This window comes from Rhipicephalus microplus, chromosome 9 (assembly GCF_043290135.1).
Source record: "Rhipicephalus microplus isolate Deutch F79 chromosome 9, USDA_Rmic, whole genome shotgun sequence".
Lineage (NCBI taxonomy): Eukaryota > Metazoa > Arthropoda > Arachnida > Ixodida > Ixodidae > Rhipicephalus > Rhipicephalus microplus.
Genome location: NC_134708.1, coordinates 129,899,609 through 129,971,697, shown reverse-complemented (window position 1 = coordinate 129,971,697; position 72,089 = coordinate 129,899,609). Strand labels below are relative to the sequence as shown.

The following is a 72,089-nucleotide window of genomic DNA, read 5'->3' as shown; positions in this document are numbered from 1 at the left end:
CAGATGCAGGCCTCTAGATAGATATAAATGCTCAAAGTGCCTCTGTTCTTTAAAGAAATGCTTTGCTTTTAAAAGGCTTTCTAACATAAAAAGAAAAGCTGCTCAAGCATGCCACTGACTTACCCAAGGTGAGCAAAAAGCAATCAAACATCTGAGAGACTGGAAGATGCATTGAGTGAGTTACTAAAATCACAGGTTTTGTATATGAAGAAATATCTGTTTGTGGCACACTGTTTTGCTTATTGTCAATGATATTTGCTGTTTGAAGTGAATAAATATGTACCATATGTAAAAAAAATAGCCAGTTACAAGTGAAAGTATTTATTCTAATTACATCTGCTATTTTATTTAGTGTTAGCTTCCAGCACCTTTCTGCTCTATTTCTCCCAACCCGCTCATAAAATCTTCAACATTGTTAGGCATATCACTGGTACAAGATTATTGGTTCCACTGGGCACCCCGTGCTGAACCACCATTATCTAGGTCTTCCTACTTCGAAAGTGTGCGTGTGTGTATGCCTTCTTTGTGTCTTCATTTTTAGTGCCCTATTAACATTCCACCTGGGTGTACGGTGTACTCCTAGTCACCAAAATTAATGCATAGGTTATGAAGCGCCAGAGGCAATAGAAAACAGCCACAATATGGTGTGGCGCTTAAGGCAAACAAGCTGGCATATTGTTTCCTTTAAGCTGCCAAAACTGTTTTCTATTAGGACGCTTATTGCTGAAAACCACTTGCTAAAACCATTAGGTGTATTTCGCAACATCGCGCAATCTTTAAAAGTCTGAGTAAGAAAGAACATAGAAGGATGTGCTGCATATTCTGAAGCAAATGGCTAAGCTTTGTTGACATACTTTCGGAAGCTTTATTGAAAGTGATGTTATTTTGACTATTATAGGATAAAGATTTTTTCTTAATCTTCTAATACAGATGTTAAAGAATTGTCTTCATGGCTACAGATCGCTTAAAATTTAAAGCTTTCGGTGGAAGGTGTTTCAGTTCATGCAGTTTGCACTTTATGCATACATGCAGTAATACACTTTTAGTACAAAACTTCCTGGGGTACAAATTGTTTTTAAAAAAGAATACTTGCGCACCTACCATTCTTAATTCACTGTACAGTCGTTCTGTCAGATAGACTCATGGAGAGCAGAATGTCGGCCATCCTGAGAAGGATCCTTTGAACGCAGCTCTTCAAGCGGCTTGTCGCCTCACTCACGCTTATTTTATTGACTTAACACAAGCGCATACATAAGAAAAGTTAATTCCTAGAGAAGACAAGAACGCTGGCCTGGATTGCGACGCCGGGCGTTTATTTAAAAAAAAAACGTGCACGGCAAGAGAGCACAAGCGCGTTACGCAAACGTAGCTTGAACTCACCAGATAAATGCGAGTTTCTGCAGATCGCGCGGGCACTCGCATGCGGTTGCTTGTAGTTGACGAGCACGTACGCGAAACACAAGTGCTCACGACAGACAGAAGTTTGCGTGCGGTAGGCGCCCACAACACAGTAATTCTTTTTCATTTTCCTTTTTCCTACAATACTTCCACTTTGTGATGTGGGGTACCTCGTCGTTCCTCGATAGAGTCCAAACGCGTTTAGGCATCTCGACGGGCAGGCGGATCATAAGCCCCAATGTTCGGTGGTGCAGTACCTTAGCAGCATCACAGTCAAACTACAAACTAAACTGGCAACTCTTTCCGAACTGCTCCTACCAGAAACAAAGGTGCACGGAGCGTCGTGTTTCCCATATTGGCTTCCTTTAAGTGGCGACAACGCGCAGGCGCTGAACATGCCGTACGTAAAAATGCGCAGTCGGCGCGCACTGAGTTGTTTTTCCCTCCATGTTTGGCCGGCGTACAGATGCTAGAACGCTTTTCTAGTGTCCGGAGCGGCGGAGTATTGGTGTAACATTTCTCGATCCTGTGGGTAGGTGGCGCTGCCGCTCGCTGGCACGCATTCAGTGCGGGCGCTTGCGCGCGCTATCCTGCCGTTCTACACCTTGGTAAATGAGCGTTGTTTCCTTCATTTCACTCTTGGCAGGCTCCTTGGCCTTTTCATCAACGCGAATTTAGCTCAAAAGACTGCTGGCTTCGGCTGAAAAGTACGCGAATGTTGCTTGCTGAATCCGCGTGCGTTGTAGCTCTGTTGGCCGCGATTGAAGTTCTCGATCTTGCTGCGCGAAATAGGTATCCTGCCTTGTACCTACGCTTTTTTATAGTGTCTCAAAATGAAAGCGCCCTCGGCGTTGCCGCGGCTCTAATTACACAAGCGCCCACATTGTCGACAATCTAAGTAAACAGCCTAAAGTGAAACTGGGCAAAACGTTACGGCGCCTGGTCTGCAAACCACGTACCATTAGTCCCCCACGTTTTTGCTGAAGACAGCACAATAACAGCGTCAAAGTAATATTGAAAGAACACAGTAGGTCAGAAATCAGCACATGCAACGTCTTTACGGTTTATTGTATAACTTTTCACAACACGAAACTGAAACAATGAACTTGACTCGACGCTCACTGGCACCGCCTCATCTTCAGAAGCTTTTGCTTTTGCCTCTGCAAATTTCTAGATTTGTTGGAGGCTTTGGCGAGAAAATGCAGCCTCGTGAGAGCATAGAATTTGATGATGTTTGCTGTCACTTCCAAGCCGTCAACTTGGCATCCAACCATCTAGAGTTCATTGCCTTGGATAAAGCTAAGAAAACAGGTCATGCTCTCAGCATGCAGCTGGTTAGCATGTCTGTGTTCCCTAGAGGCTTCCTGACGTTTTGCTATAGCTCTCTTAACTTCCTCATCCCACCAACTTTTGGGTTTGTGTCTTCTTTTCCGGGGTGACTCACGCGTCTTAGCAAGCTCTAGCGCAAAGAGTCTAATTAGATTCGTGTATGTCCACACTGTCTTATTATCCTCCATGATTACTTTCTCAATTTGTTTAGTGGCTATTTCAATTTACCTTTCTGGATAAAAATTTTCCTGTAGTTGCTAATCTTGTCTTTTTCCCAGTTTCACTGCTCTTCCAAAACTTAGCTTGATACGTTTGTGATCACTACCCAGACTTCTGGAGCCACCTTCATCTATGTGCATTCCCCTGAGCTTATCATACATCCTATGTGACATCAGTGCATAATCTATTGTCGACTGCAGCCTTCCTACCTCCCATGTCATTTGCCCTTCACACTTCTCGGTACTGTTGCAAATGATCAAATCAAGCCTTTCACACATATTCATGATCATTTTGCCTGTCGGGTCGGTATACCCATCTATATCTTCTATGTGCGCATTCATGTCTCCTAGTATAATTATCTCGCACTCTCTTCCTAACTCCTGAATGTCCTTTGATATACACTCTACCATTGCCTGGTTTTCCTCTCTGGCCTTTGCTCCCGTCCACAAGTACACGAAACCAAGGAGTGTCATTTGACCTGCCACTTTCCCTTTTAGCCATAAATGTTCCTTGCACTCCTGCTTAACCCTTTGCCAGTCTGTACTTTTATGAATGAATGCCCCAATACCACCCCCCTTTCTGTTGCCTTCTGTTCTATTACAATATTCCCACGCGTGGTCCGGATTGTTCGGAGGTCGTTCCATGTCCCTGAGATGTGTTTCTACAAAACCGTATACCATCGGCCTCTCTTCCCTTAGCTGTTCTTCTATCTCTTGCCACTTCAGCCTGTTCCTACCACCCTGCATGTTATTATACCCTATGTCTGAATGGGCTCGGCGCTCGTGGCTACGTCTATTTATGCCCCGGACTCTACCTATCTTAGACATTGGTGCCACTTTGGAATCGTATCTGTCCATAACACCTGTCGAAGAGCCTCCCTGGTTGTTTTCCTCGTTACTAGCTATCCTGCACCCCGAAGGGCTCGCTTGCCCCCCAAAAAAGCTACTGCGCGTCCTGCAAGTCGCCAACCCACCTCATGACCTAGTCGCCCATCGAAGTGAATTCTGTCTCGTTGAAAACCACCCCACCTATGCACCTCTCTGTTTATTTCCACCACCTCGAAGCCTTTCTCTCGACTCATCCGCCATATCTCTTGGTTTGCGTTGACAACCGCTCTTTGCAGGTTGCTATCACGCACCGGTACCTCCGGTATCGTGCATATCACTACCTGTACCTTAGGAGAAGTGGCGCGCATGTCATCGACACCTTTCGCCAGTGTGGCTGCTAGTCCTGCTGTATCTTCATTTAAGACATCGTTTAAACCGCCTGAAATTATCACGAGGTTTCTTCTATCAGCTGTAGTTTTGAGTTTTGCGCTCGCTTGCCTCATGACTGCTTCAAGCTTGCGTCCTGGGAACGCCCCTACTGCAACCCTCTTGTCACCTCTTACCCTCTCTTTGATGGCTTCTGTGCATCGATTTAAATTCGAGTCCCCGGCTATTATCACATGCTGTGACTTTTCAGCTTGAGCGTCCTGCACCTGGGGGCTACTTGCACCTGTGACGCCGGCTGCTTTGTCCCCTCGCAGCCCCACCACTACCTCGCTGAAGCTGGGCCTTGCGACAGTTGAACTGGCTAAACCTGTTTTTTCCAAACTTGCTGGTGCTTCCTTCTCCACCGTTCTGGTTGCTGGTTCTCTACTGTTCTCTCCGTAGGCCGCTTCTTTGTTCAGCTTCGCTAGTGCTTCCTCGGCGGACTTTCTCCCATTGCCCTCGTTTTCTCTTGCTCTGTCGCCAACGCAGTCTCGAGCTCATCGATTCTCACCAGCAGTTCACTTTGGGCAACCATCATTTTCTCCATTTTTTCCTCGACCTCACATCGCCTACACTTCGCGTCAGCCTCTTCTACGCTTGGGTCCACTTTCAAACCCACTCCACATCCTGAACACTTTACAGTCTTTTTAACCATGTCTTTCTGACACCAATTGTCCCTATACTCGATAATTACTGAACTCGAGCCGTGCACTACGAAAAAAAAAGTCTAAGCTCTACTACAAAAATTTGCGTGTTCAATATACGCGCACCTCCCCCACGGGGTGGCAAAAGAAAAAAAACAAAAAAATTCAAACACACACACCCGCACTAACTAATAAATACCTGGTGACTGTCCCCCGAAAAAGCCGTACCATGAAATTAGTGCTACGAAGATTTCAACCGCTGCCTTATAATTATAAAGACAAGCTCAAAACATGCAAAAACACTTATCTGCGCAGTCGATCCGGAGCGCTCGAAAAACACGTCCATCCACCGTGACAGCCCGAACTGAATCGCGTGGCTGCGGGCTGCAGAGCCATCTGGCGGACAGGTCCGAACACATGTCACTGCGCCCGCGGAGGGCGCCGCCCGCTCACGACACTAGAAAAAAGTTCCAGCCTCTCTACTACTGCGAACGCACCGTTTCAAGGCGCCAATGTTGTTAGAGGTGAGCGCCGAGGCGATTTCGACCGGCGGCGGCGTGGGGGTCGTCCAGAGTCGGTGGCGGCGGCGTTGTCGGCGCACGCTGGTTAATTCATCGGCGGCGGCACGCAGCCAATTTTCATCGGCAGCGCAGGCGGCGCGGGAACCGAAACTAAAAATTCAAAAGGTTCTTCTGCCAGAGGTTGCGGAATTAGTTGAAATTCAGGAATTTTCATCCAAATAGCACTAATGACACTACAAAGATGTGTCGACACCACGATGAATGCAAAGCGTTTTGTAAAATAGTTTTATTTCGCTTAACAATAAAAAACGTGTATTTCGATTTATGTCTGTGTTCTACCACGAATGTGCAGCACTTTGCTTGTTTTTTTTAAGTTAAGATGCGGCAGTTTTTTTCTGTTGTTGGCTACGTTATACTTCATGAAACCTTCTTTCATTGAACATTGAGCAAGCACCGACGCACGTCAGTCAGTTCGCTTTTTCCGAATTGGATCTCACTTTTGCATTGTACGCTGCACGAAAAAAGAAGCACCTCTGCTACGAGTTTTCTTATTGCGATTGCAGGAAACCGCTCTTTTGAGTATCTGTCATGCCTTGAATGTTACTTTCCTTCAAACGAATCTAGATACCTACTTTTCACAATATGAGAATGTTTTATGTAGCGGTATAAGATGCGGAAGAAAACAAATCTGCGAATTTAGTCAACTAGTCCTCACCGTTGTGTTCAATGAATGAAGTTTAGACATAAGCGTGGTGCAAAAGGGGCACTTGACCCCTTCAAGCTGCACCAGCACTTGCTACCCACCCTAGCGACAGCAACACGACCCCCTCCCTCAGCCATGATACAAGTTGAAAGCAGGGTTTCCTTACCCCCAAGACAAAAACCTGTCGATAGCCATATGTGAAGAGCAAATTCAATATTTTCTCAGATGCACAGTCCATACTGGTCATGACCTGGACGCCCGTTGACCACGCCTGCAGAGAACGTTGACTCCCCGACCCCTTTGTGCTCGGTTAGGGAAGGTGGACACCCCTTGCAAGTGGGCCCCATCAAAATTTTTCTTAAAAACGTCACAAATAAGAATGCTTGATAAGTATGTATAAAACATTCAACTTTTTAATGCTTTTTTTGTAGCGTGTACACGTGCTCAATACCCATCAGGTGTGTGAGACAATTGAAATCGCAACTGCCACTCTCGACTGCTTCCAGAAAAGACTCAATAGAAGAATGCAATTAAGAGTGCTGGGAACCTACGTTCGTTTGTCAATTTGATTTCTAGGCATGATTTTAATTCTTATGTAAACAAAAATAAAACCTGCAAAACATTAAAACAAAATGGCTGCTATTGCAAGATGTGTGTTCCCCTTCGTGATTTTTTTAGACTTACGCGTCTGCAAGCCACATCTGGTGTCACAAACTTGCAAGTGTCCCCCTCCTCCCCAACACATCTCCCAGTACTCCCCCCTCCCCAATAAAAATGCACCAATGTAGGCCTCCATGATTGCTTACTGGCGCGCGGCGGGCCATTTCGGTTGCTAGGACCAACAGTACCGATTTCGACATGCTTTATTGAAGGTGCTGAAGGATCAAGAAAAGGCCGATTGTTGTAAATTTCTTTAGGGTTCAATGATAGCTTCTTTGTGAATACCATCGATTATCGAACCTCACTTTGTGTATAATGCTCCAATGAAAAAAAAATGGTTTCACCCTGGGTCACTGCAGAGTCAGAAGCCATCACATGAGCAGGCGTCATTAAGCCTCTATATAACATTGCTAAGGTTCAGCACATTTGTACAAATAATTCTCGTTAATTGAACATTGAGTTTAATCCTTGCTTGGGTTAGTATGTGTGAAACATAAATTTGAAATTTAAAAATTTTCATTGTGGGTTTCTGCAGCAAAGACACGTTGATTAAAACTGATTATTCCGGAGCTACGGCAGAGGTAACATTCGTTATGTTTTTTTTTCGTTTACGGTAATGGCAATGCGTTACCTTTTTTATGTATATATAGAACGTGGAGCCGTGAAACGTTCCCCTTTTTTATTAGAGTAACGAGCAACGTATTTAGTTACTTTTTACTGTAACGGATACAACCCTAAATATATAGACTTACAGGAGTGATGTCGGCCCACACCGTCAGTTACGGTCTATAGGCTGGCTGTAAACATTACATAGATATATTCCTTTCATCCAGCACGTGATAGTGAAGGTTCGCTCGGCCATTGATGTTCTCAACCTTTGAGGAATACACAACAGCTTCTTAATAATATGCATATCATCCAACCAAAGCGTGCACTTCGTTTCGCTAAAATTTACAGTCAACGTGAGTGCTGTCGTCACGCCGTATTTTTTAGGTAGAAACTTAGCCTACTCGAAGTACCCAAAGACGTCGATCCACCTAGCAACGCGTGGCTACCCGCTGACGGTTCTGTATGAAAATAGCATCCACAGTGGAGCCTGTCGCATCTGCTGAAATTTTATCGCAACATTATTATACTGCCACTTCACTTGTATTTTTATGTCACTGTCTTGCGCAAAGACACCGCCATTGTGGTTCAGTAGTTAAAGTACTCGGCTGCTGACCCGCAGGTCGTGCGATCGAATCCCGCCTGTGGCGGCTGCATTTTCGATAGAGGCAAAAATGCTGTAGGCCCATGTGTTCAGATTTGGGTGTATGTTAAAGAACCCCAGGTTGTCATAATTTCTGGAGTCCTCCACTTCGGCATCTCTCATTATCATATGGTGGTTTTAAAACGTTCAGCACCTCATATTAATCAATTGCCTTGCGCAAAGCACGCTTGCCAGTCTGCGAAAATTCTAGATTATTTTATAATCTTCTGATAAGCTTGAGACACCTACGATATGGATGATGTTCGATGCCACGGGTTTATATGGCGACGTATTTTCGCGCAGATCATATTACCGACGACCGATGCTCTGATCACCGCTATCTGCGTAAAACGTGAATTTCTAGTACTTTGTACTTTTCTGGCACATGTTCACGAAATAAAAAGTGTCGTCTTGAGCAACCCAAGTACCATATTCTTTGCCGTCGCAACCACGTGGCAATAAGGTAAGTAAGATGAGAACGGTGAAATGATTGATACAAAACAATGAGATGGGGCGTAAGTGCACGGCCAAGTTTTATTTAAGATGTGTATACCACAAGCTATTTTCTTCTATAGAACCAATATAATGTGGATTTGTTAATTTACTGTGAAGTTGAATGTCAAGAAAGGATGAACATGAACTTGGAAAAAGACAGTGGAGACGAAAAGTGATAGGTATCGACGTAAAGTTTGATCGGTCATTCCACGCCAAACGTCCAAGGCGTTTTGGCGGCTATTTTTGGTGTATTCGAAAAACGTCGGGATGATTTACTCCATTGAAAGCAGTCTATTGCGGAAATGTTTTGCAGAGAAACATATTTTGGGTCACCTAAATGTGACTAAAATACCGGCTATAGGCTGGGCCCTATATCGAGTCCTAAGATAAAAGCACATTTACTGAGCGAGTCTATGTAGGCTCCATTTATTTTGCCGACCCATGGCTCCGAATATTTAAAACCTCCTACTATGGCGTGCCTTGTTGTCGTATTGACGTTCTGGCTTGTAAAGCCGAAAACTTTATTTTTCAAATGATAAAACTGTTCATATCTCTCCCTCCCCGGAACTCATTCTAGGTTCTTTGATAAACACCAGTCATGTACATTTAAAAAATGCTTGGATATCAACTATTCATAACTCTAATTTAAGGATGTGGAAATGAAATGAAATGACCGTCACAAAATGACCGATGAGGTGAAATATTAACATTAAAAAGCATAGTGAACGTGACTAAAAAAGCTAATTCTACGCTAAAACAATGTAACCTGAACTAATGATGTCACCACACATCTAAAACCTCATGCAATGTATATCGCATACCTGGAAGGTGCAGCTATTCAAGCGCTTTTTGCAATGAAATTCGGCCATAGAGTCAATCCCGTTCATGGTGGTGCTATTTTTAAATTTGTCGTTTGAATATATAACGAAGCATCAGGAAATTCTTTCCGTGAAACCCCTATTTTTTGGGCGATGTAATTGAGGATTGTATGCATTGTGCTGGCACGAAGTTTAATGTAGGTGATGTGTTTGTAGAGTACAGCGTTCGCTGACTGTGGTGAAATAGAAACAGCACTTTACGTTAATTCATCACGTGATCTGCTCCCAAAGAACAGAATACATAACGAAGTGCGTTACTAACGGACGGAGGAATTAAATATTTCTATGTCTTTTAATGTTGTTTCTGTAATCCAATCTACAAACGTTTGTATTAAACGAACATGACAGTACGAAGGGATGGAATTGGGTTCTGCAGCTTGTTGTGACACATGTGCCACTCCAGGTCACCTTTATTACGTGACATCGGAATCTACACTGAGCTTGATCTATGATTATGTACCTAATCAACGAAGAAGAAGTGCTAAGCTCCAGATTCATTATTAATGTGGCTTCAAAGACGAGAAAGCAGCACGATTCGTGAGCAATCGAGCACCCGTTCTCTCTCTCTATTGCGTTTAACTGCTTGTGCCCTCAGATGCCACTTCAGTTTTTTTTTAATAAATGTGGCAATTGGGAAAGTTGTGAGCGCTAAACAAGACGTTAAGAAGAACGAGAGAGACAGGATGGGTGCTTGTAAACGTCGTGAGGAAGCATTAGTTTGCGCTAAAAATTTCCCGATAGCAATGCGCCATCTGGCTGGATTTCATGTTTTGTTAAAATGTACGATGACACAGACCATGGGCTTTTGTCATGTCATTTGCTACCAATTAAACAGCGGCTGCGTAATTTAGGGTACCATGAAAATTCTCGCGGCCATATTTCAAGAAGGAAGGAGGCAGAAACGCACCGTTTATGCCGTACCTGATCCTTCATCACTCGCGGAAATAAATTTATTCAAGCTGAAACGTGGTCGAAGAATTCTTTTGCCTCTCGGCAATCAGAGAGGCTTTTAATTCTCGAGTCTCTTTATGAGATATTGCTGCCATCTTTTTCCAACAGGCCTGCAGTTCTGTTGTACCGACACAACATAGCAATGCCCGTGTTTTTGTAGATTTTTTTTCATTCCCATTTAAACACTTTTCCATTCATAGTCATCTTCGAAGCGCGTAAGAACTTCCTGTCGTCCCGCACCCATCATTGCGTTTTTCCAGTCCACACTGCAAAAGGCTTGATGGCAAGGTCGTTTTCCACGCTCAAGTTTCTCGTACCCAATCTTTCGCGCTCTTTGTGCTCTTCAAAGAATGCAGAAAGACTACAAATCGCAACGAGCTCTACACCGTGCCTTCGGGACTGGTATGGGGCAAACATGTTGCGAGTGGTGTCGCAGTGTTCTGCCATTGTGCTCCGTTCGCTGTTCCCTGCGCTCAAGTTGGGTCGACATGGGGCGTCGTTGCAGTGTCATTGGTGTCGTGTTTCCCGTGTCTTTTCTTATACACAGTGTTCTGCGAATAAATGCCTCTGTATAGCCGCTGGTGCCAAGGTCACGGATTACGTTTTTTCTTCCTTCCGCAGCTGTGGTGACAATCGGTGGTTGGATTATCGGTTGTTTATTTATTTTAGTTTTCTCGTTTAGCTAGTTTTCTGTATTCTTGCCCAAGAAAGGCGACCTAGGACGTTTTTTTCTTGTGGGAATGGCCATAGGTATGTGCGTACGTGGTTGCAGCTCCACATTTCCAAGTCGTACGACTCGGACTGCCCTGCCAACGGCCCCTATTCTCTTTCTGCTCTGGCAGCCATGGCCGTCACGTTCTTCCAAACCTTCTCCTCCTTCCTACTTCTAAACTCTTTTCTCCACTCCCCCCCCCCCCTTCCTTCAAGCCACTGAGCCCTGCTCTCGCAAGGAAAGATAGCGTCTTTTTCCTGTTCTTTAACCACAGATTCATCCATTCAGGGGAAGATTGCATGCGGTAACTGTTTTCGAAGGCAGGTGAGGTTCGCGGAAACTCACCTCACCCTGAGCTACCAAGCACAAAACAAAGTTTAGCCGAGAGTGATGAGAAGGCTATAGGAGATTACACAGCAAGATGAAAAGAGAAGATCTTTTGCCTAATGAAGTATTGCGGAAGCCACTGGGGCCATCCTTTCCTTTACCACCATCCCCACTTCTATTCGTACATTGAAGTTGTGAGAAAAGTCCAACCAAAACATAATAAAAAAACGACGCATTGAAGCCAATCTCTCACCCCTGAGGAAGAAGCCGGACCAGCTTCAAAACATCTGGTATTTTTTTTCTTAAATATATTTTGGTTGGAGTTCTCATTCCTTCAGTTTCTATCCAAAACAGACAGGGTTATGTCGAATGTTCACCTTTGATTCCTGTCGTTCATTATATCCTCGCTGCTCCGATAAACCCCCTCACACCGAAACATTTAGAGAAGCAATGACAGGTGCGCAACCGTAAACAGCCCCTCTTCCTTCTTGGACGCTTATAGCTCTGGTGTGCGTGTGTGTGCGGGGGGTGGGGGGCAGAAATAGAAGTACTGAAAGAAAAAAAATATTGCATCTTGTTCTTTTTTAATTTGTTGCAACAGCCCTCCGCTTGCGGGCAACGCGACGGCCCACGCCGCGGCTCGAGGACTTACACGCCGAGCTGCGACGCCTGCCGACAGTCCCGATGTCTCGCACACTTCGACAGCGATGCGGGAATGGACGTGGGGGGATCGCATGACCACTCTCAGAGACATCACGCAACACTGCAGAGGGAACAGATGCAAATATCCACCACCCCACGCCAAACTAAACAAAAAACAGCAGGTTGCCTGGAGACAACTACAGACACACACGTACCCGAATCCGGCGATCCTTCGCCTCTGCTACCCAGGCATTTATACGTCCGACGTGTGTAAGGCGTGCGGATCCAGAGCGACGCTGCAGCACATGCTGTGGAAGTGTACCGGTAACGCGCAGCAGTCCCCTACGAACCCGGTAGACATGGCAGTCTCGAACCGCGAGGCGCGATGGGAGGCGGCTCTGCTCAGCCACGACCTTGCCGATCAACTGTGGGCCGTCCGGCAAGCCCAGGATGCCGCCCGGGTCCAAGGACTCGAGGCCGTCACCTAGGCCAGGGTGCTTGTAGCCCCACCCCGCTCAATGACGCCGGACATGTTCAATAAAGTTTTTACTCACTCACTGCAGCAGGTAGCTAACGACCTAGTCATTATTTTCCTTTTGAGGAAGCAGCATACAATACAACACAATCATGCCCACCTAAAAAGACGCAAACACAGGCGCTGTATTGCAACTGATGAGTTATTGTCGAAAGACTCAGCTTATGTAGGATAACACGTACAAGTGCACTAACCACAGGTCGTTTCAATAAAGACAAGTTTTTCTTGCAGTGTTTTGCAGGAAGACTTGATGAATAATGAACCATGAATGCACTTTACCTGATACGAAACTCGGGACAGGTAACAGACTTTTTAAAGAACGCGACTCTATCAAGTCATGGTTCTCAGATTTTCTGCTGACAAACATTTTATATTACAGCATTTCGTACAATGACCAAATTACAAGCGTGGGCGAATGTATATACCAGCATAGTATCACCAAATTTCAAAATAGCACAGGTATTTACAGCAGCCAATTCATATGGTACTTATTGTATTTAGCGCTATCAGCGCGCATGTGCCTATCGCGGAAATTACAGGTAATGTTAAGTTTCTCTTTAATATTATTATTTAGAGGCAGTAGAAATAACTTGTTTTTGTATGTTGAAAGCTAATATATATATATATATATATATATATATATATATTGTCACGTTACAACGTAACTGTAACCTGCTGATAAGGGCACACAAGGACGTCAAACTGATTCGAACAACGGCAGTACGACTATTGTTTTTCTCTGCACGCGCATCTTTGTCCTCTTCTGAACAGCGGCACATACAAGCATGCTAGCATCTGTGGAAATAATAGTTTCAGAACTTGTGCTAGTGGCATTACCCCCCTTCCCAAAGGACATCGTCCCGATGTCATAACATTATTGCCAGATGAAAACACACACGATAAGCAGTACACAAGGGGGTGTTCACAATCACTGTAAGTCTACTCAAGGGAGTGTGACGAATAGTCAGCGTTGGTAAAATGGTTTCATCCTCGAAACATGGACGACGTGTGGCTGTTGTAAACGGCGGGATTGACGAGCCATGTCCTCGTCAAGAACCTCGTAGTTCACTTCGCTGAGACGACGGAGAACTCTATAGGGACCAAAATAGCGGCGTAACAACTTTTCCGACCGGCCCCGTTGTCGATTGGGAGTCCACAGCCATACTCGTTCTCCGGGTTGGTAAGAGACATCGCGACGACGAGCGTTGTACCGCAGCGAGTCGATGCATTGTTGCTTATGGATTCGTTCGACTGCAAGCTTACGAGCCGCGTCTGCCAGTCTGATAAATTCGTTCGTCTTGACACTAATCTGGTGTCTGTCTGGTAGAAGCATGGCATCCAGCATTGTAGTGACCTCCCTGCCATGAAGCAACCGGAATGGTGTGAATCCAGTTGTTTCTTGCACAGCGGTGTTGTAAGCGAACGTGACATAAGGGAGGATGTCATCCCAGTTTTTGTGGTCTTGGTCAACGTACATGGATAGCATGTCGGCGATCGTCTTGTTTAGTCGCTCTGTAAGGCCGTTGCTTTGTGGGTGGTATGCAGTAGTTTTTCGATGTACTGTGCCGCTAAGCTGCATGACGTCTTGTATCATCCGGGCGGTAAAAGCTGTGCCACGATCAGTTATGACAACTGCTGGTGCTCCATGTCGGAGGACGATGTTTTTCATAAAAAAGTGGGCAGTCTCAATGGCGGTGCCACGTTGTAATGCCTTCGTTTCGCAGTAGCGCGTCATGTAATCAGTAGCGACTACAATCCAGCGGTTGCCGTCACGAGACTTGGGAAAAGGTCCGAGTAGATCCATGCCTATTTGTAGGAACGGTTGTGTCGGAGGAGCGATGGGCTTCAAAAAGCCGGCTGGGCGCTGATGTGGTGCTTTACGGCGCTGGCACTCGTGACACGTCTTCACGTAATGCTTCACGTCTCGACTGAGCTTAGGCCAGTAGTAGTGTTGGCGAATCCGGGCCAAGGTACGTGTGTATCCCAAGTGGCCTGAGGAAGGCTCATCGTGACAGGCGGACAAGACATCGGCTCGTAACGCTGGCGGGACAACGAGCAGGTACTCAGTAGCGTAAGGGTCGAAGTTTCTTTTATAGAGGATATTTCTGCGGACGCAGAACGATGATGACGAGCGGGCGAATGCTGGTGGTGGATGCGGCGTACGGCCTTCGAGATATTCGATGAATTGTCGAAGCTCGGAATCGTTCTTCTGCTGTTCGGCCAAGTCGGATACACTAACGGCGCAGAGAAAACGGCCGTCGAGATCGTGATCACCTGACACTGTCTTAAGAGGAGCTCGGGAAAGGCAGTCCGCGTCAGTATGCTTCCGGCCAGACTTGTACACGACTGTCAAATCGAACTCCTGAAGGCGTAAGCTCCACCTGGCCAGACGTCCGGAAGGGTCTTTAAGGTTCGCCAACCAGCAGAGCGCATGATGATCGGTAACAACTCTGAACGGGCGACCATACAGGTACGGTCTGAATTTAGCTATTGCCCAGACAACAGCTAGGCACTCCTTTTCAGTTGTTGTGTAATTTACCTCCGCAGATGATAAAATCCGACTCGCATAAGCAATAGGGCGTTCGACACCGCCTTGCCACTGGACAAGGACTGCACCAAGGCCGATGTTACTGGCGTCTGTGTGTAGTTCAGTGTCGGCATATTCGTCGTAGTGTCCGAGTAAGGGCTCAGATTGGAGACGCTGCTGGAGCTCGGAGAAAGCGCGTGTTTGCTCAAGGCCCCACACGAAGGGAACGTCGTCTTTTGTCAGACGAGTGAGGGGTTCGGCAATGTTTGCGAAATTTTGCACAAAGCGTCTGTAGTATGCGCAGAGGCCTAAAAATCGACGCACATCACGTTTGTTGGTAGGTGGTAAAAAATCTGCGACAGCCAATGTTTTGTCTGGGTCCGGCCGAATACCATCAGGGCTAACAAGGTGACCGAGGAACTTTAATTCGTTGTAACCAAAATGACATTTTTCGGGTTTCAGTGATAGGCCTGCCGTGCGAATTGCAGCAAACACAGATCTAAGTCGCTGCAAATGCTGCTCAAACGTTTGGGAGAAGACAACGACGTCGTCTAAGTAAACAAGGCATGCTTCCCACTTGAGACCGGAGAGCACTGTATCCATCATCCTCTGGAATGTCGCAGGGGCAGAACACAGACCGAAGGGCAGCACCTTGAATTCGTACAGACCATCAGGCGTTATGAATGCTGTTTTCTCTCGGTCGCGTTCATCAATTTCGATCTGCCAGTAGCCACTGCGTAAATCCATAGAGGAGAAGTATCGGGCGTGTCGGAGGCGGTCTAGTGAGTCGTCGATGCGCGGAAGCGGATAAACGTCTTTCTTTGTGACTTTGTTGAGTTTGCGGTAATCGACGCAAAATCGGAGAGTGCCGTCCTTCTTTTTTACCAGTACGACGGGGGACGACCATGGACTGTTCGAGGGTTGGATTACGCCATCTTCGAGCATCTGCTTCACTGGAGAACGTATAACCTCTTGTTCCTTTTGTGATACTCGGTAGGCGTGTTGACGTATGGGTCGCTCAGAATGGTCAGTGACAATGCGGTGCTTTACGGTTGGCGTTTGTTTTATCTTGGATGTAGACGCGAAACAGTCGCTAAACATGCGGAGGATACAGCGGATTTGCTCTTTCTGTGCACATGACAGCTTCGGATTGACATCGACTGCATCGGTTACCGCGGTGTCACTTTCAACGGCTGCAGAAATTGGGGCTATCGTCGTACACGCTTCATCGTCAATGGATTCGAAATGAGCGATAGTTGTTCGCTTGGCCAAATGTTGGTATGATCCACTAAAATTGGTGACCAACAACTCAGTCATCCCACGTTTAAATTGAATTATGCCGCGGGCAACACAGATTTGCTGAGACAAGAGCACCGAAAGGTTGGCTTCAGCGATACCACTACTGTCATGGTCTATGTCGCCCTGTACTGTAACGAACATACTGGTGCGTGGCGGAAGTGTGACGGTGTCGTCGACAATGCGAAGCGCAGTCTTCTGCGGATTGGTATCTCTAGGCTTCGGGCCATAGTCGTCAGCAAACGTTACGAGGCAGTCTCGAAGATTTATAACAGCGCCGTGCTCACGAAGGAAATCCATGCCAAGGATTACTTTCCGGGAGCATTCGGGAAGCACAACGAAAGAAGCAACGAACGTCGACTCACAGATTTGCAGCCTTGCGGTGCATCTCCCGATTGGTGTCAAGAGATGACCACCGGCTGTCCGAAGGTTTGGTCCATGCCCCCAAGGAGTCGTGACTTTCCTGAGTTCAGCCACAAGTTCAGCGCTGATAACTGAGTAGTCGGCGCCGGTGTCGACTAGAGCAGTCACTGGATGGTTGTCGACACGAACGGCAATGTCAGCAGAAACGGGTTCGTCAGCGATGTGAGGTGTCGGCTGAAAGGAATCGTCGAAGGTCGGTGGAAGGGTCGGAGGAGGCTGTTTTGACGATAGCTTAACAGCGGTCCCACCCCCGGAGGCCGCCGATTCTAGTTTCCCCGGCGTGGACTTGGGGACCTAGCGGATCGTCCCGCAACAACATCGGCGAAAGTGGAGTATTGATTCGCGGACGTAGAGCGTCGAGGAGACGGAGAGCGTGATTGGCGTCGCTGAAGATTCGGAGACGGTAGACTTGCCAAGTATTCTGCGATGGCGCGGGGTCGTTCGCCGTCCCTGGGCCGACGAGCGTCTGGCCGAAATCCAGGTAGGCCCATCTGTCTGTACGAGCACTCCCGGTACAGGTGACCTGGCTCACCACAGCGGTAGCATAGTGGCCGATTGTCGGAAGCGCGCCACACGCTAGATTTACGCAAATTGGGTCGCGGATTCTCATAGTGTGGTGGGCCCGAGAAGTACTGCGGCATCTGCAGGCAAGTCAGTCGTTGGTTTTCATAGCGTGGCCCGCCCGAGAAGTGCTGTGGCGTCTGCAGGCTAGTCGGTCGGGGGAAATAGCTGGCTGCCGGTGCAGGAGTACGTACAGCTTCCGCATACGTTAGCAGAGGAGCTTCGGTTGGAGGTGGCGCTAATGGTCGTACCAGCTGCCGCACCTCTTCACGGATGACGTCTGTCAGAGCAGCCACTTGAGGCTGTGAAGGCACTGCGTGAAGCTTTTGCAGCTCTTCGCGTACAATGCTACGGACTAGCTCAGCAAGGTCTCTCACGCTCGTGACATCGGGTGTTACCAAGGCTGCTGACAGACATGCAAGGTTGTCGGACCGCTCATACTGCGAAGATCGCTGTCTCAGCATTCGCTCCATTGTCGTCGCTTCACGGAGGAATTCTGCCACGGTAGCTGGTGGGTTTCGTACAAGTCCTGCAAACAGCTGCTCCTTGACACCCCGCATCAGAATGCGCACCTTTTTGTCTTCCGTCATTGCAGAATCCGCTCGACGGAACAGACGAGACATCTCCTCAACAAACATGGCCACGCTTTTATTGGGTCGTTGATTGCGAGAATTGAGGAGACGTTCGGCTTGTTCTTTCTGGTCAGCGCTACCATACGTGTTCCGCAGCTGAGTGCAAAACACCGGCCAGGTTGTCAGGGCGGCCTCGTGATTCTCGAACCAAATACGCGCCGAATCCTCCAGGTAGAAATAGACATACCGCAGTTTCCGGTGCTCGTCCCACTCGTTGGCGACGGCGACTCGATCGTATTGGTCCAGCCAGTCTTCAACGTCTTCGTAGGGCTCCCCATGGAAGGGCTTTGGCGTTCGGGAGGCTGGTAGCCATGGTGCTGGCGGAGTCGCGGACGGTTCAGTCTGGCTTGCAGTTGTCGCATATGCCATGGTTCTGGAGCGTTCCGGAAGAGGACTGAACTGGGGTGGTAGGCCTAGTTGCCGCCGACTGCGTCGAAGGTTGGCTGTTTCTACTAAGGTGTCAATGTTGGGACCGAGATCTTCCTCGTGGTAACAGTGCATAGACTATTACCCCGCACCTCCACCAGTGTCACGTTACAACGCAACTGTAACCTGCTGATAAGGGCACACAAGGACGTCAAACTGATTCGAACAACGGCAGTACGACTATTGTTTTTCTCTGCACGCGCATCTTTGTCCTCTTCTGAACAGCGGCACATACAAGCATGCTAGCATCTGTGGAAATAATAGTTTCAGAACTTGTACTAGTGGCAATATATATAGGTTGCTTGGCAATTGCCAATCTTTCACGTGTGTTTTGCAATGGTGCTCCTTCGACGTTTATTGTATGAGCCGGACCAAGTCGAATATCGCTCATTTTCAGTCCAAGTGCGTCTGTTTCAGAAACATTTGGCGAGTCTATTTGTCCGAGTGAGTCCATTGGAGGAACGTTTTGATCAGTCTGAGTATGTGTGGGTATATTTGAGGAAAATATTAGTGGATCCGGCTGACAAAAACATCGGTGAGTCTGAGTCTGAGTGAGTTTAAATAGAGAGAAATTTCGTTAGTATCAGTTCGAGTGAGTCCAAAGCAAAATATTTTTATATATGGTTTCGTTACACCAGCCGTACAGACAACAGCATAGAGGCTTTCACTTGCCGTCTTCGCGCTCGCGATTATCAAGAGTTGCAATTTGGAACATCTGTGCACCAAGCCCCAGTGCATAAACCGGGTTTTCAGCAGAACACCAAAATCTATATGGTGGTGGTCTACAAGTCCTTCAATTAGCAGAGGTGGTATCTTACAATGTGCTTTACTTTTCCAAGTGTGTCAGGCGTATAGTCTTCTATGCAGCCCCCTAGCATAGGTTTAATTGAAGGACTCGTTGAAGAAGTGATCCAAACTAGCTTTATTTTTGTACCAGCACCAAATAGCACATCGGCACTACTGCCGCGTGCTCCACATAGCACCACTCAGTTAATAGACAAACGCCATGATGAAAAATACCAATGGGCCAAGTGCATGGTTTAACCCAACATCCTCAAGACTGGAGGGTTTCGTTACACTGGCCGTACAGACAACAGCATAGTGGCTTTCACTTGCCGTCTTCGCGCTCGCGATGATCAAGAGTTGCAATTTGGAACATCTGTGCACCGGGCCCCAGTGCATAAACCGGGTTTTCAGCAAAAATATGTCGCTTCTTTCAATCAAAATATGCCGGAGGGAAAATTCCTGGTGATCGAATGCTTGGTAGTCTGTAGGAAATCCTGTCACTGCGTTGATATTGCTTATCGTACACCATTCTATAGAAGCAGCAGCGGGGCTTAACACTCATGAACCATGGAAAAGCGCAGACAGAGAACAAGTACTCCCAAGTGCGAACTTAGTTTAAAAAATATTGGAGCGATTTCCTTTTTTGGAGTATCATTTCCAGAAGTCATGCGCGGCGAATAAATATTTGTAGTACTTTAACCCAAATATATGCGACTAACAACTGCCTCATACTTCAATATAATGAAAATCTACTAGAATTCCAAGACTTTCAAAGAAAAGAAGCTATGGCATACACTGCATGCCTTTTATAGAAGATGCACGTTACGTACGTCATTGCGACCAATTCCCTCTCGGAGTAAAACTGTGCGTGCTTGTGTGCGTGTGTCTGTAGAAGATGTTAAGATCGGCCTCCCTGGCTGGGCGCCGCTTGGACGCGGGGGACGATTGCAGCTAAGCCTACTCTGATTTGTTCCGGATCAACGCTCTCGAGGTGCGCCAAAAGCGGCGACAACACGAAAGTCATACTTCGAATTCTTTAGGGCTGTTGGCTCCCCTCGTCAAAAACTCTTTGAACACGCCTGACTGACTGACAGCTTCGGAAGAGCTGTTTGAAGTCGAGGCTGCTTGTTTTGTTCGACGTGCCAAGAGACGCGCTGAACAATTAGCCGAGAGCTTGGGATCCCTCGTCAGGTATGTTTCCCACACTCTGTGGTGCTTGCAAGTCTTCCATTCTCACAAGCCCTAGCCTGCCTAGTGCTGCAGACCCTATTCTGCACATGCGATGCAATGTTATTGCACTGTGATGTGTTGTGCGTATTATTGCATTGAGACCTACGTTATGTTTCTACCTCGCCGTGTGACAAACTTAACCTGCACCTTCTCTCTTTCCTGGGTTGAAAAGAAGGCAGTGTTTGACTTTCTCTCTCTTTCTTCCTCTCTCGTTTTTTTAATCCTTATTCGCTGCTCCCTGCGCTCCCTGCTGGGCTGCAGAAATCAGGCACCTTCTTATAACTACTACCCCCCCCCCCCACACACACATTTGGAGGACGGAGATGAAGACGACAATTTGCTCGGACTGCCCTGAACTGAATTGACATGCAGTCTGTCAGTTTACAGTGATCTGCAAGGCGGCTTTCCTGTAAGGTATGTTTTTCAACCAAAAACTTTCGTTCACAGACTGCTTTTATTTCTCATTTTGAGCACGCGAGTACAACAGAATGTCACCTCTTCGAATTCCAGCGAAGGCACGCGAGCACAACAAGATCTCAAAAAAAAAAAAAAGGGAGTGGCAAAAACGAAATGAGCGAGAAAAGCAGCCTGTGAACGTGAGTTCTTGGTTGAAAAACTAACCTTACAGAAAAGCTGCCTAGCAGATTATTGCAAACTGTCCACTGTTTTCTCCTGCAGATAATTTTAGGAAGACCAGGGCGTAAAGCGTGAGCACCAAGACGCTCTGAAGCATCCCTGAGAAGCTCCCATCACGCTTCCATGGTGCTACCATCAACATATAGCTACCTTTAGTGTGTAAATAGTGTATATAAACGTTCCCCTTATCAGCCCCGGCTACTCTGCTCGACTTCTACCCGAGACTTGGCTAGCTCCTTCAAATACATCACGAGCAAGCAAAAGGGCACGGAGTTGCACAGGCGAATATGTGCGACACCACATCGCTTTTATTACGTGACATATTCGTTCTCCGCCGCATTCGCCCGCTCGTGTCACAGATAACGTTCCAGTTTTATAGCGACGACACACCATTGATTGAAGTCACGTCATTGAATATCAATTAAACAGAGATCGCATTATTTATTTGCAAATTACTTCACCATGAAGTAAGGTGAAGTAATTTATTACTTAGCCACATGAGGAGCTTTCTAACTTGACTAACTTTTTATCAAGACCTGAATATAAAGTTAAGATTTATTTGGTTAATTTTGAGCATTGCCTTCGCAACAGAAGTACATCAGCACTGTCCGCAACAATTATTATTCATCATTCACAGTGCCAGTAGGTCCGTTCAAGGTACGTGATGAAAACATGTTTGCTGGAGTACGTCATATATGACATGTCGCTCAAGTGTCTGTCTCCGTATTATTGACGAATCCAGCCGTCTTTTGTAAACTTTTTGCTGGCAAATTTTTTAAAATTTTATTTTGTTTGTTTTTTAAACTGGTGGCCTCAGACAAGCTTATTACGCCTCTGCTCACCACTTATATAGCGTCGTTAGACGCGGCGCCTGGGCCGACGGGGGAGAGTGGCGTTCTTTGTTCGTCAAACAAGTCACCGAAGGGCTGCCAGCCGTGTTTTGTCCATCTTAGCCGGGAAGTGAGGTGGCATTCCGACACCATAAGACGTTCGACGTGACGACCACAGTGGTTTCTTGGTGTCACAGGTGCAGCGTGGTGGCCACGCCTCAATCAAAGACGTTGACGTGAGCGATTGTGAGCGGCACCGTCAGAAATGGTGTGTGTCCCCCGTGATTCAACAGCGCATTCTGGACTCATTCCCTGATTAAGTCAAAACGCACACTTTATAATGAGCCACCCAGCTCATTCGCAAGAGATCTCTCGCCTTGTCTGTACAGAATGTAATAAATCCTCTGTTAAGTTTGCCATCCTACTCCTGAGTGCACATGCGTTTTCTTTTCTGTCTCTCTACACCCCCTTTCTTGCCCCTATTTCTCCGCCCCCAGTGCTGGGCAGCAAACCGGATGCCAAGATCTGGTTAATCCCCCAGCCTTCCTTTCTCTCTCTTGCCATCTTACTGCCTTGGCATCTTCATCCCGGATATCTGATGCCTGAATTAAAAGGCATCAAATATTTTCTGCAGCATGTTGAGACGGTGCATATAAGTGGTCATCCTCGAAAATTATCAACTTTAACACCACGGACAGGTGATGATATACCCTGAGTAGGTTCGAGCATGTATTATGCCTCGACGCTTCTAATCTACATTAAACTTCTCCCTTTCGATTTCATCCTTCGGGGCTTTGTGTAGTTCTTCACCTAACGCGCTGCATTCATGCTGCACTGCTACCATTTCATTTCTTCTGTGTATACGCCTTGTTTCGGGCACGATCATAGGCTGCCATCTTGGACTGATTATAATGCCGTTTTGCATCCATATGAATATTCGAATAGTGCGTGCTACGGTGAACTTGCATGCATCAACACGCTGGGCCAGTACATTCAACGTTGTATGACCAAAATCATTGGTAATTACGACATAGAAAACCAGCAAAAATTGATTTTAAGCCTAAGATGGCAGCGTCTATGCATTACTGTAACTGTTACATTTATTTTTTGTCAATTTGTCCAATATGTCATTTCATGCAGCGGCCGCCGAACTTGTGCCGCTGTTCATAGTGGTACTCTCGGTCTGTGAAGCTGGATGAAGATAACTAAGAAGCCTGTTTTTTACTGGCTACATAAATGTAAAACGAAGCTATAAATCAAGATGAAAAAGAAAAAGACAAATCTGTGAAAATTCGGTACTGGTGCATAAATGGCGCGCCGAGTGCGCCGATGAAAAACGTCGGCGGCGGCGGCGTGGCGAAAACTCTCGGCGGCGGCGCGCCGACCAGTCGGCGCACACCTCTACATGTCGTTTGTGTGTTGATTTATCTTGACTCGGATTTTGTCTCCGAAGCTTGTGTAAATGTAAAAAAAAAAATTTTATGTTGCGTGTACATTTTTGAAATGCTACACAAAATCATGAATAGTAGTAAGTAATAAAATAAGACGTTTTATAATTTTAAAGATTATTGTGAACGTTAGCAGGTAAAAGTTTGAAGGCAATGGCAGCGTCTTGTGCGTCGCGCGGCGCAGCAGCCATCCCCACCACGGAGACCTCCGTGCATCCCCACACAAAACTGGCTGCTGCGCCGCACGGAAGTGACGTCACTTTAAAAAAAATTAACGTAAAGTTACTGAAATGTGCAAATAATTACTTTATAATGCAATAAACTTACAAAAATGTCATTAAACAAGTGTGTAACGTGTTTTTATAGTGCATAAATTAATTATTAACGCATTGTATAAAATATTTGTTTTGTATACTGTTTTTGTAATATCAGTATATATTGCTCAATTTAACAACCTAATAAATTATTTGTTGGTTTATAAGTATTATTAAAAGGAAAATAAGTTGATTGTTTGTTCTGTGCTCGAGGGTGCAGCGGGTTTGCCCCTGGTTTCGGTTTGGAGCGTATTTTGATCCTACGACTACCCTAATACAGTACATGTGTACAGTATTGTACACATACAGTACACATACGTACAGTATCGCACACAATATTGTACAGTACATGTGTACGTTCTACATCGCAATGTGCCATGTCAACAGCATTCGCCGAACACCGTGTGATAAATCTGCATCGCAACGTCAACAGAGTGTTTCTTTGATAGACCGAGAGGAAATCGGTGGCCTGGCGTCAAATTAATGTGCATCCTTGCCTGTCGACAGAGTGTTTCTTTTGTAGACAGAGAGGAAATCGGTGGTCCGTTGTCAAATTAATGGGCATCCTTGCCTTTCGTTCGCGAAATCTATGCGTCCAGTGACGCTGTTCTGGTACCACGTCTACTGCGGCGCGTTTTTCTGTCATCAGAGCCTCAATAAATAGCGTGAACAGCATTGCTTACCCAGTGGCGGAGGAAACGATGCAGTCAGTTGCATCGTTTTCGCTTACGGGCCTGGAGTTTTGTGTGTCCTTGTACGTCTCGGCAGGAAAGTGCATCGATTGTTGAACAAGCGTATAAATGTCCTATTCTGCGAGGATAATCAAACATTCGAAATCAAAGGAGGCGGCATTCAGGAAGATCAGTCCAATATGTGCTTAGGAGAAACTTGTTAACTTGTGTCGCAGACAGTACATTATTGTTATTGATTTCAGCAGTGCTCTGAGGGACGAGGATCTTTCAGTGCGCTGCTAAAATCAAGAATGCGATTCAACTTGCGTATGCAATTTCCAGTTTTCATGCAGCACATTATTGATCGCCTTATATGAAAAAGTTAACAAAAAGTCATTTATGTACGTGCTATGCATGCCACGTTTAGCTTCTGTGCTAACTATACCCTTGCACTGGATATTAAAATGTTTACATGCTTACACTCTGAGGAAGAGATGGTACGCTTATTTCTTTTAAACAAATCTGGAATGTTGGCCATGTTGTCGCTTGTGCCTCTAGACCAGGTAGTCGTGTCTGGACCACCAAGCAAACCAGCTTGACCTCCCTCATGCCCAGGGTCACACATCTTAATTCATGCGGCTACGATGTGCTGCTGCACTTCCACTAAGTATGAGTTGAATATGTTCGCAAATAGACTGCCATATAAAGCACTTGCAGGTGCTCTTCGGTTTTTTTTTCTTTTTTAGCGCGTTATAGTGCAGCGATTGGTTCGCAGGTAGGACTTGCAAACCTTGTACAGCTATGGACAGGGCTGACTATTGTAGCTTCGTATGCATGTAGAAACCTTTTCCAAGTAGAAAGGTTATTATCATCAACATACGAGAAAGGTATACAAGCTGTTTTCATCCAACCTTTCTTCACAAATGAGATAAAGATGACTAACCCGTTACTACTTGAATTACTAGCCATACTGTACAGGTTGCCATCAATTTAATTAATGCAACACCCAACATTAAAACCACACTAATTCATTAATTTCACCTGTGACGACAATGTTAGTACAGTCAGCATTAGGCTGGCAATCCTGGCACTGCACGAGAGCCTCTTTTAATGTTGCCTATAGCAGCTAGATTACAAAAGCACTACAATTTTGTCGAAAAACTCACATGATCTACGAAGTCTTCACGTCTCGCTATTGAGGTGACCAGGGCATGGTTGGAAGTGCTGCGATCATATGTCTGACTAAGGAGTTGAAGTGCTTGCTTCATGTGTGATGCCTGTATTGCGTTGATTTGCTTGCATCGGATCCATGCATTCATTGTGCACGATGACCTAAACTGATACGACACATGCATTTTAATCTCTCATAACATAGACAGATTAAGAGATGCCCTTCTTGGCTACTTAATTCATAACTGAAGCTCAACAGTGGCAGGACAAAAACATGTGGGTCTAAAGGACCGGGCAAAATCCTCCTGACCTTATATGATGGTCTACTCACAAATTTTGTTGCCTCCTCACCTACGCCAAATTTAGTGTTAGTTATAAACGTTCGGCGATTTTAAACTTCCAGGCTTCAGTTTTGTCACTTTATCTATCTCGGCTAGTGATAAGGTAGCCCATGCCTTACTATAAAAGCTTATTAAGACTTTTGCCTAACTCAGTTTATTACGAAGCCTATACAAATTGTAGGTTCTAATTTTGATGAGAGAAACCTTGAAACTTCTTTTTCTGAGAGACTTTTAGCTCTATGTTCTCCCCATTTTTTTGAACAAAATTAGACGCCGCTCAAAACTACCCGAACCCATGATATGACACATACCTGTTACAAAAGTACGGTTTAGTAAATGTGCATTTTTGTCTCAAAGAGCCAATAAAAAGAAGAAACAAAAATGTCTGTGTAGGTCTACACTGTACCCTATTAATCCTTGGGAATTCAACAGCAAGTGATATGGATTACAGAAAAATGCTCAAAGCCTCAAGCCGTCAGTTGAGGTGCTGTGCACTATCATCATCAGCCTGACTACGTCCACTGCAGGACAAAGGCCTCTCCCATGTTCCGCCAGTTAACTCGATCCTGTGCTTGCTGCTGCCACTTTACACCCACAAACTTCTTGATCTCATCTGCCCACCTAACCTTCTGTCTCCCCCTAACTCTCATGCCTTCTCTGGGAATCCAGTTAGTTACCCTTAACGACCAGCAATTGTCCTGTCTATGCACTACATGCCCAGCCCATGTCCATTTCCTCTTCTTGATTTCAACTATGATATGCTTAACCCCGTTTTGTTCCCTGATCCACTCTGCTCTCTTTTTGTCTCTTAAAGTTACACCTACCATTTTTCTTTCCATTGCTCGCTGCGTCATCCTCTATTCAAGCTGAACCCTCTTTGTAAGTCTTCAGGTTTCTGCTCCATAGCTAAGTACCAGCAAGATACAGCTGTTATATATCTTCTTCTTGAGGGATAGTGGCAATCTACCTGTCATAACTTGAGAGTGCTTGCCAAATGTGCTCCACCCCATTCTTATTCTTCTAGTTACTTCAATCTCTTGGTTCGGCTCCGTGGTTATTACCTGCACTAAGTAGACATAGTCTTTTGCTAAAAACTCGCGCTCAGCTTGACGACTTAACTCATCGCCGCAGAACTGCCCGCCTTTCGCTTCTCCACAAGCTCTATCATCACCCATACCTTCACCGCATTTTCGAAGCACCAACAGTCATCTTTCCACGCACAGACCATATCTTCAAGATAAAATGTATAACTTGTCGCTCAGCTCATTACGCTAATTCCTTCATTCCCCGAACAATAGTTGCATGGAATAGCTTGCCATCCCACATTGCCACTCAAGCAGATTTCCCAACATTTAACGAACTTTTACTCAACATTTCCGACTAGATATCCACTGCGCGTACTCTCCTTAAGCTTCTTCATATGTACATCAGTGTTTATTTTTCTTGTTATCATGTGTTAATGTTTTTCACGACCATTGTACACGCTTGATTTGTATTATTTATGTGTTAATTGCGAACTTTTGTATCTTAAGATCATGCCATCATTTTAGTTTTTTTTCCTTGTATACTGTATTTGTTAGTGCCCTTAATTTATGTTTCCAGTATTCAATATTTCATCTCTACTTAATTTTTTTTTTTTTCATAGTATCTGATTTTGGTTGTTGTTGTTGCTTTTTGTATTTAGCTCGCTTTCATTATTTTGTTTAATCTTGTTTTAAGACTGTATAAGCGTACAAAAATTTGTTTCATGTGTCCGTTCCCCTATGTAATACCCCTTCGGGGGCCTTTAGGGGTATTATGAAATAAAAATAAATAAACAACTTGAAGTGCACTATTAACTATCTTGAAGCACTGCTCTCTTCCGAGGTTGTTGTACATTACTTTCGTTTTCTGCAGATCAATTCTAAGACCCACCTTTCTGCTCTCCTTGTCTAATTCTTTAATCATGAGTTGGAATTAGTCCCCTGAGTTACTCAGCAATGAAATGTCATCGGCGAAGCGCAGGTTACTAAGGTATTCTCTATTAACTCTTATCCCTAACTGTTCCCATTCTAGGCCTCTGAAAACCTCCTGTAAGCACGTGGTAAATAGCATTGGGGAGATTTTATCCCCCTGCCTTACACCCTTCTTGATTGGTATTCTGTTGCTTTCTTTATGAAGCATTAGGACAGCAGTTGATCCCCTGTAGATGTATTCCAGGATCTTTGTATATGCTTCATCGACGCTCTGATTCCACAGTGTCTGCATGACTGATGATATTTCTACTGAATAAAACGCCTTCTCGTAATCTATGAAGGGTATGAATAGTGGTTGGTTATATTCTGAGCATTTCTCTATTATTTGATTGATAGTATGAATGTGGTCGATTGTTGAGTATCCTGTTCGAAATCCTGCTTGTTCCTTTGGTTGATCGAATTCTAATGTTTTAATAACTCTGTTAGCAAGTACCTTTGTAAATAACTTGTATACTACGGACAGCAACCTGGTCGGCCTGTAATTCTTTTAGTCCTTGTCATCTCCTTTCTTATGTATTAAGATGATGTTAGCATTCTTCCAAGACTCTGGTACCCTTCCCGTCAGGAGACACCTCGTAAATAGGGTGGCTAGTTTTTCTAACACAATTTGTTCTCCATCTTTCAGCAGATCTGATGTTACCTAATCCTCACCAGCAGCTTTGCCTCTTTGCATGCTCTCCAAAGCTTTTCTGACTCCTTCTATCATTACTGGTGGGGTGTCATCTGGGTTACTGCAAGTTCTTATAGTATTAAGGTCGTGGTTGTCCTGGCTACTGTACAGATCTCTGTAAAACTCCTCCGTTATTTTAACTATCCTATCAATATTGGTAGTTATTTTGCCTTCTTTGTCCCTTAGTGCATATATCCAATTTTTCCCTATTCCAAGTTTCCTCTTCACTGTTTTGACGCTTCCTCCATTTTTCAGAACATGTTCAATTCCCTCCATGTTATACCTTCTTACATCGAATACCTTACGCCTATTAATCAACTTCGAAAGTTCTGCCAGTTCTATTTTGTCTGTTGTACTTGAGACTTTCATGCTTTGACGCTCTTTAATGAGGTTATTCGTCTCCTGGGACAGCTTGGCAGTGTCCTGTCTAAGTACCGTACCTCCAACTTCCACTGCACACTCCATAATGATACTCTTCAGATTATTATTCATTGCGTCAACGCTAAGGCTGGTTTCCTCGATAAGAGCCGAGCACCTGTTCTGAAGGGAGACTCTCAATTCCTCTACTTTCCCTCACAGTGCTAGCTAATTGATTGGCTTCTTGCGTATCAGTTTCTGTCGTGTCTTCTTCAAGTCTAGGTAAAATCGAGACCGTACCATTCTATGGTCACTGCATCACACCCTGCCAACCACTTCCACATCCTGCACGATGCCTGGGTGTGCACTCATTATAAAGTCTATTCCGTTCTTACTTTCCCCATTAGGGCTCCTCCATGTCCACTTACGGTTTCCTCGTTTTTGGTAGAAGGTATTCAAAATACGTAAATTATTGCGTTCTGCAAATTCTACTAGTAGCTCTCCTTCGGCATTTCTAGTACCGATGCCATAATCTCCTACTGCCTGGTCTCCAGCCTATCTTCGCATTAAAGTCTGCCATCAGTATAGTATAGTGTGTTTTTACCTTACTCATTGCTGATTCCACGTCCGTCTTCATAGAAGCTTTCAACTGATGCGTCATCGTGGCTGGATGTAGGCGCGTAAGGTTGTATCCTTCATCTTGTATCTCTTATTGAGTTTAATTACGATACCTACCACCCTTTCATTAATGCTATAGTATTCCTATATGTTGCCAGCTATGTTTCTGTGAATTAGGAACCCCACTCCCAGTTCTCTTCTGTCAGCCATGCCTCGATAGCAAAGGAGGTGCCCATTCTATAGCACCGTATAGGCCTCATCTGTCCTCCTAACCTCACTGAGTTTTATTATATCCCATTTAACACCCTCTAGCTCCTCGAGTAGTACAGCTAGGCTTCCCTCACTAGATAAGGTTCTAGTGTTAAACGTTGCCAAGTTCAGGTTCCAATGGTGGCCTGTCTGGATCCAGAGATTCTTAGCACCCTCTGCTGCATTGCAGATCTGACCGCCGCCAGGGTCAGTTGCTTCGCAGCTGCTGGGAACTGAGGGCCGTGAGTTATTTGACGTATGCATGTGGGAGGTAGTGGCCAGATACTGCACCCGGGTGGCCAAGCCATCTCTGGTGAGAACACCGCCCCCCCCCCCCCCCCTTAGCTCGGGTCCGTGGTGTCACTACACACTAAACGCCTGCTTATGCAGACGCCCCTGCATGTCCACTGTGCTATGTAATAAACCCTGGAGATTTTGGAATGTAATATAAGCCGCATTTATATCCTGATCCATCTGAACATTGACTAGCTGAATGGCGTCTATTCTGCCTATCTTATTATAAAAGCGTTCTCATCTGTTTTCACTCTTGAAATGGTTACTCCTTTTCGAGTATTTAGTTCATTTCATGATTTCTCTATTCTATGCAATAAATTTGTAGTCGTCAGTAAAGATGGTATTTTTTTTTTATTTACAAACAATAAAAATGCTGCAAGTATAGATCTCCTTGGTTTTAGCCACGATATATTAAAATATATTTGGGAGCAGTTTTGAAGCCTTTAATGCACTTTTTTTATTGATCATTATCCTTTTGCTGCATTCCTCATCACTGGTGTGAAGCCAAGTTATGCAATGTTCTAATCAGGCACCTGCCCTGATTCTCTAAACTACAAACTCATTCCTTTCACTTACACTTTTTCCAAGCTCCTCGAAGGCATCATTCAAACTCAAATAAATAATTATTTCAAAGATTACATCATGTTTAAATAGCACAGTTTCTGTAAGGAATTTCCTTGTGATCATCAGCTGACATAATTTACTCATGGATTATTAATAGACACTGGCCTTCAAGTTGAAACCTTGTTTCCCAGTTTTTTCGGTGCACTGATTGGGTCTCCGACCATAGGCCTGTATTCACTAACCATCCTCGGTGTTACCTCAAGTTTTTGTTATCGGTTGTAAGCCTTTATTGCGCTTGATGTACAAAGTTGGCCAGTATTCGTGAACCAGTCTTGTTGTAGTTTTTTACCTCCTTACCATTTTTGTGCCTTTATAACACAAGTAGAGGGTACAAAAGCTTGAGGAGAACTCGAGGAAAGGCCAAGGTTGGTTTGTGAATACGGGCCATAGACTCTGTAGTTAACACAACTGAACATTCACACACACATCTTAGTATACAAGGGTTCCTCTGATATCGCAGTCAATTCACCTCTGTTAATGGCTCTAACTCTTCGACAGCTCAAGTAACATTCGGCACTCCGCAGGGAAGTTTCCTTGGTCCCCTGTTCTTTTCTAATATTTGTTAATGGTTTGCCTGAATGTATTTTTTCTCAAACTAGACTTTTTCACTGATGACCTCATTTGTAGTGTACTGAGCCATGAAAAGTAACTCTGGCTATCAGTTATTATAAAGCAACCTCTGTTCAATTACAACTTGGTGCTCATCATGGCTACATTTCTAAATAAGTGTAAGGCTAAACTTGTCACGTTTACAAAAAGTTTTATGCTGCTTTTTGAACTTCACATACTCGAAATACATAAATGTTGATTCAGCTTGCACTGACAACTATTTAAATGTTCATTCTATGTTTGACCTGACATGGAGCCGTCATACCTATTTCGCTTTGTAGTTGCCACTACCTCTCTGCCTCTCAAATTGTAATCTACAACATGCTCCTGCACAGGTGCTTAATCTCACCCACTTTACTTTAATTCATCCTAAAATATAGAGTATACTTCATAGATGTGGCACCTGAATTAGGCCTACATCATAGGTAACATCGATCTCTCCAAAAAAATGCAACAGATTTTTTTTTTCTGATTACTACCATTTCATTGGTGTGTCAGTCCTAAAGGCTTGTGCTGGTCTTGATAACCTTTACCATCATTGTACACTAGTTTGTTTACCTCTTTTTTATAAAATATACTGCCACTCATTACTTCATTTTTTTTCCAATCATATTTCCACATCACCATCGTCCTTTCAAAATTAAACACATAGCTTGCTGTACTTCCATCTTTGCTAAATCATTCATCCCTAAAACCATTATCGAGTTGAACTGGCTGCCTCCTTATATTACAACTAAAATTAATACACTTAAATTTAATAAACTTATTAAAAATATTACCCATTTGTAGGCTGTCTCACTAGAGCTTTTCTATTTACAGAATTGCATTTTTGTATATTTTGTTTGTTATGTCACACTTTTTTAGGTGTTTGTTTGATGAGTATTGTTGTTCTGCTGTTTATTGATGCTACAGCCTATCTGTTTTTCCCTCCTCTTTATGTAATATATCCCTACAAGTAAGGGCCTTGAGGCATTTCTTGCAAGAAAATCAGTAAATAACAATTCTAATGTACCAAAGTCTCCTTCCCTTTTAAATGAAACCGCTTTATGAATTTTTAGGCTAGTTAGTCATTATCAATGAAGTTTGTGAATGTCTTTTTTATGCCATTTCTAAGCCTGAAGAAAAAAATAGCAAGAAAATACTTTAGCCACAAAAAAATCATTTTTTATTCAAGAGAAGCATTTGCATGTATAGGCTGGTGCACATGTATGCACTTATATTTTCAGAGGTGGTGCCGCTTCAGTGGCTCATACAGTACTCGCCTACTCACCCAATAGATGCAGCTTTGATTAATCCAGGCACCATGGTTGCATTTCTGTAGAAGTGAAATCCTAGAGAACCACGTCAGGTGGAATACTAGGGCACAATAAAGAACCCAATGGGGTTCAAATTGTCTGGAGCCTTCCAATACACTGTCTCGAAAAGGTCGTACTACTTTGTTAAAGTCTGTAAACTTAAATTTAGAGGCAAAACTCTAAAGTAAATGATAACAGTACACTGATGAAGTCATGCAATAAAAGTTTGGACACAGCATGGTAGAGTTGACGTGTCAGAATTAATGGTGTGAAAGTATTTGAAAAGTGCAAGTAATATTGTGCAATATTCAATTTGGTCTTTTGTTTGAATAACTCTAGGGGAATATTTTTTGATTGTTTAAAATTACAGCAAAATCTCAATAGTATCAAACAAACACGAGATAAAGGTATGATAAATATAATCCAAAATGCCAGAATTTGTTAGATATAGACAGCAATCACTTATACTTTTTAAGGAGAGTCACCAGATATTTTAGGCCCATGGCAAAGTAGCTCCAGTGGGTTACATGCCACAAAAGTGCTACTGACATTCTTTTGGGCCCCAAATCTGAACGAAACATCGTAAATAGTGTAGTGCACATGTGTGAGTGTATGTGTTATGTGTTTATCACTGCATATATCATAGTTATCACCCAGTATCTGGAGTAACATGTCAGGCGAAAAGCCAGACAAACATCTACAACTCTCCACTAAAATGATACTCACTCTTCAACAGCTTTTTGCAAAATCTGGCTAAAAAATCACCAAATTTTTTTTTGTGTTTAAAACTTGCTCTGCTTGCTAATTTCTGTAGACGAAAATTTTCTTGCCTGTTCGTGCTAGTTTATAGCTTTTCGCTAACTCAGCTAGAGAGTATCAAACAACAATTTTCATTCAAAGGATGTCTATAGGATGCACTCGATAAAATGGTGTTTATGGCAAGCTAATGAGATAATGTAACTGTAAATAAATTACTTTTTTATGTATATAAACTCATTAAGGGATTTTGGCACGAGCCAAATTGAATAAATTTGTGAAATTCGATATTCACTGTAGAAGCATGTCAAAATAAAACGGCACAAATAATATGTCATAGCAGCCTGTTCAACATGCTATGAAGTAAAAACGATTAAGGCGCTCAAGATATATCGACTGAAAAATAAATTCCAATTTCGCTTTTTTTTAGAAGAAAGCTCAGTGTTCATTGAAAGCCAACTTTGCTGGTCACTTAGTGGACTAAAAGTATTCATAAAGTTATATATATTACTAAAGATATGTGAAGTTACAGGGAAGTATTGTTTTTTGAACTCGAGAAATACTTTATTTTTTTCAATTTTGTAACACTGTAAACTTTTTGACGATGTAATGCAAGTGGCAACACGCGTTCGCAACAGCAGCCTTCAGCCCAAGCCCACTGATCTGGGATGTAGGCAGTAAGCTTGGCACTGTCTATGAATGAAATGGGGTTATCATTGGCGTTTTATTGCCAACAGAGGCAATACAAGCAATGTGGTAAGAGAGTGACAACATCTCAATGAGCCATCCAGCCATTACAGATTTACGATCATAACATGCTACTTTCTTCAGAGGGTTCTGCAAATGAAATAGGTGTGTTTTATATATTTATATAACAATAAATTAAATAATATGCATTTAATAAGCCAGATAGAGCACTGGTGCCATTCACGCAATATACTAATAAAAGCTGACCTTTTACAATTGTTTAACTTCAAGTGCAATACATTTCTTAGTGAACTTCTGTGACTTTAAATCAATCAATCATACAATCAAACGATCTCTCTCTCTCTCAATATATATATATATATATATATATATATATATATATATATATATATATATATATATATATATATATATATATATATATATATATATACCTATCTATCTAGCCGCCTACAACCTTGTGCACTCCTTAGCATATCATTAAAGGGATGTACACACCAAAATTGGTATACATACCGTTATACATTTATTGGTACACTCGCAGATGTTTCATTACATAGATATATGCCAAATATGATATGACGAGATATTTTTGTGCAAATAACATAAATTAATGGTGTGGTAATGGAAAAACCATGACATGCATGTCACGAATGGGCTCACATGCATGTCACGAATGGGCTCACATGCATGTCACGTTCATGGTGTGCTTGCGGTTATTTTGCTATAGCTTGGTTTATACCAAAATTAATATGACGTGACCATAGGTCAGCAAAACTTATTCAGCTCATTCAGACTGAGGCTCACAGCTTGATCTGAGTTTGATTGAGTCGACTCGTGGGTGAGTTCGTCAACCTATGGACGTGACTGCATGATGAACATAAAGAGCAAATGGTAACATGTAAATTATGACATACAATCATGCACCACGTGATTTACATGCCGGGCTCTTGGTGTGCTTGCGGCAATTTCGCTAACTTAATATACAGTGAAATTTGCATTGCATACCACTGTATGATGACCATAAATGACATTTCCTAACATGCAAATCATAATATCCACGTCTTAATTGTACAGCATGGTTTCCTCCTTCCTGGCTGCTTCGCATTATGCATCGATTCCTGTATACTGTGCATGGGATCTGCCTTTTCTTTTTCTTTTGAAGAAAAGCATCCTGCTCCTTGGGAGCCAAAGAATGTCATAAAACTAAAATATAGTCTAGCCTTATGACGCTGTTTATGTTACAGTAACATGATGCACTGCGAGTGTCAAGGAAAGCTACTGTGCATGCTCCTCACAGCAGCCAACCCATGAGTGGGGCCATGTGTATATGTCAGGTTGTTAGAATGGCGCGTATGAATTGCTGTGTGAATATATATATATATATATATATATGCACCTGCAGCAATGTTTTTCAGTGTTCTGCTGTAACAATGCTTCAGAAACAGGCGGGAACTCTGGATTAGTGTCCACCGTGTAAATTTACAGGTGATTTTGCGGGCACATTTATAAAGTACATGTAGCTATAGTTCGTAGTATGCTCCATGTAAATTAACTGATACTTTTAATGTGCTGAACCGAATGGCAGCCGGTAATGTGATCTAGAGTCTGCAGCCTACATTTCTTTGGCGGAAAATCTTCGACTGCAGATCCAGCAATTTTCTCTCGTACACTGGGGCCACTTTAGATGCCAAGCGTGTTATGGTCGAGTTCAATGCTGTGTGCGGCGTGACCACCCTTACTGCGCATGCGCGTCCCCTCCCCGTCTCTCTTTTCTCCTACACTCCCCCTTCTCTCGACTCGCACCACCGACGCAAGCAGCATCTGATAGCGAGTTCCTTGATAGTGAGTGAGTGAGTAAAAACTTTATTGAACATGTCCGGCATCATTGAGCGGGGTGGGGCTACAAGCACCCCGGCCTAGGTGACGGCCTCGAGTCCTTGGACCCGGGCGGCATCCTGGGCTTGCCGGACGGCCCACAGTTGATCAGCAAGGTCGTGGCTGAGCAGAGCCGCCTCCCATCGCGCCTCGCGGTTCGAGACTGCCATGTCTTCCGGGTTCGTAGGGGACTGCTGCGCGTTACCGGTACACTTCCACAGCATGTGCTGCAGCGTCGCTCTGGCTCCGCACGCCTTACACGCGTCGGACGTATAAATGCCTGGGTAGCAGAGGCGAAGGATCACCGGATTCGGGTACGTGTGTGTCTGTAGTTGTCTCCAGGCAACCTGCTGTTTCTTGTTTAGTTTGGCGTGGGGTGGTGGATATTTGCATCTGTTCAGTCTGTAGTGTTGCGTGATGTCTCTGAAAGTGGTCATGCGATCCCCCCACGTCCATTCCCGCATCGCTGTCGAAGTGTGCGAGACATCGGGACTGTCGGCAGTCGTCGCAGCTCGGCGTGTAAGTCCTCGAGCCGCGGCGTGGGCAGTCGCGTTGCCCGCAAGCGGAGGGTCCGTGTGGGCGGGTCCATACGAGGAAACTGTCGTTTTTGCGGCAGATGTTGCGTTCGTGAATTTGGAGAATGCGGGCCGCTTCGCGGGAGATCCGGCCGCTGGCGTAGTTGCGTATCGCCGCCTGCGAGTCGCCTATTATCACCTCGGCGTCCGTGGTGGCTATCGCGAGGGCTATGGCAGCTTCTTCGGCCGCCTCCGTGTCTTCCGTGCCTATCGTCGCACTCGTGACGCAAGTTCCTACATGATCCGTGATCGCGACCGCGAAGCCGCGGTGGCAGTCGTAACGGGCCGCGTCCACGTAAACTGTGTCTTTGCTATTGCCGAATTTCTTTTCAAGGTCTTGGGCGCGCCTGTTGCGCCGACCGATGTGATGTGTCGGGTGCATGTTTTTAGGCAACGGCATAACGACGATGCGCTCGCGAATACGTCTGGGTATCCCGACCTTTTCGCCGCGCTGCGTATGGTAGTTGATACCCAGTGTCTCGAGGATGTGTCGACCAGTTCTGGTCTTCGCCAGACGTTCGTACTGGGCGATGTTGTGTGCTTCGATTATCTCATCTAGAGTATTGGAGTTCCTTGATAAAAAAAAAAAAAATGACTGCTAGCACTGCCCAACCGTTCACTGGCCACCCCGTATTAGGCACTGGATATTGACCTCCAAGGTAGTGCTGGTGATAGATTTCTCTTGTGCATTGTTGAACAATGAAAATGAGCAGAGTGCGCGTTAAATGTACTGAGGGTCTCTGCATTTAATAAGAGTCTTGTGTCTCTCACCCATTAGCAGTGATTGGCATGTTACAGAAAGAAACACCGGTCCATCACTGCGTGCTTAGCGCCTCGTCCCCAGGTTGATCTCTTGCGCAACGCCACGATGAGAGCCAGCGTCCACGGCGCCGCCTGTGTAAGCGTTAGCGCCCGCTGCTTCACACGTATGCATGGTTCCCTTTAGCGGGAGAGAGCAATTTTTCTTCCACCATCAGTTTGTCTATCGGCGCAGATCGCAGACTGCGCAGCTCGTAAGCAGGAGCCGTACATTAAGAATAAGCCCTGCATGCCTTACCAAATGCATCGCGTACCACGAGATTTTAAATATTTATTCCCCATCTGCAGCAGGTAACCTAAACAGCACTGCGCGCGCAATCAAAGCCACGCCACGTCAATCTAACTATATAACTCGGTGACAGCTAAGACATCATGTGCGAAGATGGCACGTGGCTAAGTTACTCAAGGACTCATGCAAATTCAACTTGCGATCAACCAGCTATAGTTCCCAAAGTGAGCAATTAAAGAAATGTAACAGCTATTATCACATCAGGTATTGCCTCTCACTCACATAATAGCCTGTCAATTGTGAGCAGCTTTAATACACCAACAGGTGCGTACGACGAATAAGGCATATATCCTTTGATTGCTGCACATCATTTACTTATAGGCTTTACCGCAATGCTTTCGCAATGCAGTGAAGCTTAATCATCTTTTGGTAATTGTCTTTTTGTCTGTTTGAAAAGGACTCGCCAAGATGCATACTTGGCCTGAGCAGTCGCAAATGCTTATTTTTGTTTGATGCACAAGTGGCCTGTGCATGCGTTCATTTCGTATCATGTGATGCTCTTCTGCTCACGCTGGCTTTACCGCAGTGCTTTTTCCATGCAGTGAAGCTTGATCATAGTTTGGTATTTGTCCTTTTGTTTGCCTGAAACGGACGTGCCAAGATGCATATTTGGCCTGAGCAGTCGCAAATGCTTATATTTGTTTGATGCACAAGTGGCCTGTGCATGCGTTCATTTCGTATCATGTAATGCTCTTCTGCTCACGCTGGCTTTACCACAGTGCTTTTTCAATGCAGTGAAGCTTAATCATCTTTTGGTAATTGTCTTTTTGTCTGTTTGAAAAGGACTCGCCAAGATGCATACTTGGCCTGAGCAGTCGCAAATGCTTATTTTTGTTTGATGCACAAGTGGCCTGTGCATGCGTTCATTTCGTATCATGTAATGCTCTTCTGCTCACGCTGGCTTTACCACAGTGCTTTTTCCATGCAGTGAAGCTTGATTATAGTTTGGTATTTGTCCTTTTGTTTGCCTGAAACGGACGTGCCAAGATGCATATTTGGCCTGAGCAGTCGCAAATGCTTATATTTGTTTGATGCACAAGTGGCCTGTGCATGCGTTCATTTCGTATCATGTAATGCTCTTCTGCTCACGCTGGCTTTACCACAGTGCTTTTTCAATGCAGTGAAGCTTAATCATCTTTTGGTAATTGTCTTTTTGTCTGTTTGAAAAGGACTCGCCAAGATGCATACTTGGCCTGAGCAGTCGCAAATGCTTATTTTTGTTTGATGCACAAGTGGCCTGTGCATGCGTTCATTTCGTATCATGTAATGCTCTTCTGCTCACGCTGGCTTTACCACAGTGCTTTTTCCATGCAGTGAAGCTTGATCATAGTTTGGTATTTGTCCTTTTGTTTGCCTGAAACGGACGTGCCAAGATGCATATTTGGCCTGAGCAGTCGCAAATGCTTATATTTGTTTGATGCACAAGTGGCCTGTGCATGCGTTCATTTCGTATCATGTAATGCTCTTCTGCTCACGCTGGCTTTACCGCAGTGCTTTCACAAGGCAGTGAAGCTTGGCCATACTTGCTTTTACGTGTATTGCGACTTATCAAAGTTTTGTAATAGCTCAACTGTTGACGCTAGAAGTGATGCATTCTATGTGAAAGTTTTATACTTAACTTCGGGGATTCATGTTTTCATAAAGTTTTCACAATATATCAGTAAGGTCGAGTTGGAAACTATGCATTTTTGGAAAACGCCCACGAACACGACGGAGACACGAGATTAGAAAGACTCAGTACTTCGCCTTTGTCTTGTCCCTCCGTCGTTTTCACGTTCATTTTCAAAGTATCTATCAAAATGCTGACAACGCTGTTTCACTGCCAGCAACGTTTGGCGTGTAAGAAAGGGAGCTAAATTTTTCTCTCAGCCTGTAAACCAAGCAATTGCGGCTACTCGATGTGCGATAAATAAAAGACCAAAATTAAGAATGACTAGCTGATGTTGATAATAGGTGCTCATAGCAGCACTTTTTTGCTGTGCACTTGAATTCCTGTCTTATGTAATGTTATGGTCCGTGAGTACACAATGACACTACTACAACCAAATAAAATTTTACTAACATTTATTTGTAAAATAACTGCTACAAAATAGAATTCTGATCCCCTTCTTAGTAGTTGCATAATATAGCTAGAAGAAGACAGCATCATCCAACTTCCTGACGACTTGACAACAGGGTGAGTCCACAATTTACTGGACCTGTACAAGATGAAAACAGACGAAAAAAACAACAGATAAATCAAAGAGTTTAAAAAATGGCACCTGAAACTTTCAACTTGCCCACCACAGCAGTGAAAAGACTCCTGTTGTCATATGTATTTTCTGCCTGTTGGTCCGCGGGCACAAGTGCCAGTCTTGTTTATTAATAGAAGCTGCTTAGCATCACTTCATTGCAAGACTTTTCTCTATCCGCCACCCGAGAACGCGCTCTGTAGCGGTCAGGCTCCGCCTAGAGACTTGTGGCAGTGTGACGTTAATGTGGGCAATATATACACAGACTTTGGTTGCTTAATTTGTAGCAAACTCATTGTGAGCAAATTTTATAGTTGAATTTATAAAATATTTGAATGTTATATTGTAATATAACACTAAAATGCTGAGGCTTTAGAACATTACAAACTCAGCCTGCCTACATTAACAATCCCAGTGCCACAGGCATGCAGGAACTGCTTGCATAATCATGAATCAACTAAACCATTTTGATATATTGACAGGTTTTCAAAAATGACTATTTTTGAAAATTTGATATTCATATTTTTCTCTTAAAGGGCAAGTTACTGTTGCTGAAAAGAAAAAAAAGCAAATCATATACAATATCTGATACTTTTTGTTTGCAGTTTACAGCTGCACATGGTAAAAGGCTGCATGCATGAGTGTTTGTTGTGTGCCATTCATGGTATTATTTCCGAAATCCTTATTCAATTGACAATTAGTGATCAGCCTATAAATTTTCTTGTTTTTTATTTTTCATTCCGTGCATTAGATATGAATATATTTTAGTTCAGAAAAATTTGCTTAACGAAGGGAAGTTTTTCTACTTTTAGCAAAAAAACCAAACAAAGCAAGAACTAGTTCTAGAACTTTTATGAAAGAGACAGGTTTGAGGTTTGACGTGATGAGAAGTCAATAAAGAAGGAATGCCACAGAAAGGATTGCCTCAACAAAGGAATTTGGTTCGTTGGGGTAACATACATTTGGCAATGTTTTTATGTACTTCTAGTTAACGCTCCACCACTAGCTTACAACAAGGAAAAAAAATAAGGTGGTGCATGCAGAAAGTTAACTCATCACATAATGTGAAAATTTGACCCAGAACAAGAGAAGGAACAAAGACGAGTGCTCACCTCCAACAAGATTTATCTTGAAGAGCAAACATATATACTCTTGAAATGCAAAAAATAGACAAATCATTCAAAAAGCCCACAACTGCCATGCACGAAAACCTTACATCCTCAGGAAAGACAATTCGTTTTGACAAATCCCTAGAGACAGAGTGAGAGAAAGTACTGATGCAGTTCAGCTCTAGTCTACAAATCTTTTTCGCCACGACAATTTCTCTTGTAGTTTTTTTTTTCCCAATGATAATGGTGTCACACAAAAGTGGTTTGGAGCCACACCTGCTGCAGTACAAGGCCAAGAAACAATTGCGACCATTCTTGAGGTTACAAGGGTGTTCATTGCAGCACGTGTGGCTGCAAAATGATTTTGCGGGACATCATTATTGCTGGAAGAAAAAACAACAAATAAAATGACAAGAGAAATTATCGAGGCAAAGAGGATTTGTAGACTAGAGCTGAACTGCATCAGCACTCTGTCTCGGGCTTTGTCAAATTGTCTTTTTTGAAAATGTAAGATATTTGCGCATGGCAGTTGTGGGCGTCTTGAATGATTTGCCTGATTTTCACATTTCAGGAGTATATATGTGTTTGCTCTTCAAGATAAATCTTCTTGGAAGTGAGCACTCGTGTTTGTTCCTTCTCTTGTCCTGGGTCAAATTTTTGTGCTATGTGATCCATTATGCATTACCAACATGCCTAACTTCATACTTTCGATCCCTGAAGTCAGTCCTTAAAGGGCCACTCACCAGGTCCCATAACAAACTGTGGAAGTTGTGTATCTAACGGAGAGCATTATACCACAAAAAGTTTTTCAATCGGTTCATTGCGAGCTGAGAAAACAGTTTCTTCTTTTTTTAACAGCAGGAAACAAGGATGAAAAGAGGCAAGCTCAAAACCCTTGCCACTCCCCCGTGTAGCCTTCACAAGCCAAATCTCTTTCCTACCCTCTCCAGCATCCAACCAAGAGGTCACGTGCACATGACGTGCTCAAACAAGCCCAACCCTCGAGCGCGCGAGCGGTGTTTTTTTGTTTACCAGCATTGTATTGTGTCTACTGCCTGTTTTTGCGACATTGTTTGGAAACGCTGGCTTTGATGCGGTTGAAAAGATGAGCATAATGAGTGCTCGAATGTGCAGGACCATTAATTTCTTTTCCAGGACAGGAGTCTGCTTGATGCAGTAACCGCGGAGACACAAACGCATGCGAAACGCCAGCACATTAGCTCGGCATCTTGTTGCAATTCACGGGGAAAAAATGCAAAAGACAAACACATTCTTCTATTGCATCTCAATATGTATCCCAAGTTTTATTAATCTCTTCAAGCAACAAATTACATTAACTACGCATGTCACGTTAAATAATTTCCGTCATGTCACGTGCCACTGTTGGCAGCGTCAGAGCACAGTCGTATACATATAGGATCAACGTCACTGCACTGCTGTGTATGTAGGGCGATTCATACTTGCACATCATAACCTCCTTCTCTGGGGGCGCGACCCAAAAAAAAAGGGGGAGAAGCGTTTGTTTTGAAATTTGACCCATTTCCGCGTCGCATAGAGTTGCAATGTTTGGCAGACGTGACCATAAACTCCCGATGTACGCATTGCACTTGTCAGCTCAAAATCGCCAAACCCGGTGAGTGGCCCTTTAAAGAAAAGCAAAAATTAGAGGAGAAGACATGAAGAATGCTTAGAAATTTTGCCATATGTCTACACCAAAATGGAATGCTATTATTAATTAGAAGAATGTATCTTTTCCTTGGCAACCAGCAAACATGACTGAGAACACACGAATACTTTTTTGTCCAAGTTAGCTGCTAAAGAGCCGAGACAAGCTCCGTGAAATCCTCTTGAACAACTTTCATAAGTAATGTCCAATACTACCCCACTATATTGTGGTTGCCGGCAGACACAATGTAACTTGTAAATACTATCTCTTGGCTGTACGCGAGCAGCCATGGAGTTTATGAGGGGAAAGTCTTCGATCATACCATTCTGTATGCATTGCAGCAAATGTTTGCGTAGCATAGCTTGGTTAAGGTTCAAAGTTTCTGGTTTTCTGCCTGACGCTATATAATACATGTTGGCAATCGCAAACAAGCCACAGTCAAGTGTGTTGCACTGGTTTTGTGCCTTCATTGTTTGAATGGTTAATGTTGGCGATTGTAATTTTAGAATATGACAGATTTGCCTAACAGCGTCAGGAGGGGTATCTTGATCAATTGAATCATATATGAAGACTGTGTTTTTGTCCGCACCAACATTTCTTACTGTAAGCCAATGATTGGGGTTCTGAACATGCAAGATTTGAACGAAAGGGCCTTTGATTTGAGTGAATTGTAAACATCGGCCCAGTAAGACATCTTGAAAGCCGACACAAGTAGGATACTTTTTCTGAATTAAATACTGTGCGACATTGATTACGCTATCTGATATGGAGGTGCCCTGTACCAGAACATTTAAATCTGCATCTGAAAGAGAATACCGTTTGTAGACATTTAGCATGTCTACTTTAACAGTTGCAAGGCCTACCTTTTTTACTTGATTTGGGAAAAATTTACGCTTGACAGCTCTCACTTTTTTTGGCCGCCCCCTTCTTGCTTTAACCAAAGGTACCACAAGTTTTGTACTGTTAGAATGCCCAAGATAACTTGTGGCAGTAGTTTGTGCTAACTGAGCTGGTGCAGCCTTTATGGCTGCTGAAGTTTGGTTACGAGGAAATGTGGTTAAATTTCTGAAGAAAGCCTCGCAGGACGAAAGTTTTTCCATTAACTCCTTCTCACCACAATCAGATAATACGTTAGCCACGGTTTTTGACATTTCGCAAAGACTCCTATAAGCATAAGTATACTTCTCTTGTGCAGTGTCAAGCTTCACACAGGGTGGTGACTGAATGCTGCTTGTTACCACTGGTGTGGCACTAGTGGTTGTGCAGCTGTCACTCAGGAAATGATTCTTGCACCACCTGTCTGGTATGCAAGCCTTGTCGAAAAGATCTTGCTCAGTAAAGTCACGCACTGCTACAATATGTGCACAAGGCAGAGTGTACTGGTTATAAAAAGCACATGTGCAAGAAGCCAAGCACAATGAAACACTGTACTGTGATCTTGGTGAAACTACAACATAAGAATTAGGAGTGGAAGTGACTTGATAACTTACATTTTTAAACTTCTCATACTGCTCTAGTACTTTACTTGTAGCCTCAGAAGTGCAATTACGGGACAATTCTAGCTGAAATGGGTCATTGAAATCATTTATGTTTAGGTTCAGCTTCATTTCTTTAAGCTTAGAGAACTGTAGAGATAAAGAATCATTATCAATGTAACCTACCAATGCTTCTATTGCTTGAACCAAATGCATGCTTGAAGAGAGATAATTTTTAATCTTTTGATTGTGGCACTCAATGCGATTATTAGTATTATTACCAAATGTAGGAAGGGCTTGCCGATATGCATGTACCCACATTTCCTTACACAAGTGCCAGTTATGCATATAGTAAGAAATGAAATCTGTGCAAGTCATAGCTTGGAGGTTAGCAAGCTTATCGAAGTAGTCTTGCTCAGTGGGGGAATAAACTAAGCTTTTTAAGAGAGGAAGCAACTGATCACGTTGCTGTCTAGCTTTTTCATTAACCTTTTGCTGGAAACAATGCAACACATGCCACGTACACAAAAGTATGTTAGAATTAGGAAGAATACTGGTTAAAATGCGCAGTTCATTGAGATCTTTATCAATCATCACTACTTTGCAAGCAGACACAACAAATGGGTTGAAATCTACAAACTTTGTGAACATGGGCTCAACAATTTCAGTCGTCTCATTTCGTAAGAAGGCATAACACACAGGTCTCCCACGACCACGACCATCTTGAACTAATATAGAGTAAAGAATATAACCCTCAATATTCACTTTATACGTTCCATCAATAAATAGAATCTCTGGATACTTTTCCAAAATCTCACGCATGTGCGTTGTTTGAAGAAGTATGAATTGCAGGTTATTATTTTGATTCATTTCATAGTGAATAACCCAGTTTGGATTATTTTTTAGCAAGGTCTCTACCTTCTCTAAAACCATTTCACCATGAGCCTGCTCATTGTGGATAGGAATAGAAAATCGTTGCTTGTAATTATTAATGTCCTTTGTAGTTAACTTCTTACCAGTTTTTTGCTCGACCAAGTTTTTAAAATCCTTTGCGCCAATGTTACATTTAGCTAAGTCAAAGAATTCTTCTTTTTCTCCATGATTCAGGAGCCTCTTCTGAGGATACAAATCATAATATTCTGTGGGATGGTTATGCTTAGCTTGTAGTTTAGTTATCTTGTAGTGCAGAGTAGGCGATTTACATAGGCTTACCGATACTGTCATTTCACAGCCAGTACCATTGTAAGCTTGCTTTGGTCGCTTTCCTATCCCCCTGGGCTTTATTGTGCGACCGTGAATGCAGCTATATTTAATCCTAATATACTCGAAGTCCTTATCTTCTGATGTGAATGGACTTTTATTACTCTTATTTATCATGACTACATGCCTGCCCTCCCTGCACCACTCATCAAAGCTTTTCTTAAAAGAAGGAAAGTTATCAAATGTTGCATTTAAATAAACTTTGCTACCCCCACCATATAGTGTATTTACTGGGTTATTGAGGACGGTTGGGTTGGCACCAGTGTTTACACAAATAGCCTGGGCACCAGGGCTGACAGGCCTGCTTCTGGATGTCAAAGCAGCCTCACAATACTTGTACTGCACAGCTGCAGTGCACCCAGCTTCCATAGGGTCACCAGCCTCTGTGCCAGGATCGCGCTCAATTCGCATGCAATCCCGAGTCAGTGCTGGTAGATGGCTTTTGCAGACAGAAACCTCGTTCACAGCGTCATTCGTGACAGGTTCACAGTGAGTCGCGGAACTAACTGAGCAGTCTTTCAACTGCTTGCTAGGAACACGCTGCACCTTTTTAAAACTATCACGAATGACGTTGTGCGAGACACTGGCTCGTCCTTCAGGCTTTCTACCACAGACAGCGGAAGAAGCAGACTGAATCTGTTTCTGGCTCACAACTGCTGTCATAGGTGAAGTGGACCTGATGGACTTGGCAGCTGTCACAGCAAGAACTTTGCCTTCACTGTCTGCACAGAGTTTAGAGCTCTGTTCTTGCTTGTGCAGTGCCGCAGCCTTCCGCCGGCTCTTCTTTGACTGCACCAGTTTCCACTCACTGTCGCCACACTGGCCGACAGCCTGTGGCACAGCTGCTTTTCCAGCACTGGCCTCCTCTTCCCCCACAGAAGAGCGCACAAGAGCACTCTCATGCTCCTGTGAGGCTCTCCTTATTTTCCTGCCACAAGTGGTGCTTGCACCTCGACTAGGGATCATTGGCTGAATAGGCCTCTCCCCAGTGTTTCCCTTGCATGGTACACTTGTGCCATAGAAAATGGGGGAAGGCAGGCTGTCCCAGGTCCACCAAGCCTTGCTTCCCTTGCAGCGAACGCGGACACCGCCAACGAGCGTAAAGCCAACACAATGAATGGTACTGGCCAGTTGGTCAGTGTCGTGTCTCTTCATGAGAGCACTGCTGGTTTTCCAGACAGGAGCTGGTGCAGCGGAAGGTCCACCTACTGCTGGAGAATATTGAACTGCATGCATACCAAGTGCTGGAAAATCGACTTCCAAGTTGATGGAAAAGTGCTCCTGCCGAGCCCACCCACTCCATGCAGATGCCTTGGACTCCTTGTAGGACTGTTGGATGTGTCTCCTCTCTAGTTGGGTGGACAAGGCACAGGCCTCACGGTGCAGGAAGTCTGCCAGCACCTTGTTGCCAAGCCGGCTGGGGTGGACACCATCCCTGCTCAGGAATCCAGGCCAGCTGTCCACAAGACTATCCAGGATAGTGAAGCCCCTCTCCAGGCAAAGCTGTGCGAGTGCGGCATTCACATTCCTGTAGTGGTCCTTCAAATGACAAACATCACACAACTGTTCTTCCCCTTGGCGGTACCGATTCTGCCCCCGAGGAAGAATGGCAGAGAAAGCTACATGCAACGTGGGATTGCTTTCGATGATTCCCTGAGCGAGCTGGCGATATTTGTCCATGCACATGTTGACACTGTCAACAGTGTTGTTCGTGCCAACATGTACAATGACAACATCAAAACTGGCCAGCTTGTCAGCAATCATTGAGAGCAAGTGCTCAATCCTTATTCCTCTGTGTGCGGCAACGCTAACAGACAAGCCACGGCGCGATGGGAAATACTGGTCGACGTATTTCACCATCGAATCGCCCGCTACTAACACACGCGTCATGTTGCGCACACTTTCAATTCAGAATTACACCATGAAAAAAAAAAAAGAAACAAGAAAGTGAATATTTAATCTAAAACACGGCTGTCAACTACGCAAATGCACTACGACACAGATACGAAGCACGTTAACACGGATGACCAAAGAAAGGGCCACGCACAGATATTGCTAAATCAGCCTATATGCGAAAAATCACAAAAATACGTATTGGGATGGATATAAACAACGTTAGTAAATATAAAATAGCCGTGAAAATAAGCGGTTGAGCTTAGATGAAGATGATGTTCGAGGCTTGCGAATATGTAGCAGAACAAGGCCTGTAGACAGCTCGCAGAAGCAGCAACCAGCCGTACTCCAGCAGCAGCAGCAGCAGCAAGTGAGCGTCTGCTGGCCAGCTGAGCCACGTTCCGATTCGGTAAATTCGAACAACGCGCTAAATCGGAAACGACGTATGCCATGACAATTTTTGTGACGTCACTTCCGTGCGGCGCAGGAGCCGTCCCTGTGTGGGGATGGCTACAGCGCCGCGCGGCGCAGCAGCCATTGCCAAGTTTGAAATCCTGAAAATAAAAGCATTGGCATCATCATCGACATCAACAGCAAAGTGCAGAAAATGATGACAGTATGTAAATACGGCATCTGCGTACACTCGTGGAAGACTCGTGTGGCGTTTGCACATACAAATTTGGGCAAGGTTCCTTTTGGCGTTGCATAAATTTGTTGCCAGACTTTGGGGTGGTTGTTGCCAGACTGCCGCTAAATTTGGCGGAAAAGTTTTCTTCTGTAGTTGTGGCTTCTCCGTAAGAGTAGCGTACACCGTCGTAGCGCGCGGTCGACGCGACAGGATCAGCTGAGAGAGGAAAAAAAAGAAAAGTAAGGGGGGAGGGGGGCAGCGCATCACCTCCTGCGACTCTATTCAGTTTTCCTCGTAATTCCCAATACTGAGACGCGATGTCTGAATCGCACAGCTGCGCACACAGCAAGAGAACGCGCCTCGACTTCTGTAATGGGCGGTTCATTCCGTTAATTAAAACGGCCTCTTAATTGCGCAGCAGCGCCGCGCTCGACTTCTGCTAGGCGCGGTTCATTCCGTTAATTAAAACAGCCTCTTAATTGTGCAGCAGCGCCGCGCTCGACTTCTGCTAGGCGCGGTTCATTCCGTAAATAAAACGAATTCATTAATGCGCGGTTCATTCCGTTAATTAAAACGGCCTCTTAATTGTGCAGCAGCGCCGCGCTTGACTTCTGCTAGGCTCGGTTCATTCCGTTAATTAAAACGGCCAGTGTCGCTCATGCACTCGCGAAATGCACCGCGGATAGCACCAAACTCTTACGGAGAAGCCACAACTACAGGAGAAAATTTGTCAACTAAATTTAGCGGCAATCTGGCAACAACCACCCTTCAAGTCTGGCAACCATTTATGCAACGCCAAAAGGAACCTTGCCCAAATTTGCAGTAATTTCGTGATTTATGTTGCAGAAATACGCTTCTGATAACCAGGTAATGTTTAGCATGAGTGTGAAAATAAACAAGTGTTTGTACAAGCTGATTTTGGAGCATGGAGAGAGCTCCAACCAGTCACGAAACCACAGGTTTGTGCTTGTTTTGCTACCTGTAACCAACTACTGCCCTGTTTCTCGAATAATGACAAAGGCGGCAGACTGCAGAATCCTCGGGCACGCTGCAGACATATTTAATGTACAGAATTAACTCCGCTTCGGATAAAACAAGTTACACAATAGACGTCAGTCTTGTGCCACATGAAAGCTGTTAGGGGTGCTAAAAAAATCGGAACGCTTTTCCACAAAAATTGAAACGACCATTGAAAACGTGTTAGCTGACCCTGTTGCGTTACCTAAAAATAGCCGTGCTAACTGATTCCTTCAGGAATCACGATTAATTCTCACCAATAATGTGTTTGAAATAAGTGCGGGTACTACTGTCTGTTGCAGAACAAAATGAAAAACACGATTTTGGTACTGTGTAACATGTTACCTTGATGTCTTTGCAGTTCAGTAGTGGCTGTTTTCTCAAGGAACTCGTGCAGGTGCTGTCAGAAGTTGCATCTTGTAGCAGTTGACTATATTTCACTCGCAACAGCATCAGGGAGGGTTTCTGATGGGTGCGCTGTATTAGTTCCCGCAGTTTTTGGCGCCTATTGGTCGAGCAGCATAATCACAAACACACACACACACACACACACAAAAAAAAACTTATGCAAAGGCATACTGTTCACACATAGCAAAAAAAAAAAAAAAAAAAGAGTTGGCAGTAATGGTGCTTGCGCTGCTGTGAATACTGTCGCTCGTATCATTTGAACTACTTCAAAAGGGTTGGGGGCAAGTGGTGTTCCAAAATGTACCGAATTCGGTGGCGTTGTGAATTAATTACCAAGCGTGCTGAATCGTGCTAGTAACTTTTTGCTCCGTGAAAATGCGAAGTTCTACACGATGTGCGAGATGGGGAAAGCCATATTACAAAGTGTTGTATGAAACGTCAGAAATTATAACAAAGACTGAAAAGGCTTCAGATGTCTTGGTACTTTATTTTGTAATGCGAGTGAACTATTACACAAATTAGATCAACTGATTTAGACAAAGGAACAGCAAAAGTATCACAAGTATCTATTCTCCATGCCAAAGGCAAACATGCATTGAGCTGCAACGCTCAGTCAAATATAATCTGATGGAAATAGCAAGCCCACTTTAAAACACTTGTCACCTTTTTGGACATTATTGCTATTGAGCGTCAGAGATGCACAAGATATGGAAGAAGATGGCGCTCGGTGATCTTTCATGCAGTCTCTGATTGCAGTACATGTATACTGAAAGTTGCACGAGATTTTCATGCTCAAACTGGTCCTGTGCATTATGGGAATGACAAAATGGCCAAGCCATTCAACATAAAAACACAAAGTGCTTATTTCGATCAGATTTTTATTGTTAAATTACATCATATATACAATATTGTGAAGAGAATTCAGTCTGTGATTGTGGTAATGATGTGGGCTTGTGCCTTTTACACACAAGAAAAATTTCACCAAAAGATAGAGGCTTCAATGTGGACGCAGGATGGAACTGACAGGCATGTTGCACATGCAGAAACATATAAAACATGCTCCGGTCTAGTGTCTGTTCACGCACCGACAGCACACTCACTAACTCACGGCACATCAGCTGTGCAGCGACGCTGTCACCATAGATCCCGGTGTATATCGGGACAGAACCTCAGTGCTAAGATGAACGTGCCTTAGATTAACCACACAGATGCCTTCTAGGAACATGGTTCCTATCCAGGCAACTCAAGCTGGAGCTATTGCAGACAGTCTAGCACATGCACTGCTCATCGGCACCTAGTATGTTCAGCTGTGGACATATCGGGAAGCTCGGTGAGGTTGCTTCTTTGCAAGTGTCCAGGCATAGCAGTAACACAGTCAGGCTCTTCAAGTGTGAAATAGCAGTGGTATGGAGTGCACTGATGGAGCACAGTGTCAACACAGTCTTCATTCAATGATGGTTTGTGTGATTCATAATTTTTGGAATTAAGAAACCATGTTGTTCTTTCACTTCATGCATCAAGTCAAATACAGACATAATAGAATGCTTCGTGTTCTTCATCAGCATCATCAAGGTTATTGACGGTGTTCGAGTAAGCAATCTACAGATAGAATATATAAGTGAGTACGAAAATGTTAGCATGCGCAGCTCATTGACCGAACTGTCTGACTACGTTTTTCAAATATGTCAGCCAGCACGGCACGTGGTCAGTGACTGCAGTAAAGTGTCTTCCATATAAAAGTGGTTAGCCTTTCGCAACCGACCAAATAGAATCAGTGTTTGTCTTGTTGTTTCTTCGTCCTCTTGTTATTTCACCCTCTTAAAAATGAATTGGAACCAATTTGCCCAAATATTTGTGTTGCTCACAATCTGTAATAACAAAATGGTTGACAAAGTGTGGGTGCTGTAACAGATTCCCTTAGCACTTATGTGTGTACGCTTCATTCCCTCTCCTGCAATCCCAGCTAAGCATGAGGAGAGGGTAACTGCAAAAAAGTGGGGGAAGAGGTACAAGGAGACAATGACAGACTACAATGATGAATTGAGTTGGTCATAACTGTTTTTATTGCTAGGTAGTATGGTGTGACCTGTGGCAGGCCGATGGAGAGGCCTGGCAACGGGACGGTGTGTAGAGTGGCAACACGCAGACCTATATAATAAATATGTAGAATACGTGGTCGAGATAGGCAAAAGGTTTTATTGTAGATAATTTTGCCTGCTCTGATCCCGAGTGTCCTATAAAAATGCTCGCATGAAAGAGGTTCCCATAGTGGAGAGTAGTGCCAATAGTTTGTAGGTAGTAAGATGAATCAGTCAAAATAATTGTCAGGACTAATTTAAGCAATTAGCAGTAAATTGCAGCATTATGTGTTTGGTAGAATGCAAGCTTCCATCTTCCCTTCTTGCCCCCCCCCCCCCCTTGTTATTTTTTAAACACACCCTGTAATGAGATAATTGCACTCAGGGGTTGATGGGAGATAGCTAGCATATCATGAATATCACAGTTACTTCTGTCACTTGCAACCGTATGTAGCTCAGTGTGCACAGTAGGGTCAAATTGAACCAGATTGAGAGTAGTGATGTTTTTCTGAGTCTCTCTTAACTACATCAACGCAATTGAGAGAGTCTATATCGTTGAGTGACCCCGGTGACATCATATTCTGAAGAGTTGGTACAGAAATCGAAGATATACGAGTTGACTGAATGTTTTGGACAAGCTCAAGGCGAAGTGCATGTCACAACGATCCTTTAGTCTGCAACACATGAGCACCTAGACTTCATCCACAACAGGCTTAAAACTAATATCTGAAGAAGATCAATGGCTAATTGGAGAATTTCTTCATGGCATGAATTAATACTTCCAAGCAGAGTATGATGCAGTCCTAGTGTACGAACACAATACCCAAATTATTGCCGATCTCCTGAGCAGGGGGAACCATTTCTCAAGTACACAAGCAGAAGAGGAATGTATGACTGCTACCCATACACCTATAGGCTGTGCTGTACCATCAGATAGGATGGCAGCCGTGCTACCCAAACTTACAACCTTGCCTTGCTCTGAAGATGTGTGTAAAATGAATTGAGTTCTGGGAACAATTTGTCCACATTGTTTATAACAACAATTGGACTGCGGCAAAAAAATTTCATTTTATGTGGCTGTTCTTCAAAGGTGCTGCTCGAGTAGTTGCTGGTCTTACAATGACTGAAGCACATTACAAGGACACTGTCAACACGCTACTGAAGAGCTTCGGTGATAAGATGTGCCAAGAACAAGAACACTGTGGAAGATTGCATCGGTGGACTTCTGTTTGACTGTCTGATAACACAGCCCTGACAGTATGACCACGTGCTCATTAACATCGGAGAGCTGAAGTCACTAGGTGTACATTGGTCATAGTTTTCACTGATGCTCTGCAACATCATACTCAGGGCACTACCCCGATATGTCGCCGTACCAGTGCTGCAATAGCTAGGAGTTATATTTGGACAACGCTGCTTATGCTTAGGGGCTAGACAGTCTTCTGAAGCTTTTTCAGTCTAACTGGAAAGTCTGGAGAAGTGTGAGTACAGCAATAGCAACGAAGGAGACAGTGGTGATCAGCATGCAACAAACTAGCCAGCTCGAAATCACAGCTGGGACCAACCTACTTCATCTGTTTACTGACAAACTCCCTCAGAAATCTTCAATATGTTGCAGAGATTCGTAGATTCTGCACATCAAGGCAGCACTCAACAGAAGCATGTCAAACTGATACTTGCCTGACACAAAATAAGCAAGTGCTTACAGTGTCGTTGTAGCATATGTACAACTAAAGGCCACAGGGTGCACGACTGCGAAGGAAAGGTCTCTTGCTTGAGGTGCAAATGTCTCCATGCGTCAAGTATGTGTGACACAAAAAATTACTCTTACTAAGGCGTCATAACAGGCTATGCAAAAAATCAGATGGATATTTAATTAAAACTAAGTGCAAGACAGCTGGAGCCAGGAAAGTTTAGAGAGACCCTGAAACAGTTCTTACGATTTTGTACAAACACATTGGGCCAGTAGATCAAGTCCTAAGTCATTTACAGGTTGATTTCAGCTCTCTGCATAAACTGTGTAATTTATTAGATCGTTTTAAATCTGTGAAGCGCTGCAGATAGCTGTGACTCCGCCAAACGCATTTTCAACTGCTCATTCACAGAACGACACGCTCTAGTAAAGCGACATCACCCTGGTTGCTGATCTGATTGGCTGTGGAATGTTCAGAAGTAGAATGGGCTTGTATTGTGACAGCACCTCTCAGAGCAGCTATCGATCACTTCGCGATCTTCGTCTCTTGCTAGACGGCGTGCATGCTGCCCAGCGCGCTGTTTGACAGTTTTTCGAGATTACAAGCAACCTGTCGGGGTGCAATCTTGGAGGTCTAAACTGGGCGAAGCTCAAACCGTCAAGTGTGCTCATGAGAGTTGTGCAATGCCAGCACGAGTCACGAGCACAGGTGAAATGAAGGGGATGATATAATTGTCCGTAGTGGCCTTAATACACGATGTGTTGTTGAATTTGTGGTGTGAATGGTTTGATCATGCTCTAGCCTAAATGCTAAAAAAAAAACAAAAATTCAGGGTCCCTCTAACAGCAGTTGACGGTCTAAAGAGGGAAGCTTTCCTGGCTATACCACACTGAGCAAAACCTCTGAACACCATGATGTGTGATGGCGTCTACATTCTCAGAAGAGAAGCCCCACATGAAAACCAGATTGTACGCTAGCTGCAGGCAGTTCATCTAGGAGAAAGGTGCTGCTCCACGTCAATTTGATGTTTACTATAACATGGAGTGAGCAGAATCACTGGATGGCCAAGCCCCGACCGACGTCGTGCGGGCAGAAAATGGGTTGACCAAGCTGAATTAATTTCAATGCCTGTTTTCCGAAGGGCAACAAAATCGTAAAAAGTTAAAATATAAGCTTGAAAAATTAATAGGAAGGCTGCTCAAACAGACTTGGTGAAGGAGCACGAGCCAGAAGTACAAAGTGAGCCTAGGAATTGAACGAGATGTGTAAGTGGCTGTTTGAATCAGAAAAGAAGGTATGACAGCACCTCCCTTAGTGCCCAAGGTACACCACAAGTTTATTGAGTAGCAATAGGCTCCTCAATGAACTGGTGCACAATTAATTGGTGCAAGGAAAGAAGCAGCCAGGACATATGATAGAGAACTCTGAATCAGCAGGCATTAAGAATGGTAATTGGCATTGGCAAGCCTGATGAGCCATCTAGAGGAGTCACCCTAGGCAGTGGGAAGCAACCAGAAATTGCGCATAAAACACCATGCTGCCATTGAGCTGCCGTCATGGCATCGATTACAGCTCTCCAGAGAAGACACATCCATTGCTAATCCTGTGGGCATCGATCACAAGGCGGCAGAACTCTTTTACCAGGACAGCAACTTAGTGAAGAAATTGATCAACTGTTTTGGCAAAATACACCTGCAGGTGAAATAGTTGGAAAAAAAAAGAAGACTGTTGAAGTAGTTGAAAAATAGGACCGAGAGGCTTGCCGACTTGATCGGCTTTTTCCGTACCCTGGTGGGAAAGATGTTGCACTTGTACTATGGTTGTCTTCATGCCTGATTTTCTGTCTTTTCTAGCATGCAGTAGACTCTCAGTAAACGGAAATCTGTAAAATTAAACTGCTGCTTGAATGGAACAACTTTCTCTGTTATGATTGGTTTCATACTGGAATGCTGCAACCCACTTCACCTCTCAGTAAACAGAACTCCTGTTAAGTGGAACACATTTTCCCTGTCCTTCATGTTCCATTCAATGAGAGTCTGCTGTATATGATCTGCAAGATGTAACATCCCTGCAAGCTTGTACAATGGGCTGCTGTCCTGTCAAAGCATGATCATGACCATATGCGTCCATGGGAACATCGAGCCTCAGCCAGGAATGCCACACGCACGCACCATCGCACACACACACACTAATTTTCTGCCCCGAGTAGTCACTAGATAGTCACTAGAACATCACTTCAATGGCCATAGCCATGCAGCTTCACATGTTCTGGCTCACACTGTGCTGCAGCACATGGCGCCTCTTCTTTGTTCGCTTAGGTGAAGGGCCACTCGCTGGTCGTCCTGCGGCTACTCGCTTGGAGCCTCTAGTTAGTCCTGGACGTCGTCTTGAAATTGCTGTCGGCTGCACTTTAATATACCGTCCACGACGTAACTCCAGACCTAAAGCAGCGTCCATTGCCATCATGGCACCAACACCGCACTTCTGCTCTTGGAGTCTTCGGAGGTGCTTAGTGCCACTGAGGAGGTGCCTTCTGTATGCTGCATTGCTTTTCTCCTCTGCATGAACTTGCCGTAACTGCTCAATCAGGGCTTCAAGGCTGTTGTCCGCATCCTATAACAATCGTCACTTTATTAGGTATAGCTTCAAACATTAGGTTTTCAAATACTGGAAGCACAGTATTTTCTCAATAGTCTCCCAGTACACACTTCGGTACTTTTTAAGAACACTGAAGATACTTTTTTTTTATCAAGATAGACCTCATAATTTAAGGAGCAATAACACAATTATTTACTATTGCATGCCATAAAGGAGTACCAACACGATTTTCAGACACCGAAAAGAAACATTTTTCATTTCTATGGTGTGCGCTATTAACACTCTCCGCACACCAGAGCCAGGCAACATGAATGAAATATTTAAATTTGAATTCAAAGTATTTATTGCCCAGCATCTCTAAGCCAATCACTCTGCAGTGGACATTATCACAGTACAACACAGTTACTAAGTTTGCAAAACCTGTGTCCTGCATGCAGCTTAAATAGCAGAAATCGCTGTCAGAGTCTTTGGATGACATCTTACTCATAATTTAGGTGAACATGTGCTTATGACAGCAGAATGACAGCTGCTGCTACTAAGTTGCGAGCCGTAGTCTTTTTTTGACGACTTCTGTTGACAAGTCCATGCAAAGCTGCCCTCACGATGCCACAATCAAAATCTCTGTTTTAAGGTTGCAGTATTAAAATAAATTCTATGCATTCCCAGTTACTTTGACACAATTTTGGGGGTTCTCAACACAAGTGTTTTTGTTAAAAAAAAAAACAGAAAATATTATAAATTCATGTCAGCACTTCTTTAAATAAATAATAATAAATAAATCATAAATGGGGCCAGTTGGCACACGGTATTTGTACACTAAGTTCACTTCTCATAAAATGTAGCGAGAACTACCACACTTACGAAATCATCCAACAGTAAACCTTGTCAAGCCACTAGTTAATTTCAATTAAATTAGTTAAGTCAGATAGATATTTTGTAAGTTCTCTGTTCCATTGTATACATTTTATATTTACCTCATGCTGAAAAATGCATTGCAGCAGTACACAAATTTTCAAAATTAAACATGCAAAATGCCACTGCAGTTGGGCAAGCCACCATAAATGGCACTTCCTGATTGCCTTTAGTTAGCGATGTTTGTGGATTGGCTGTGCGCATATGAATATTTAATACAGCTGTTGGAGATCACTTGCGATAAAAAGTTTGCTTTCTGGCTGCGAGCCAGTAAAAAAGATGCCCCATGATTCCCCCTTCCCGCCCGCCCCCCCCAAAAAATAAGAAAAAGAAAACCGCCCCCATTGCTGCGTGCGCCACATGCACAATGAAGGGTTTGCCTTAAAACCACTTTTGCCACAGTCAGTAAATTTGCTTGCTACACTTACTAATTGGACTGTATAACTATTGCTATAAAGAAAAAAATTACACCATCTCCCACTAAAGGGAATCGTGTAGATGCGAAGCAGCGGTCTCTAGGCTTACACTGGTGGCGACGTTGACGGTGGCACTCGCGGCGTCATTGTACGGGAGAGAAACCTGAGGAGGCGCAAAGCATGCAGTGATAAACGGGGGTTTCCTACTAGAACATGCCAATCGCTCTTAATAAGTAATGAGAGACATAAGACTTCAACTGGACAAACGACCTGCAGTCCGCTTTTACCGTTAACACGCACACTGTAAACTTTTATTGTTCAACAACACACTGGAGAAATCTCCCACTGGCACTAACTTGGAGTACCAGTGGCTATATATATGGGGTGACTCTTGAATAGTTGTGCAGAACAAGCATGTTATTTTTTCAATCAAGAAACTCACTAGCAGGCACTGCCTGCATCGGTGTTGCAAAGCGGGAGAGGGGGAGCGTAGGAGTGGGGCGCATGCACAAAGGTAGTGAAAACACCACGGGGAGGGATGCATAGAGAAGAAAAAGGTGGGCGGATGCACATGTCTAGTAAGGGTGGTCACGTGGCACGTCGGATTGAGCTCAACCCTGAGCTGCTTTGCACATAAAAATCCACAGCACATCATCATCATGTGTACAGCTTCATAAGCAGAAGCTAAAACAATGTGCACAAAATAGATTTTTCAGTCAGATCGTCAATTCCTGTAATTTGTACACCTGCACAAAGCAGTAGCTATTGTATATTTCTGTACAAATCAGTTTATGCAGTCCTTCTATGCCATGAGTTCCGAACAGGGCTGAATTACTTTCCACTAAGCCAGTTGGGTATAGCTTGCTATGTAGATTTCAGTGATGCATCAACCTTACACACACAATTCATTTACATTATTGTGGAAGCTGGCACGTACCTCACTTTCTTGCTGCTCAAGGTGTGAAATTGACGCACATGACTCTGTGTCAAGAACAGGTTCAGAGTCTGGCATCTCTTCATCCTGGGGTGGAGTAGTAGCAGCCATTTCATCTTGAGGCACTGGGTTGTGTTGCTCACCTTGTGCATTGATGGTGTCCCTGGAGTTTGCAAAAAACTCTACGCTTGGGCATGCATCTCCAAGGGCAAGCTTTCCTAATTCATGGCGGTCTTGTGTGGCTAGCACTGGGCAATTGGGGAAAATTCCACTGAATACCTTGTGCACAAGTGCTTGGTGCTTACAAAAGGCACCTGTGCACCCAGCTGGACACGTGCATGTGCCTATTTCGTTATTTCTATATAATTGAAAAATGTCACTGAATGAGCGGAGTTTAGCTATCTCGTACCGATCATCTCCACTTCGTCTACAACCATTGAGACGGCGCATCGTTGGATATTATCCGCAAAACATGAAGTTTAATCACCAGAGACGACGTAAGGTATTTATGAAGTTATAACATCATTTTTTGCATTACCTTTCACACTTTGCTGTTGGCTTGACGAAGTCTACAACCCATGACGTATTCGTCTTCAAGCCGTAGTCTTCTACCCAGCTGCAGGCGTGACGTTCATCGGTGATGTTTGCTCGAAGCACGTCGACGTCAGGCCATGAGCTCTCATTGTCTCTGACGCATTCGATCGCGCTGTGCGCCGATGTCTCACATGCACTGCTTTTACTGGCCATAGCCGTACAACACACTGCTATCGCGGCGATCACGTCTTGAAACGCGAGGTCACCAGAGCATTTCCGCGCCGCTAAATTAAAAAAAAAAGGGGGGGGGGGGGCGAGTAGTTCACCACAAAGGCGATCGCGTCGAGCGACAACGCGAGGGCTCAGGACACCGGCGGCCACAAATATACTTAAAAGCCAAGCGTGTTCACTGTAAAAAAAATAAAAAATCGCACAGTAGGACACAACGGCAGATTACTTCTTGCTGAAGGGCCAAGGGCGCAAAAAGGCGCAGGCGTCGACCCGAATGTTCACTGAACTAAAAAAAAAAATTCACGCACACGAAAAATTCACACTAGACCACAAATTAGTCCAACGCCACGCCAAACGCCTCTTCCTAAGTCAACGCGAGAGCAGTCCACGGTGCACAGGCGGAGACGAAAATTCCACGGGGGCGCGAGTGCATTGAACAAAACAGCGCAAGCCTTTTCTTCCCATCTTGTACCAAAATGAACGGCCATTAGGGATTCCTTCGGGGCGCACTCCGAGAACGAGAGTATTTCGTCATGAGGGCGAGGAGGACGCCAGCGTCAGGATTGCTCGCGTGCTATTCGCCTCTGGAGGGGACGTGCTGGTGACGCGCACGCCGGGGACGCAGCCATAGAGTTTCTTACAACTTAATTTTGAGAAACTCTATGCCTGGAACGTCGCTCTTTTTTTTCAATTGGGAGCCTCCAGCCAGCATACAATCTTGGAGGCCATGCCTGCTGCCTTGTGTTGCGACTGGCCGCCGTGTGAGACCACTCGCCTCCGTACCGCTCTGTCAAGTGACATCATGGCTGCTCGGAGGCAACTGTGAGAGCATTGCCACAGAACACCTACCAGTTTGCATTGCTGTGTTCGCATGGGGCGGCCGTCGGAGACGCTCGCCTTCGTACTGAAGGAGGAGGGTAAAATCACAGGGTAGGGCAGGGCGTTCGCGGCTATAGGGGAGGTCGTTCGTTCAAGAGTGCGAGTAGCCACTCTATGGATAGTGTCAGGGGTTGATGCATACGATGACACGACTGATTGAACGACAAACAACTGATTTATTAGAGGTTTTTAGTTTGACGTTTTTGTAGTCCGCCCCGCTCCGGGAGCACCCGCGAAACCGCAGCGGAGCGGCGGCTGATTTTTCTCTTTTAGTTATTCGTTGCCGGCCACAGAGGTTGCCGGCAGTGAAGCGGACCTTTCGCAGTTGCAGCGCCCTCTGGTCGTTTTCATCGTCGATAAACAAAATAAAAAACATTTTTTTTTCACGTATACAAGGCAAAACAATAACGTACAAATTATCTTTTCCCGAAGTATTTAGAAATCCACTTTTAATGTATTAACCGTTATATTTTTGACAAAAAAGCAAGCTCTGACTTGATAGTAACCACTCAAAAGCCAGCAAGGTTCCGTTCCAGATCCATTGCAAGCATTTACTGTGTGTTGTTTGCGCTTTTGACGCGTGTGTGGTGGCGGCGTTTTTATTTTTCACCGTTGAAACTGCATTTGAATAACCATGCAAGCACTCGCGGAAAGCGTGCCATCTCCGGAGACAGCTATCTTGAAATGAGCAAAGTTACTGCACGCACGAGAGAGGGCGCGCGCGTTGTCCCCCTTCAGCTTGCAAAAACGGCAGTGACGCACCGCGCTTCGCTTAGGCTGCTCGTAAGCGGACCGTATTCCCCGCTCCGGTAACCCGCTTAAGGCCTTAGCGGAGGGCGCATGCGCACTCGCATTCCCGCTCCGCTTAGCTGCTAAGCAGAGCGTAAAAACGTCAAACTAAAAACCTCTATTAACGATTCAAAGAGATTACATAACCGATACCTCCTGAACCACTTCGCGCTCGCCATCTCCCTCCGTCCCCCTTGCGGCCACTCTAATTAACCGCTAGTAGTTCCACATCATCACGATAAGTGGCGCCAGTTGCCCGTAGTAAACAAAATATACGTGACGAATAAAGGTAACAGGAATGCAGCAGTGATGGAAAATAGGGCACTGTGGAATTACAATAGGTATGATGTTGTGAGAGGAATGTGGAAAGGGGTCATGGTTCCTGGGCTGACGTTCGGCAATGCGGTCTTGTGCATAAGGTTAGAAGTTCAAGCAAGATTAGAAATTAAGCAACGCGGCAAAGGTAGGCTTGCTTTAGGAGCTCACGGGAATACACCAAATCAGTGAGTACAAGGTGATATGGGATGGACATCATTTGAGGGCAGGGAAGCTAGCAGCAAGACAAAAAAAAAAAAGGAAAAAAATTGAGAAGCGATTGAGGCCCCGCCGTGGTGGTCCAGTGGCTAAGGTACTCGGCTGCGGAACCGCATGTCGCGGGTTCGTATCCCGGCTGCGGCGGCTGCATTTCCGATGGAGGCGGAAATGTTGTAGGCCCGTGTGCTCAGATTCGGGTGCACGTTAAAGAACCCCAGGTGGTCGAAATTTCCGGAGCCCTCCACTACGGCGTCTCTCATAATCAAATGGTGGTTTTGGGACGTTAAACCCCACATATCAATCAATCAATCGAGAAGCGATTGAGAGAAATGGGGGAGGAGCGTTGGGCTAGGAAGGTTTTCAGCTACTTGGACATGAAGAATGTCGATACAAAATGGAGGAAGCGAACCAGAAAATTGACTGGTAATTACTTAGAAAACAGCACGTGTCCAAACCAAAAAGAACTATCGGTTAAGAAAAAAGTGAAGGAAACAGAGACTGACATGTGGAGAATTGGCATGATTAAAAAATCCGCACTAGAGATCTATCAAACTTTTAAGCATGAAATTGCCAAGAAAGGATCTATGATAATACTCGAGGTAGTTCTCTACTGTTTGAGGCCAGGACGGGAGTACTGTGAACCAAGACATATCGGCCCAAATACGAAGGGGTAGACACAGTATGCAGTGCGTGTGGAAAGGAAGAAGAAACTGCCGAACACTTGATAATGTTCTGTAAATGGCTACACCCTACAGTTCAGGATGATGGCGCAGAATTTTTCAAAGCACTGGGGTTTAGGGACAGGGAGGGCAAAATAGACCTTAAGCGGGTAGACTTAACTAGAAGGAGGTTATCCGATTGGTGGCTAAAGTCAAGGCACGAGGGAAAATTAAACCCTTCACTGCAAAGTACGCGTCCGACTTTACTATTTAAAGGAAAAAAAAAGATAAATATAGTGGTTAGTTCACTAAGTATTACGGCTAGGTGGCTTTATAGCTGCCGCCCGATCTAAAGGGTACAACCACATACATCCATCCAGAATGTAATTGCCTAATTATAGCCATGCTTCGCAATGGGACAGCCCGACTAACATCAACATCACTCTCAAAAATCAAATATGTCGCTGTCGGTCATAGTGAATACGATCTTTGAATTCGATAACACAAGCTGGTGCTTGCTTCGAGTGCGTGGCTGCTTGATTTCAGATGTTTGTGCACAGATGACAGACAAAGCGCAAGTGTTGAAAACGTTGGTTGTGCTTTCAGTGGGCTTCATGGTTCCTTGTAGTTCCATATTTGCATTGTCTGCGAGCAGCACTGGGAACGAGTCGGACGATGTGACAATGATGAACGACGTCACTGTTCCGTAGCCTACAATGTACGTAGATCCCTGTTCAGAAGTGCCCAAACATGCCAATCGTTGCATTATCTTTGAGGTGAGTGAGTGACATGCCATCACCGCAGCGCTTGCAGTCATTACACGGTGGTTTCAGCGAGACAGTCGCGCACTTGCAGGGATTGTTCTTATGTACAGGTGAGTGCGGCATGCAGGCTAGCCTTAAGAGCGTTTGATCTGTTCTACACCTCTTGAGGATGTTTGTGTCTCGCAACCGCCGTGGTGCCATCATGGTGCCGCATTTCGATGGGGCGAAGCACCCGTGTACAGGCGGAATCACTCTTGTCTAGAGCGCCCAGCTCGGCCGCTTCGGCTGCTGTTTCCTGTGGAAATATGCAGAGGCCGACGCAGTAATGATACTCAATATAATATTAATGAGAACTAACAGACAATAATGCCAAGGTGATGTTATGAGCAGTTGTTAGACTAATGTTAAAAAGAAAAGTGGACAAAAAGATAACTTGTCGCGAGCAGGGACCGAACCTGTGACCATCGAATAAAGCGTCCGATGCTCTACCAACTGAGCTACGTTGGTGGTCATCCCCACGTTCACTTTATGGGGCATATTAATGTGTATCTAAATGGAGTCAGTGCTGCTAGTAGCCATGACGGTGTGTGTGGAACACTCTTGTTGTGCCGGTTAGCGAGATGTAGCACGTGATCTAGGGCCATATAGTTGCTTATCTAAAATCAGTCATGGGCACGTTACGAGTGAAAAGTAACATTGTTACAGACTTACCTAAGCCAGAAAGGTAACTCTGTTGCAGTTACATCTCCCGATTTTCCAAAAATAACTTGTTACTGTTACCATATAAAATGAGTAATGGGTTACATGCCAAATAATAGCATGTACTAAAAACGTGTGAAAAGGTATGGAAAGTGCAAAGCAAGTGAAGACGACGTCCATTCCTTATGTTCTTCAAGGTGTACCAGACCATCTTTGGAAAATTTCGCATTCGCTGAGTATATGAACCATTGGGACACATGTTTTTAAAACCAAGGGCTTCACACCTGCAGACCAACAATGTGGGGTCATCTACAAGTATGATGTTGGGATTGCAAAGCGACATAAATACACAGGTGAAACGGGCAGCAAAATTCGAGAAGAAAGGTTGCTGAAGTCAGCTATGCAATGCGTTCTCAAACTGAGCTTACAGGGCATAGTTTTGACCTGAACAATGCGACAACCCCTGCCTAATGAACGGAAGCAAAGCAAGAGGGGAACTCATGTTTGGAAACGTTTGCAAGGACATGTGTGACTAATAGACTGATCGACATCCACTCACATTCCCTCTTTCTATTTTGTGGCCTGTGTATACAGAAGATGCCACCTGCATAGAAGGCAAAACATTCATCATTTCATTAATAATTGTTGTGATAATGAGAAGTAGACCTACAAGAATTAGTTACAAAGATGTCTTGGAAAAAATTGCAGCCTTCTACCTGTCAGCTCGCTGATGTTTTCTACCCACCTGTTAAATAGATACTCCAGTAGCACACCAGGAACAGAGCTAGAAGCTAAAGTGACAAAAAGAGAAATAAGCCCCCGCCCCCCTAAGAAATTAAAGAAGAAAGATTCGAGTTTGGGAACATGAAAGGGCCGTGCAACACTTTATTAGACAGCTTTATTTGGCACCGGAACGCACGCAGCGATGATCACTGAGTCAAATCCAACAAGAATTATGGAAATTGGTGCACGGAAAGAGAAGTTATGATTCCTCAAAGTTCAAAACTTCAGCAGACGATGAGAAACATTCTATTTTGCATTTCACTTGCTTGCTAACTTCAAAGATCTCTTCCAATCACAGCGCGCGTCTTGTAAAGAACTACCGGAAATGTGACCGCATGGTGGCCTTCACACAAAGCCTCGCTGCCGCTATTTTTGACGGCTTGTTAGCATTGTTACTACGAACTACGTGTTTCGGGTAGCAGACGCTTCTACTCTCACACTGTGTAAGATACACACGTACCTTTTGGGCGGGGTCACTTGGCTTGCTTGCAAGCCGGGTTCTATGGCGATGGATTGCTAAAAACGCGGCAGGCGTTTCCACCTTTAGTTTATGGGGTCTCGATATGGAGAGTCACGCTCTTGCAGTGAACGGACACAGTAGACTCAGTCGGAACAAACCAAACAATTGACATTTATTTAACTACATTTAGATCGATGATATCGTCAGCCGAATTAATATAAGATCAATTGTGATCAACACGCTAAAAAGCCTTGCTCAAAAGTACACAACACGCAACAACGTAACAAACTCAAGAACACACTTAAGGCGGCTTCGCCAACGCTTGGCTTACCATGAGGGCAGACGGCCTGCGGTGCCGTCCACCGAAGGCTCACATCTAGAGACAACTGTTCGTTACACCCGCCAAAAAGAGACCCGTTCATCTCTTTGCTGCCAGGCGTCACAGCCAGCGCTACTGTTCTAGCAACCATGATGATGGTGGTGGTGGTGGATGGATGCACGGATGGATATGGCTGTACCCTTTAGATCGGGCGGTGGCTAGCACCACCAAGCCGTAATACTTGATGAATCAAAAAATAGATTTATTTTTTTCCCTTAAATAGTGAGGTTGAAGATTCGTACTTTGCAGTGATAAGTCTAATTTTCATTCGTGCCTTGATTTTAGCCACCAATCAGATAACCTCTTTCTAGTTAATTCTACCCGCTTAAAGTCTATTTTGCCCTCACTGTCCCTAAACCCCAGTGCCTTGAAAAACTTGAACTAAAGGGTGAAGCCCTTTACAGAACATTATCAAGTGTTCCGCAGTTTCTTCTTCCTCTCCACACGCACTGCATGCTGTGTCTACCCCTTCGTATTTGGCCCGATATGTCTTGGTTCGCAATACTCCCGTCCTGGCCTCAAACAGTAGAGAACTACCCCGTGTATTATCATAGATCCTCTTCTTGGCAATTTCCTGCTTAAAAGTTCGATAGATCTCTAGTGCGGACTTCTTAATCATGCCAATTCTCCACTTATCAATCTCAGCTTTCTTGACCTTCTTCTTAACCGATAATTCTTTTTGGTTTGGCCCCCTGCTGTTTTCCAAGTATTTACAAGTCAATTTTCTGGTTCGCTTCCGCCATTTTGTATCGACATTCTTCATGTACAAGTAGCTGAATACCTTCCTAGCCCAACGCTCCTCCCCCATTTCTCTCAATCGCTTCTCAAATTTGATCTTGCTGCTAGCTTCCCTGCCCTCAATTGATGTCCATCCCGTATCACCTTGTACTCCCTGATTTAATGTATTCCCATGAGATCCTAAGGCAAGACTACCTATTCCACGTTGCTTAATTTCTAATCTTGCTTGAACTTCTGATCTCATGCAGAAGACAGCATTGCCGAACATCAGACCAGGAACCATGACCCCTTTCCATATTCCTCTCACAACATCATACCTATTGTAATTCCATAGTGCCCTGTTTTTCATTACCGCTGCATTCCTGTGACCTTTAGTCAACACATATATTTCGTGTTCCCTTAGGTACTCGGCCTCATTGCTTATCCATACGCCCAGATATTTGTATTTATCTGTTATCTCTAGCGTGACCTCCTGTATCCTAAGCTCACTACTTTCGTTGTCATTAAAAATCATGACTGCTGATTTTTCCTTACTGAATCTGAAATCTAACCCATCTTCCTCATTACCGCAGATGTCCATCAATCTCTGCAAATCTTCCTTGTTGTCGGCCATTAGCACTATATCATCAGCGTACATCAATGCTGGTAGTGCCTGTTCAATGAGTTTTCCTTGTTTGACGAAAGAGAGGTTGAAACTCAGTCCACCTCCCTCTAATTTGGCCTGTAATCCTTGTGGGTACATCATGAATAATAAGAGTGACAGGGGACACCCCTGCCTAAGCCCCCATGTACCTCTGCAGGCTTGGATACCTGTTTTCCCCACTTTATAATTACCTTGTTACCTTTATAGATATCCTTTAAAAGATTAGTGACTACATCTTCCACGCCTAGTGTGTCCAGTATTCCCCACAATTCCTCTTGAACCACGCTATCGTACGCTCCCTTGATATCCAAAAATGCTAGCCACAGGGGCCTGTGTTCCTTTTCTGCTATTTCGATGCACTGAGTCTGTGAGAATAGATTGTCTTCCAACATCCTGTGTTTCCGAAACTCATTCTGCCCCCCAGCACCCCCTCATCCTCTATCCACGCCCGTAGTCTTTCCTTTATAATCTGCATCGCCAGCCTGTAGACCACTGATGTCACTTTTATAGGACGGTAGTTGTTTATGTCATCTTTGTCCCCCTTTCCTTTATAGATCATGCTCATCCTGCTAAGTTTCCATTCATCGGGAACTTCTCCATCGATTATTATTTTGCTCACTGCCTCTCTCAAAGCCTGCTTAGACTTCGGGCCTAATGTCTTTATCAGCATAATTGAAATGCCATCTCGGCCTGTTGATGTACTACTAGGAACCCTTTTCTCAGCCCTTTCTCACTCTTGTTGTGAAAACAGAGCCATTGCACCACTTGATTCATCCTTGTCTATTGTGGTGCATAAAGCACTTCTTTATTGAAATTTTTCTGTAACGCTTGTTTTTATATATTCAATAGCTTCGTCCTCTTCTATCCTTGCACATTGAGCTGTAGTTATAAACCTCTGCTCTTGGCTCGTCTCATTTCTTAGGGAGTTTAGATGGTTCCAAATTTTCGCAGCTGCCTTCTGCCAGACACTGGGCTCCCTTTCTTCTAATCTTTTCATTGATCAGAAGGGATGCATCTCTTCTACTGCTTAGAAAGATTTCCCATTTTGAGGTTGAAGATTCGTACTTTGCAGTACGAATCTTCACTGATGTCACATAGAATGTATGATAAGCTCAGGGGAATGCACATAGATGAAGGTGGCTCCAGAAGTCTGGGTAGTGATCACAAACGTATCAAGCTAAGTTTTGGAAGAGCAGTGAAAGTGGGAAGGAGACAAGATGAGCAACTACAGGAAGCAGTGGGGTGAACCGACAGTATCTGTCGGTTCACCCCACTGCTTAGCATGTCTGTGTTCCCTAGAGGATTCCTGACGTTTTGCTATGGCTCTCTTAACTTCCTCATCCCACCAACTTTTGGGTTTGTGTGTTTTTTTCCGGGGTGACTTGTCACGTGCCTTAACAAGCTCTAGCTCAAACAGTCTAATTAGATTCATGTATGTCCACAATGTTTTATTATCCTCAGTGATTAGTTTCTCAATTTGTTTAGTGACTATTTCAATTTGCCTTTCTGAATAAAAATTTTCCTGTAGTTGCTCATCTTGTCTCCTTCCCACTTTCACTGCTCTTCCAAAACTTAGCTTGATACGTTTGTGATCACTACCCAGACTTCTGTAGCCACCTTCATCTATGTGCATTCCCCTGAGCTTATCATACATTCTATGTGACATCAGTGCGTAATCTATTGCGACTGCAGCCTTCCTACCTCCCATGTGATATAACCTTCATATTCTCGGTACTGTTGCAAATGATCAAATCAAGCCTTTCACACATATCCATGATCATTTTGCCTGTCAGGTCGGTATACCCATCTATTTGTATGCATAGTCTGATAAACACTCGCGAGCGCCACCTAGCGCTTGGTAGTCGTGAACTCGAAATGCGACCTATGTGCGAAACACGTGCGTCATGAGGTGCAGACAAAGTTACAGAAGTGATAGCACCCCCCACAAGTTGTTGGCATACCATGATCTCGTTCGCTGGCTAAGTGTTGTGTTGGTTTTATGAAAATACATCATTGAGAAACGGGAACAAAATCTTTCTGAGAAAGTGTGAGAAGGGATTTCGCTGTTTTTAGCACTCGCATGTATGGCCTAGCTACCACCATACGAAGGATTGCACGCCATTTGTCGCATCAAGCCAATGAAAAGCACACAAGCTTTGTTGTTACGGCGTCACTTCCCACTACAAAAATAGCCGATGTGTGTTGCTGTAGCTTGAAATAAAGGTAGTTTGTCCCGTGAATAAAAACAGTGTCGATTTCGGCATTGCAATTTGCGCAACAATATGTGCGCGTTCCACAGCACCAGAGCTGATGAAATGTACATGCTCAAATAGCATCGCAGGGCCCCTTTAAGAGGCTGTTTAGTTGCAACGAGATTGATTTACGGCATCCAGTTTACAAGTAAATTCTAAATACGTTCTCCTGCACTGAAGATATTTCTCTTAGCCGCAACTTCTCCATGACTGCTGGGGAAGTTTATTGTTTAAAATTGAAGGTATATGCTAAGGCAAAAATTTCGAATTAGTCAGAAGTGTTAACATCGGCCTTCAACAAGTGTTGCTAATGGATAGTTTTTTTATAAGGAAAGTAAATGTTGGTATTTTTTATTGCAGTTACTGGTCAAAAAAGTAACTGTTTTAGTTGCAAGTTTCTGTAGCCTAAAAGTAACTAGTTACTGCCCGACTGATCTAAATGTAGTCAGCGCCACTAGTAGCTTTGACGACGAGTGTAGAACACTCTTGTTCTGCCTATTGGTGTGGCGCTGCATGGGACGTAATTGCAAGCTGCCAGCTGACCCATAATCTCTTGAATACTACCTGAAAGCATCAAGTCTGCAAGAACGAGACCCTTGCTATAAATTAAGGGAAAACATATATATATATATATATATATATATATATATATATAACCTTAAGCTGATTCAACTTGTTCATAAGCTTAGATTGCAAGAGGCCTTCCCGTGTACTGTCTACAGATAAGGCTTTACAATTGGTCTGCAAAACCAAAAAAAAGTTAGCATGAACTATGGTTAGCAGGCTATTCAGTATCAAATCATATTAGTGTAAAACCTACATAAAAGGCATATTCACTTTGAATTTGAAACTAAACAATATAACTGCCAATCCTCATCCTAATCATCCTCTCACTAACCTGATAGTAAATCTGTAGATGTTTGTATTTAACACAGCTTGTGTACTTGTGTCTTATCTTTCATTTTTACTTTGCTCTTCAACCAAAATATTAGAGCAGGATTGCTTATTTCTATTTAAATATATTTTATATTATAATGGTGTGTAGAACTTTTTGAATTGGTATTTATGTAAAAATATGCATGTTTCGAATGTATAAATAATTCTGAATGTGTATATATGCACTTGTGTAAAGCGAGGAAAGGCCATCACGTTTGTGTCGCACATGTACAATATTTTATGCTGACTGTATTGTGCAAGCTGTGTTAGTCGTCTGTAACGTCAAGAACTCATAATGCTTCTTAGCCTTTATTTAGTGTCTGCCTCCCACAGGGAAATTTTGTGTTCTTCCTAATCAAAGTTACTTTTGTGTCACAAACAATTGAGCTATTGAAATTTCCGTCCTTTGTTCCTGCTATAGTAAGACGTTTTGGTAGGCTATCTATATTAGTTCCTTAGTTTTAGATGGTATTAAAGGGCCACGATATTTGGGGCTTGTGTGTTCTTTGCTACAAGTGTTTCCTTTAGCTCCAAGAAGCATGGTACACACACTAAGTTGCTTTTATGCTTGCTGAATAATTTAATAATGCTTTATGTGGGCAGTTTTTGGCTTCGGTTTCTGGGAGCCGAGCTGGGCAGTGTCGTAGAAGTGTAGGTGGCTTGGTCACGTTACCACACCAGGCTATGACACATGTCAGACACATGCTGCACAAGCATCAGCAAAGAAAAAATTGGCCCTGTATCTGCATGTTACACTTCAAATGTCGTCAAAAAACGATAAAGGAGTGAACAAAACGTTTATTTGATGCTCTGCGGAAAAAAATTGGTGAATGGTACTCTGGAGGTGCTGCGTTAGAGTGCCTCGAGTGTGCAGCGGAGGCGAATGAGCGCATCAAGTCACGTGAGACATGAGCGCTATCTGGCAGTTATCTTGGAAAACGAAGTGTGCGGCGTGTGCGCCCATCTCGGAGGTGATAAGGTGTAGAATGCAAGGGGACGGGTAGGTGCCACCACCGTGTCGTCTTAGCAAAGTGGTTTAAACACTTGCCTTTTCGTGCAAGCATTGCATGGTCAACATAGCGTGATGAACGCTACAGTGTTTAGAATTACTTATGTATGTATGCCTTTTCTAGTAAAAGGCACACATACAGAATATTGAAGTGTTGTTAAGGTGCCTCAGATATGCGCAAGAATCGCTTTTAATTGACAATTGCACAAGCGTGGACGTTGAATCTTGAGCAACATTGGTGCGCGCTGCGAATGGGGTCGGCCGTTTGGGGTATTGGCTGGTGCTGTTTAGAGTACCCGGCATCATTAAGGGTGGACAAGCAGACGATTGAGTAGACAGACCAAAATTTTTGCGTCGAAGGTCCCCAAGAAAGACTATCGTCTTTAAAAAAAACACGCAAACAGCAGCCGCTATGTTTTGCTGAAACGTACATGGCGGAGGTCCTGAGGTCACTCACCTCACTACCGTAAGTGGGCGCATAAGGGGGGAGGGGGTGCGCATAGTTAGCCCCTCATATTAACATAGTAGGGAGAGGGGGGCACTGTGTTGAACCTTTGTCCCCCATGAAAGTGAACCCTACGCACATCTATGCTCAGTCTGGTGTAACGCCACTGCAACTTTTGCTGCCCTCTTTATAGCGCTATGTCAGTGTTGGATGTACTAGCAATTGGCTTTGAATGGGAGAATGAGTGTTAGGTACGCTGTGCATGTGAATTGAAATATATTCTAAACATTTGCAGTGTCCGACCATTCTTGTTGAGTCTCCTTGCATCCAGAGGAAACCAAAAACAGGCTCGTTATTGCCTAAAAATGTCATGGCACCACCTCTTTAAACTGCACAAAAAGACGTAGACTTGAGTAAAAAACTTTTATTTATTTATTTATTTATTATTTATTACAAGTACCTACATCGCCCATTGGGCATTGTTGTAGGGGGGTTACAGTAGAAAATAGAATACAAAACAGCAAAATTAAAGGCAAATAAATCGTGCCTTACAGTATACAGGAGAAATCAACACTTGTAGTACAGCATTAGAACAAAAGTACAAAACACAGGATTATACAACGAAAGCAGTAATTATACTTATAAAAATCAACAACCAAGAGAAGTACAAAGCCAACGTTAAATATATGGGTTATTTCAGCAGTTCAAAATGCTGTTTCAATGGCTGTTAGGAAATTAGAATCAGAGAATATTGGTATTTTTAGCGCATTCCAGTCACTAATAGAATTTGGAAAGAAAGAGTATTCAAGGACATTCAATCGACAGGTATATTCTCTAATTTTATATAAGTGATCTTGCCGTTCGGACATATAACTAGGCGACTTTAAATACCGCTCTTTATTTAGCCCAGTCTTACCGTGATATATATTATAGAGAAATTTAAGTCTTTGAACTTTCCATCGTCCACAAAGGGGTTCCCAATTCAAGGCCTGAAGAATTTTAGATGACCTTATTCTAAAATAGTAGTTTCCTGTAACAAACCTAGCTGCCCTTTTTTGCACCCTCTCCAACTTTTCTTTTAGTACATTCGTGAAAGGGTCCCAAGAAACACAAGCATACTCTAAAATTGGGCGCACATTTGTAATATACAGGGTTTCCTTGAGTGTTTGCGGCGCGTCGCTGAAATTTCTTTGAAAAAAAATGAATTAAGCGCGAAGTCTTGGCTGTGATTAGATCTACGTGACTGGTCCAATCTAGTGTTGCCTTGAATGTTACGCCGAGATACTTAACTTGATCTACCTTTTGTACTGCGCAGGAATTTAAGTAAGAAGACCTGGATACAACCTTTTTTTTGTTATTAAATTGCACATGAAAACATTTAGTTAGGTTAAAACTCAATTGCCACTAAGCACACCAAGACACAATCTTATCGAGGTCAGACTGAAGTACTGTGGTGTCATCAAAACACTTGAC

General features: G+C 44.0%; 1 protein-coding gene and 1 long non-coding RNA gene across 2 annotated transcripts; both read right to left on the bottom strand.

Moving 5' to 3' along the window:
• Positions 1-24,392: 24,392 nt before the first annotated feature.
• On the bottom strand, positions 24,393-26,798 carry LOC142772155 (uncharacterized). Its single transcript, XR_012886295.1, has 3 exons — positions 26,632-26,798; positions 25,463-25,633; positions 24,393-24,435 (listed from the first exon to the last, which is right to left on the bottom strand). It is a non-coding gene; the product is annotated as an uncharacterized LOC142772155 (long non-coding RNA).
• A 12,812-nt stretch (positions 26,799-39,610) lies between these two features.
• LOC119185454 (uncharacterized) lies at positions 39,611-59,852 on the bottom strand. The gene is made up of 3 exons (XM_075874303.1): positions 58,421-59,852; positions 57,886-58,045; positions 39,611-55,635 (listed from the first exon to the last, which is right to left on the bottom strand). Exons 1-3 carry the CDS (start codon positions 58,627-58,629, stop codon positions 55,282-55,284), a joined length of 723 nt encoding a protein of 240 aa, XP_075730418.1. The 5' UTR covers positions 58,630-59,852; the 3' UTR covers positions 39,611-55,281.
• Between the last annotated feature and the right edge of the window lie 12,237 nt (positions 59,853-72,089).

What these genes read in the sequence shown, in the direction of transcription:
- LOC119185454 (XM_075874303.1), bottom strand. Translation starts at nt 58,629, where the DNA reads ATGGCCAGTAAAAGCAGTGCATGTGAGACATCGGCGCACAGCGCGATC. An exon ending in CCAACAGCAAAGTGTGAAAG is followed by an intron (nt 58,046 to 58,420) that starts GTAATGCAAAAA and finishes TGCAAACTCCAG; the next exon opens with GGACACCATCAATGCACAAG. An exon ending in TTGAGCAGCAAGAAAGTGAG is followed by an intron (nt 55,636 to 57,885) that starts GTACGTGCCAGC and finishes CGATTGTTATAG; the next exon opens with GATGCGGACAACAGCCTTGA.